At 55.3% G+C, this 58,881-nt stretch overlaps 3 protein-coding genes across 5 annotated transcripts; 1 reads left to right on the top strand and 2 right to left on the bottom strand.

Annotated features, from left to right (window-relative positions):
- The first annotated feature begins 9,644 nt into the window (after positions 1 to 9,644).
- DNAJC7 (DnaJ heat shock protein family (Hsp40) member C7) lies at positions 9,645 to 28,203 on the top strand. 2 transcript variants are annotated; one of them, XM_038753854.1, is made up of 14 exons: positions 9,645 to 9,739; positions 22,757 to 22,845; positions 23,048 to 23,172; positions 23,250 to 23,363; positions 23,558 to 23,632; positions 24,247 to 24,365; positions 24,793 to 24,946; positions 25,236 to 25,400; positions 25,551 to 25,642; positions 26,545 to 26,618; positions 26,808 to 26,954; positions 27,096 to 27,248; positions 27,609 to 27,671; positions 27,917 to 28,203. In XM_038753854.1, exons 1-14 carry the CDS (start codon positions 9,660 to 9,662, stop codon positions 27,952 to 27,954), a joined length of 1,488 nt encoding a protein of 495 aa, XP_038609782.1. In that variant the 5' UTR covers positions 9,645 to 9,659; the 3' UTR covers positions 27,955 to 28,203. The 2 variants fall into 2 exon arrangements, with proteins under 2 accessions (XP_038609782.1, XP_038609781.1); XM_038753853.1 differs by lacking the exon at positions 9,645 to 9,739 and adding an exon at positions 18,980 to 19,215.
- A 256-nt stretch (positions 28,204 to 28,459) lies between these two features.
- Positions 28,460 to 32,172, bottom strand: LOC119934382 (2',3'-cyclic nucleotide 3' phosphodiesterase). Of its 2 annotated transcripts, none has more exons than XM_038753856.1 (4): positions 32,129 to 32,172; positions 29,708 to 30,371; positions 29,395 to 29,534; positions 28,460 to 29,296 (listed from the first exon to the last, which is right to left on the bottom strand). In XM_038753856.1, exons 2-4 carry the CDS (start codon positions 30,315 to 30,317, stop codon positions 28,847 to 28,849), a joined length of 1,200 nt encoding a protein of 399 aa, XP_038609784.1. In that variant the 5' UTR covers positions 30,318 to 30,371; positions 32,129 to 32,172; the 3' UTR covers positions 28,460 to 28,846. The 2 variants fall into 2 exon arrangements, with proteins under 2 accessions (XP_038609784.1, XP_038609783.1); XM_038753855.1 differs by having other exon boundaries at positions 32,076 to 32,158.
- A 1,921-nt stretch (positions 32,173 to 34,093) lies between these two features.
- Positions 34,094 to 51,724, bottom strand: ODAD4 (outer dynein arm docking complex subunit 4). Its single transcript, XM_038754095.1, has 12 exons — positions 51,607 to 51,724; positions 49,579 to 49,710; positions 49,237 to 49,390; positions 45,913 to 45,974; positions 41,918 to 42,080; positions 40,728 to 40,952; positions 39,907 to 40,114; positions 39,181 to 39,267; positions 38,545 to 38,741; positions 37,501 to 37,601; positions 35,750 to 35,840; positions 34,094 to 34,460 (listed from the first exon to the last, which is right to left on the bottom strand). The coding sequence occupies exons 1-12, from the start codon at positions 51,718 to 51,720 to the stop codon at positions 34,177 to 34,179; spliced, it is 1,818 nt and encodes a 605-aa protein (XP_038610023.1). The 5' UTR covers positions 51,721 to 51,724; the 3' UTR covers positions 34,094 to 34,176.
- Between the last annotated feature and the right edge of the window lie 7,157 nt (positions 51,725 to 58,881).

Genomic DNA, 58,881 nt, shown 5'->3' with positions numbered 1-58,881 from the left:
TAGATATGTACAAGTAAAATACATAAATAAACAGAGTAATAAATATGTACAAACATATATACATATATACAGGTGCTGTGGGGAAGGGAAGGAGGTAAGATGGCTGAGTGCCTGGTCATTCATTCAGTCAACCCGTATTTATTGAGCACTTACCGTGTGCAGAGCACTGGACTAAGGGCTTGGGAAGTCCAAGTTGGCAACATAGAGAGACGGCCCCTACCCAACAGCGGGCTCACAGTCTAGAAGGGGGAGACAGAGAACAAAACATATTAGCAAAATAAAATAAATAGAATAAATATGTACAAGTAAAATAAATAAATAGAGTAATAAATCCGTACAAACATATATACATATATACAGGTGCTGTGGGGAAGGGAAGGAGGTAAGGCGGGGGAGATGGAAGGAGGGGACATTTGTTAAACGGTTACTATGTTCTAAACACTGGGGTAGATACAAGCTAATTAGTTGGGTATGGTCCCTGTCCCGCGTAGGGTCGCATTCGAAGTAGAAGGGGGGAACAGGAGAACTGAGGCACAGAGAAGTTAAATCATCATCATCAGTCGTATTTATTGAGCACTTACTATGTGCAGAGCACTGTACTAAGCGCTTGGGAAGTACAAATTGGCAACATATAGAGACAGTCCCTACCCAACAGTGGGCTCACAGTCTAAAAGGGGGAGACAGAGAACAAAACCAAACATACTAACAAAATAAAATAAATAGAATAGATATGTACAAATAAAATAAATAAATAAATAGAGTAATAAATATGTACAAACATATATACAGGTGCTGTGGGGAAGGGAAGGGGGTAAGATGGGGGGGATGGAGAGGGGGACGAGGGGGAGAGGAAGGAAGGGGCTCAGTCTGGGAAGGCCTCCAGTCTGGGAAGGCCTCCAAATGACTTGTTAAATGTCAAAAGTTAAATGTCAAAAGTTAAATGATTTGTCCAAGGTCACACAGCAAGCAATTGGCAGAGCTGGGGTTAGAACCCAGGTCCTCTGACTCCCAAGCCCGCGCTCTTTGTTCTAAGCCACACGTTGGTTCTCCTTGTACAGGTTGAAGTCCCACACCGGGAAAATGTGGGGAGGTCATACGCTAGACCAAAATCAGACGGGATCAGTTCCTGATAATAATACCGATGGCACTTGTTAAGCGCTTACTATGTGCCAAGCACTGTTCCAAGCGCCGGGGGAAGATACAAGCTAACCAGGTTGGCCCACGTGGGGCTCGCAGTCTTTTCAGTCATTCCTTCATTCGTATTTATTGAGCGCTCCCTGTGTGCAGAGCACTGGACTAAGCGCTTGGGAAGCCCAAGTTGGCAACATAGAGAGGCGGTCCCCACCCAACAGTGCTGAGAAGCAGCGCGGCTCAGTGGAAAGAGCCCGGGGTTTGGAGTCAGAGGTCAGGGGTTCAAATCCCGACTCCGCCAGTTGTCAGCTGGGTGACTTGGGGCACGTCACTTCACTTCTCTGGGCCTCAATTTCCTCATCTGTACAATGGGGGGGTTAAGACTGTGAGCCCCACGTGGGACAACCTGATGACCTTGTATTCCCCCAGTGCTTAGAACAGTGCTTTGCACATAGTAAGCGCTTAATAAATACCGTTAAAAAAACCCAGTGGGCTCACAGTCTAGAAGGGGGAGACAGAGAACAAAACAAATTAACAAAATAAAATAAATAGAATATGTACAAATAAAATAAATAGAGTCCTCATCCCCATTTGGGTGGGGGGGCTCCCAGGACTATTTTGTTAATATGTTTGGTTTTGTTCTCTGTCTGTCTCCCCCTTCTAGACTGTGAGCCCACTGTTGGTAGGGACCGTCTCTCTATGTTGCCAACTTGTCCTTCCCAAGCGCTTAGTCCAGTGCTCTGCACACAGTAAGCACTCAATAAATATGATTGATTGATTGAATCTCTTTTTTTAAAAGGACTCCTGGGCGGGGGCTCCCAGAGAAGCAGGGTGGCTCAGTGGAAAGAGCCCGGGCTTTGGAGTCAGAGGTCACGGGTTCAAATCCTGGCTCCGCCAACTGTCAGCTGTGTGACTTTGGGCAAGTCACTTAACTTCTCTGGGCCTCAGTCACCTCATCTGTAAAATGGGGGTGAGGACTGTGAGCCCCATGTGGGACAACCTAATCACCTTGTAACCTCCCCAGTGCTTCGAACAGTGCTTTGCACATAGTAAGCGCTGAACAAATGCCATCGTCATCATCATCATTTTACAGATGAGGCACAAAGATGTGACTTGGCCAAAGTCCCACGGCTGACAAGTGGCAGAGCGGGATTAGAACCCACGACCTCTGACTCCCAAGCCCGGGGTCTTGCCACTGAGCCATGCTGTGTGAGGAGCACTGGACTAAACGCTTGGGCGAGCACAAAACCACAGAGTTGGTAATCACCTCTCCCGGGAACGTATGTCTTCCAGTCGGTCAGTCAATAGTATTTATTGAGCGCTGACTGTGTGCAGAGCACTTGGGAGGGCACAATATAACGATAAGCAGGCCCATTCCCCGGCCACAGTGAGTGTATTCTTTCTTATTCTGATGTCTCTCCCAAGCGCTCAGTACAGGACGTATTTATTACTCTATTTATTTATTTATTTTACTTGTACCTATCTATTCTATTTATTTTATTTTGCTAGTATGTTTGGTTTTGTTCTCTGTCTCCCCCTTCTAGACTGTGAGCCCACTGTTGGGTAGGGACTGTCTCTATATGTTGCCAATTTGTACTTCCCAAGCGCTTAGTGCAGTGCTCTGCACATAGTAAGCGCTCAATAAATACGATAGATGATGATGATGATGATGACTGTGCACTCAGTAGGCGCCCAATAGATACAATTAACCAATGGATTGAGATAGATTGATTTCTTCGTGTTCACCCCACCTCCGTCCCATGCGGACTAGCCGAGCTGAAATTACAGAACTTTTGGATTGTACATATTTATTACTCTATTTTATTTTACTTGTACATATCTATTCTATTTATTTTATTTTGTTAATATGTTCGGTTTTGTTCTCTGTCTCCCCCTTCTAGACTGTGAGCCCACTGTTGGGTAGGGACTGTCTCTATATGTTGCCGATTTGTACTTCCCAAGCGCTTAGTGCAGTGCTCTGCACATAGTAAGCGCTCAATAAATGCGATTGATGATGATGATGACTGTGCGCTCAATAGGCGCCCAATAGATACAATTAACCAATGGATTGAGATAGACTGATTTCTTTGTGTTCACCCCACCTCCGTCCCATGCGGACTAGCCGAGCTGAACTTGCAGAACTTTTGGATTGTACGTATTTATTACTCTATTTTATTTGTACATATCTATTCTATTTATTTTATTTTGTTAGTATGTTTGGTTTTGTTCTCTGTCTCCCCCTTCTAGACTGTGAGCCCACTGTTGGGTAGGGACTGTCTCTATATGTTGCCGATTTGTACTTCCCAAGCGCTTAGTGCAGTGCTCTGCACATAGTAAGCGCTCAATAAATGCGATTGATGATGATGATGACTGTGCGCTCAATAGGCGCCCAATAGATACAATTAACCAATGGATTGAGATAGACTGATTTCTTCGTGTTCACCCCACCTCCGTCCCATGCGGACTAGCCGAGCTGAACTTACAGAACTTTTGGATTGTACATATTTATTACTCTATTTGTACATATCTATTCTATTTATTTTATTTTGTTAATATGTTCGGTTTTGTTCTCTGTCTCCCCCTTCTAGACTGTGAGCCCACTGTTGGGTAGGGACTGTCTCTATATGTTGCCGATTTGTACTTCCCAAGCGCTTAGTCCAGTGCTCTGCACACAGTAAGCGCTCAATAAATACGATTGATGATGATGATATCTATTCTATTTATTTTTTGTTAATATGTTTGGTTTTGTTCTCTGTCTCCCCCTTCTCGACTGTGAGCCCACTGTTGGGTAGGGACCGTCTCTATATGTTGCCAATTTGTACTTCCCAAGCGCTTAGTCCAGTGCTCTGCACACAGTAAGCGCTCAATAAATACGATTGATTGACTGATTGATAGATAGGGTTCGGGGACTTGGGTGTCGGCTGGGGTCCGGGGCTGTGCTGGCTGGGGTCAGAGATGCTCCTTCTCTGAGTCGCTGGATGATAATAATAATAATAATAATGGTATTTGTTAAGCGCTTACTATGTGCAAAGCACTGTTCTAAGCGCTGGGGAGGTTACAAGGTGATCAGGTTGTCGCACGTGGGGCTCCCAGTCTTCATCCCCATTTTACAGATGAGGGAACTGCTGGATGATCAGCATTCTCTAGACTGTAAACTCGTTGTGGGCAGGGAATGTGTCTGTTTATTGTTACAATGTACTCTCCCGAGCGCTTACTACAGCGCTCGCACAGCCCCCAAATTGTTGGGGGCAGGACAGTGGGGAATAAAAGAGGGTCTTCCTACCCTCTGCCCCCCGGGGATCACCGCCCCCCACCTCATTTACAACGTGGCCTACTGGAAAGAGCCCGGCCTTGGGAGTCAGAGGTCCTGGGTTCTAATCACAGTTCCACCACTTTATCAGCTGTATGACTTTGGGCAAGTCACTTCACTTCTCTGGGCCTCAGTTCCCTCAACTGTAAAATGGTGGTGAAGACTGTGAGCCCCAAGTGGGGCAACCTGATTATCTTGTAATAATAATAATAATAATAATTATTATTATTATTATTATAAAATAATAATGGCATTTGTTAAGCGCTTACTATGTGCAAGGCACTGTTCTAATAATGATGGTATTTGTTAAGCGCTTACTATGTACGAAGCACTTTTCTAAGCGCTGGGGGGAGATTCAGCGCTTAGAACAGTGCTTGGCACGTAATAAGCGCTTAACAAATGCCGTCATTATTATACCAGGTGACCAGGTTGTCCCACGTGGGGCTTACATTCTTCATCCCCATTTTCCAGATGAGGGAACTGAGGCCCAGAGAAGTGGCTTGCCCAAAGTCACACAGGTACCCCAGCGCTTAGAAGAGCGCCTGGCACATAGTGGGCGCTGGAAAGAGCGCGGGCGTTGGAGTCAGAGGTCATGGGTTCAAGTCCCGGCTCCGCCGACTGTCCGCCGACTTTGAGCAAGTCACTTCACTTCTCTGTGCCTCAGTGGCCTCATCTGGAAAATGGGGATGAAGACCGGGAGATTCCAGATCGCCTTGGCACCTCCCCAGTGCTTAGAACAGTGCTTTGCACATAGTCAGCGCTCAATAAATGCCATCTATTATTATTATTACCAAATACCATCGTTGTTATCATTCTTCCGATCACAACCCCTTCTAGACTGCGAGCCCGTTGTTGGGTAGGGACCGTCTCTATATGTTGCCGACTTGAACTTCCCAAGCGCTTAGTACAGTGCTCTGCACGCAGTAAGCGCTAAGCGGTGTGGCTCAGCGGGAAGAGCCCGGGCTTGGGAGTCAGAGGTCATGGGTTCTAATCCCGACTCTGCCACTTAGCTGTGTGACTTTGGGCAAGTCACTTAACTTCCCTGGGCCTCAGTTCCCTCATCTGTAAAATGGGGATGAAGACTGTGAGCCCCCCCGTGGGACCACCTGATCACCTTGTATCCTCCCCGGCGCTTAGTACAGTGCTCTGCACATAGTAAGGAAGCAGCGTGGCTCAGTGGAAAGAGCGTGGAGTCGGAGGTCTGGGGTTCAAATCCCGGGCTTTGGAGTCAGAGGTCATGGGTTCAAATCCCGGCTCCACCAATTGTCAGCTGTGTGACCTTGGGGAAGTCACTTCACTTCTCTGGGCCTCAGTTCCCTCATCTGTAAAATGGGGATGGAGACTGTGAGCCCCCTGTGGGACAAGCTGATCGCTTTGTAACCTCCCCAGGGCTTAGAACAGTGCTTTGCACATAGTAAGCGCTTAATAAATGCCATCATCATCATTAGTAGTAGTAGTAGTAAGCGCTTGCACATAGTAAGCGCTTAATAAATGCCATCATCTTTAGTAGTAGTAGTAAGCGCTTAACAAATGCTGTCATTATTATTGTTATTATTATTATTAATAGATACGACTGAATGAAGGAATGAATGAACCCCTCCACCCACCCCCTGGCGCTGAGGAATCCGGTGGGGACGGAGCGGAGGCCTTGGGCCCTCTCCCACCCGATGGTGCCATCGGAGGTGAGTCATGGGGAGGAGGCCGCGAGGCTTGGGCCCGGGATGAAATAATAATAAATAATAATAATAATAATAATAATAATAGCATTTATTAAGCGCATACTATGTGCAAAGCACTGTTCCAAGTGTTGGGGAGGTTACAAGGAGATCAGGTTGTCCCACGGGGGGCTCACAGTCTTCATCCCCATTTTCCAGATGAGGGAACTGAGGCCCAGAGAAGGGCCCAAAGTCACCCAGCTGACAAGTGGCAGAGCCGGGATTCGAACCAGGTTGCCCCACGGGGGGCTCACAGTCTTCATCCCCATTTTCCAGATGAGGGAACTGAGGCCCAGAGAAGTGAAGTGACTTGCCCAAAGTCACCCAGCTGACAAGTGGCAGAGCCGGGATTCGAACCAGGTTGTCCCACGGGGGGCTCACACTCTTCATCCCCATTTTCCAGATGAGGGAACTGAGGCCCAGAGAAGTGAAGTGACAATAATAATAATAATGACATTTATTAAGCGCTTCCTATGTGCAAAGCACTGTTCTAAGCGCTGGGGAGGTTACAAGGAGATCAGGTGGTCCCACAGTGGGGCTCACAGTCTTCATCCCCATTTTCCAGATGAGGGACCTGAGGCCCAGACAAGTGAAGTGACTTAATAATAATAATAATGACATTTATTAAGCGCTTCCTATGTGCACAGCACTGTTCTAAGCGCTGGGGAGGTTACAAGGAGATCAGGTGGTCCCACGGGGGGCTCACACTCTTCATCCCCACTTTCCAGATGAGGGAACTGAAGCCCAGAGAAGTGCAGTGACTTAATAATAATAGTAACGATAATAATGACATTTATTAAGCACTTCCTATGTGCACAGCACTGTTCTAAGCGCTGGGGAGGTTACAAGGAGATCAGGTGGTCCACACGGGGGGCTCACACTCTTCATCCCCATTTTCCAGATGAGGGAACTGAGGCCCAGAGAAGTGAAGTGACTTAATGATGATAATAATAATAATAATAGTAATGATAATAATGACATTTATTAAGCGCTTCCTATGTGCAAAGCACTGTTCTAAGCGCTGGGGAGGTTACAAGGAGATCAGATTGTCCCACGGGGGGCTCACACTCTTCATCCCCATTTTCCAGATGAGGGAACTGAGGCCCAGAGAAGTGAAGTGACAATGATAATAATAATAATAATAATAATAATGACATTTATTAAGCGCTTCCTATGTGCAAAACACTGTTCTAAGCGCTGGGGAGGTTACAAGGAGATCAGGTTGTACCACGGGGGGCTCACACTCTTCATCCCCATTTTCCAGATGAGGGAACTGAGGCCCAGAGAAAAGTGAAGTGACTTAATAATAATAATAATGATACTAATAATAGCATTTATTAAGCACTTCCTATGTGCAAAGCACTGTTTTGAGCGCTGGGGGGGTTACAAGGAGATCAGGTGGTCCCACGGGGGGCTCACACTCTTCATCCCCATTTGACAGATGAGGGAACTGAGGCCCAGAGAAGTGAAGTGACTTAATAATAATAATAATGACATTTATTAAGCGCTTCCTACGTGCAAAGCACTATTCTAAGCACTGGGGAGGTTACAAGGAGATCAGGTGGTCCCACACGGGGGGCTCACAGTCTTAATCCCCATTTTACAGATGAGGTAAGTGAGACACAGAGAAGTGAAGTGACTTAATAATAATAATAATGATAATAACAATAGCATTTATTAAGCCCTTCCTATGTGCAAAGCACTGTTCTGAGCGCTGGGGGGGTTACAAGGAGATCAGGTGGTCCCACACGGGGGGCTCACACTCTTCATCCCCATTTGACAGATGAGGGAACTGGGGCCCAGAGAAGTGAAGTGACAATGGTAATGATAATAATAATATTAATGATAATAATGACATTTATTAAGCACTTCCTATGTGCAAAGCACCGTTCTAAGCGCTGGGGAGGTTACAAGGAGATCAGGTGGTCCCACGGGGGGCTCACAGTCTTCATCCCCATTTCCCAGATGAGGGAACTGAGGCCCAGAGAAGTGAAGTGACTTAATGATAATAATAATAATAATAACATTTATTAAACGCTTCCTATGTGCAAAGCACTGTTCTAAGCGCTGGGGAGGTTACAAGGAGATCAGGTGGTCCCACACGGGGGGCTCACAGTCTTCATCCCCATTTTCCAGATGAGGTAACTGAGGCCCAGAGAAGTGAAGTGACTTAATAATAATAATGATAATAATAATAGCATTTATTAAGCACTTCCTATGTGCAAAGCACTGTTCTGAGCGCTGGGGGGGTTACAGGGAGATCAGGTGGTCCCACACGGGGGGCTCACAGTCTTCATCCCCATTTTCCAGATGAGGGAACTGAGGCCCAGAGAAGTGAAGTGACTTAATAATAATAATAATGACATTTATTAAGCGCTTCCTACGTGCAAAGCACTGTTCTAAGCGCTGGGGAGGTTACAAGGAGATCAGGTGGTCCCACACGGGGGGCTCACACTCTTCATCCCCATTTGACAGATGAGGGAACTGAGGCCCAGTGAAGTGACTTAATAATAATAATAATGATAATAATAATAGCATTTATTAAGCACTTCCTATGTGCAAAGCGCCATTCTAAGCGCTGGGGAGGTTACAAGGAGATCAGGTGGTCCCACACGGGGGGCCTCACAGTCTTCATCCCCATTTTCCAGATGAGGTAACTGAGGCCCAGAGAAGTGAAGTGACTTAATAATAATAATAATGATACTAATAATAGCATTTATTAAGCACTTCCTATGTGCAAAGCACTGTTCTAAGCGCTGGGGGGGTTACAAGGAGATCAGGTGGTCCCACACAGGGGGGGGGGGGGCTCACACTCTTCATCCCCATTTGACAGATGAGGGAACTGAGGCCCAGTGAAGTGACTTAATAATAATAATAATGATAATAATAATAGCATTTATTAAGCACTTCCTATGTGCAAAGCACTGTTCTAAGCGCTGGGGAGGTTACAAGGAGATCAGGTGGTCCCACACGGGGGGCTCACAGTCTTCATCCCCATTTGACAGATGAGGGAACTGAGGCCCAGTGAAGTGACATAATAATAACAATAATAATAACAATAATAATAATAATAATAATAATAATAGCATTTATTAAGCACTTCCTATGTGCAAAGCACCGTTCTAAGCGCTGGGGAGGTTACAAGGAGATCAGGTGGTCCCACAGAGGGGGCTCACACTCTTCATCCCCATTTGACAGATGAGGTAACTGAGGCCCAGAGAAGTGCCCAAAGTCACCCAGCCGACAAGCGGCCGAGGCGGGATTCGAACCCACGACCCGTGACTGCAAAGCCCGGCCTCTTTCCACTGAGGTGAAAGGGTCCGCCTGCCTCGGCGGGAGGACCCGGGGCGTGCGGCCGCTCTGGCCCGCCGCCGCTCCTCTCGTTGGTCCCGCCGGCCGAGGGGGGCCCCTCTAGCCGGCACGCAGCGGCGTCGCGGCTCGCTGCTCCGGCCGGAAGTGCGCCTCACTGCCCGCCCGGCCGGCAGGCGGGGCCCGGCGCTAAGATGGCGGCGGCCGCGGGGGCCGATGTGGTAATGGCGGCGGCGGGCGGCCCTGATCTGCTCGGCGATGAGGAAGCCATGAGGTGAGTAACGGGCGGACATGGCGGCCGGAGCCGCAGCGCGGGCGCGTCCCCGGCTTCCGCGAGGGGGCTCGGCGGGAGGGGGCACCGCGCGCCCACCCATCCCTCGCCCTGCCTCACGCCGTCAGTCAGTCACTCATTCATTCATTCATTCGCTCACTCATTCATTCATTCAGTCGTATTTATTGAGCGCTTACTGTGTGCTGAGCACTGGACCCCGTCTCTCTATGCTGCCAAGTTGTACTTCCCAAGCGCCTAGTACAGTGCTCTGCACACAGTAAGCGCTCAGTAAGTACGATTGAATGAATGAAGTCCAAGTTGGGACCGCGCGTGCGCCCGGGCACCCCTCGCCCTGCTTCAGTCATTCATTCATTCATCCATCCATTCATCTATCCATTCATTCATTCAATCGTATTTATTGAGCGCTTACTGTGTGCTGAGCGCCGGACCAAGCGCTTGGGAAGGACAAGTTGGGACCGCCCCGAGCATCCCTCGCCCTGCCTCAGTCATTCATTCATTCAGTCGTATATATTGAGCTCTTACTGTGTGCTGAGCACTGGACCCCGTCTCTCTGTGTTGCCCACTTGTACTTTCTAAGCGCTTAGCACAGTGCTCTGCACACAGTAGGCGCTCAATAAATATGATTGAATGAATGAAGTCCAAGTTGGGACCGCGCGTGCGCCCGGGCGCCCCTCGCCCTGCCTCAGTCAGTCAGTCATTCATTCATTCATTCATCTATCCATTCATTCATCTATCCGTTCATTCATTCAATCGTATTTATTGAGCGCTTACTGTGTGCTGAGCACTGGACCAAGCGCTTGGGAAGGACAAGTTGGGACCGCCCCGAGCATCCCTCGCCCTGCCTCATTCATTCATTCATTCTTCAATCGTATTTATTGAGCGCTTACTGTGTGCTGAGCACTGGACTAAGCGCTTGGGAAGGACAAGTTGGAACCGCTCTGAGCATCCCTCGTCCTGCCTCAGTCATTCACTCATTCACTCATTCATTCATCCATTCAATCGTATTTATTGAGCGCTTGTTGTGTGCTGAACACTGGACCCCGTCTCTCTATGTTGCCCACTTGTACTTCCTAAGCGCCTAGTACAGTGCTGTGCACACAGTAAGCACCCAATAAATACGATTGAATGAAGTCCAAGTTGGGACCGCGCATGCGCCCGGGCACCCCTCGCCCTGTCTCATTCATTCATTCATTCATTCATTCATTCAATCGTATTTATTGAGCGCTTACTGTGTGCTGAGCACTGGACCCCGTCTCTATATGTTGCCAGCTTGTACTTCCCAAGCGCCTAGTACAGTGCTGTTAACACAGTAAGCGCCCAATAAATACGATTGAATGAATGAAGTCCAAGTTGGGACCGCGCCTGCGCCCGGGCATCCCTCGCCCTGTCTCATTCATTCATTCATTCGTTCATTCATTCATTCATTCATTCAATCGTATTTATCGAGCGCTTACTGTGTGCTGAGCACTGGACTAAGCGCTTGGGAAGGACAAGTTGGGACCGCTCTGAGCATCCCTCGTCCTGCCTCAGTCATTCACTCATTCACTCATTCATTCATCCATTCAGTCGTATTTATTGAGCGCTTACTGTGTGCTGAGCACTGGACCCCGTCTCTATGTGTTGCCCACTTGTACTTTCTAAGCGCTTAGCACAGTGCTCTGCACACAGTAAGCGCCCAATAAATACGATTGAATGAATGAAGTCCAAGTTGGGACCGCGCGTGCGCCCGGGCATCCCTCGCCCTGCCTCAGTCATTCGTTCATTCATCTATCCATTCATTCATCTATCCACTCATTCATGCAATCGTATTTATTGAGCGCTTACTGCGTGCTGAGCACTGGACCAAGCGCTTGGGAAGTCCCAGTTGGGACCGCCCCGAGCATCCCTCGCCCTGCCTCAGTCATTCATTCATTCACTCATTCATTCATTCATTCAATCGTATTTATTGAGCGCTTACTGTGTGCTGAGCACTGGACCCCGTCTCTCTATGTTGCCCACTTGTACTTTCTAAGCGCTTAGCACAGTGCTGTGCACACAGTAAGCGCCCAATAAATACGATTGAATGAAGTCCAAGTTGGGACCGCGCGTGCGCCCGGGCATCCCTCGCCCTGTCTCATTCATTCATTCGTTCATTCATTCATTCATTCATTCAATCGTATTTATCGAGCGTTTACTGTGTGCTGAGCATTGGACCAAGCGCTTGGGAAGGACAAGTTGGGACCGCCCCGAGCATCCCTCGGCCTGCCTCAGTCATTCATTCACTCATTCACTCATTCATTCATCCATTCAATCGTATTTATTGAGCGCTTACTGTGTGCTGAGCACTGGACCCCGTCTCTCTGTGTTGCCAACTTGTACTTCCCAAGCGCCTAGCACAGTGCTGTGCACACAGTAAGCGCTCAATAAATACGATTGAATGAATGAAGTCCAAGTTGGGACCGCGCGTGCGCCCGGGCATCCCTCGCCCTGCCTCAGTCAGTCAGTCATTCATTCATTCATCCATCCATTCATTCATTCATTCAGTCGTATTTATTGAGCGCTTACTGTGTGCTGAGCACTGGACCAAGCGCTTGGGAAGGACAAGTTGGGACCGCTCCGACTATCCCTCGCCCTGCCTCAGTCATTCATTCATTCATTCATTCAGTCGTATTTATTGAGCGCTTACTGTGTGCTGAGCACTGGACCAAGCGCCTGGGAAGGACAAGTTGGGACCGCCCTGAGCATCCCTTGCCCTGCCTCAGTCATTCACTCATTCATTCAATCAACCAATCAATCAATCAATCGTATTTATTGAGCACTTACTTTGTGCAGAGCACTGTACCAAGCGCTAGGGAAGTACAAGTTGGCAACATATAGAGACAGTCCCTACCCAACAGGGGCTCAGTCTAGAAGGGGGAGACAGAGAACAAAACCAAACATATTAACAAAATAAAATAAATAGAATAGATATGTACAAGTAAAATAAATAAATGAATAGAGTAATAAATATGTACAAACATATATACATATATACAGGTGCTGTGGGGAAGGGAAGGAGGTAAGACGGGGGGATGACGAGGGGGAGAGGAAGGAGGGGGTTCAGTCTGGGAAGGCCTCCTGGAGGAAGTGAGCTCTCCTCAAAGAGGAAAGAGCCCGGGCTTTGGAGTCAGAGGTCATGGGTTCAAATCTTGGCTCCGCCAATTGTCAGCTGTGCGACTTTGGGCAAGTCACTTCACTTCTCTGGGCCTCAGTTACCTCATCTGTAAAATGGGGAGGATGACTGTGAGCCCCACGCGGGACAACCTGATCAGTCAATGTCGTATTTATTGAGCGCTTACTGTGTGCTGAGCACTGGACCAAGCGCTTGGGAAGGGCAAGTTGGTACCGCTCCGAGCATCCCTCGCCCTGCCTCAGTCATTCATTCATTCAGTCGTATTTATTGAGAGCTTACTGTGTGCTGAGCACTGGATCGAGCGCTTGGGAAGGACAAGTTGGGACCGCTCCGAGCATCCCTACCCCTGCCTCGTTCATTCATTCATTTATTCATTCATTCAGTCGTATTTATTGAGTGCTTACTGCGTGTTGAGCACTGGACTAAGCGCTTGGGAAGGACAAGTTGGGACCGCTCCGAGCATCCTTCGCCCTGCCTCAGTCATTCATTCATTCATTCAATCGTATTTATTGAGCGCTTACTGTGTGCTGAGCACTGGACCGAGCGCTTGGGAAGTCCAAGTTGGGACCGCTCCGAGCACGCGCCCGGGCACCCCTCGCCCTGCCTCAGTCAGTTATTCATTCATTCATTCATTCATTCATTCATTCAATCGTATTTATTGAGCGCTTACTGTGTGCAGAGCACCGTACTAAGCGCTTGGGAAGTCCAAGTTGGCCTCCGCCCGACCCCGGAGGTGAGCCCACTGTTGGGTAGAGACCGTCTCTAGATGTTGCCGACTTGGACTTCCCAAGCGCTTAGTCCAGTGCTCTGCACACAGTAAGCGCTCAGTAAATGCGATTGAATGAATGAATGAATGTTGGGTAGGGACCGTCTCTTTATGTTGCCAGATTGTACTTCCCAAGCGCTTAGTCCAGTGCTCTGCACACAGTAAGCGCTCAATAAATGCGATTGAATGAATGACAGCCTGTGTCCAACCTGATTTGCTTGTATCCACCGTAGTGCTTGGCTCATAGTAAGCTCTTAATATTTATTACTCTATTTTATTTGCACACATTTATTCTATTTATTTTATTTTGTTAATATGTTTTGTTTTGTTCTCTGTCTCCCCCTTCTAGACTGTGAGCCCACTGTTGGGTAGGGACCATCTCTATATGTTGCCGACTTGGACTTCCCAAGCGCTTAGTCCAGTGCTCTGCACACAGTAAGCGCTCAATAAATACGTTTGAATGAATGAATGAATTTTGTTAACGTGTTTTGTTTTGTTGTCTGTCTCCCCCTTCCAGACTGTGAGCCCACTGTTGGGTAGGGACCGTCTCTGTATGTTGCCGACTTGGACTTCCCAAGTGCTTAGTACAGTGCTCTGCACACAGTAAGCGCTCAATAAATACGATTGAATGAATGAATGAATGAATTTTGTTAATATGTTTTGTTTTGTTGTCTGTCTCCCCCTTCTAGACTGTGAGCCCACTGTTGGGTAGGGACCGTCTCTATATGTTGCTGACTTGGACTTCCCAAGCGCTTAGTACAGTGCTGCACACAGTAAGTGCTCAAGAAATACGATTGAATGAATCCCCACCACCACCACGAGCAGCAGCCGGGCTCGGGGGAAGGAGCCCCGGCTTGGGAGTCACAGGTCGTGGGTTCTAATGCCGCTGCTTGTCAGCTGGGTGGCATTGGGCGACTCACTTCCCTGGGCCTCAGTTACCTCATCTGGAAAATGGGGGTGAAGACTGGGAGCCCCACGTGGGACAACGTGATTACCTTGTATCTCCCCCGGTGCTTAGAACAGTGCTTGGCACATAGTAAGCTCTTAACAACCATTATTATTATTATTATTGTTATTATTATTATTATTATCATCATCATCATCATCATTATCTGGGCCTCAGTTACCTCATCTGAAAAATGGGGATGAAGACTGGGAGCCCCACGTGGGACAACCTGATTACCTTGTATCTCCCCCGGCTCTCTTAACAACTATTATTATTATTATCATTATCATTATTATTATTATTATTATTATTATTATCTGGGCTTCAGTTACCTCATCTGCAAAATGGGGATGAAGACTGGGAGCCCCACGTGATTACCTTGTATCTCCCCCGGTCCTTAGAACAGTGCTTGGCATATAGTAAGCTCCTAACAACTGTTGTTATTATTATTATTATTATTATTATTATTATTATTATTATTATTGTGGCCTCAATTACCTCATCTGCAAAATGGGGATGAAGACTGGGAGCCCCACATGGGACAACCTGATTACCTTGTATCTCCCCTGGCGCTTAGAACAGTGCTTGGCACATAGCTCTTTAAACCATCATTATTATTATTATTATTCTTCTCTGGGCCTCAGTTACCTCATCTGCAGAATGGGGATGGAGACTGGGAGCCCCACGTGGGACAACATGATCCCCTTGTATCTTCCCCGGCGCTTAGAACAGTGCTTGGCACATAGTAAGCTCTTTAAATCATCATTATTATTATTATTAATATTCTCTGGGCCTCAGTTACCTCATCTGGAAAATGGGGGTGAAGACTGGGAGCCCCACGTGGGACAACCTGATGACCTTGTATCTCCCCCGGTGCTTAGAACACTGCTTGGCACATAGTAAGCTCTTTAAACCATCATTATTATTATTATTATTCTCTGGGCCTCAGTTACCTCATCTGCAAAATGGGGATGAAGACTGGGAGCCCCACATGGGATAACCTGATCCCCTTGTATATTCCCTGGTGCTTAGAACAGTGCTTGGCACATAGTAAGCTCTTTAAACCATCATTATTATTCTTCTCTGGGCCTCAGTTACCTCATCTGGAAAATGGGGATGAAGACCGGGAGCCCCACGTGGGACAACCTGATCACCTTGTATCTCTCCCCGGCGCACAGAACAGTGCTAGGCACATAGTAAGTGCTTAATAAATGCCATCATCATTATTATTATTATTCTCTGGGCCTCAGTTACCTCATCTGGAAAATGGGGATGAAGACTGGGAGCCCCACGTGGGACAACCTGATCCCCTTGTATCTCCCCTGGTGCTTAGAACAGTGCTTGGCACATAATAATTGCTTAACAAATGCCATCATTTTATTATTATTATTCCCTGGGCCTCAGTTACCTCATCTGGAAAATGGGGATGGAGACTGGGAGCCCCATGTAAGACAACCTGATCACCTTGTATCTCCCCCGGCGCTTAGAACAATGCTTGGCAGATAGTAAGCTCTTAACAAAAGCCATCATTATTATTATTATTATTCTCTGGGCCTCAGTTACCTTATCTGCAAAATGGGGATGGAGACTGGGAGCCCCACGTGGGACAACCTGATCCCCTTGTATCTCCCCCGGTGCTTAGAACAGTGCTTGGCACATAGTGAGCTCTTTAAACCATCATTATTATCATTCTTCTTCTCTGGGCCTCAGTTACCTCATCTGCAAAATGGGGATGGAGACTGGGAGCCCCATGTGGGACAACCTGATCCCCTTGTATATTCCCCGGTGCTTAGAACAGTGCTTGGCACATAGTAAGCTCTTTAAACCATCATTATTATTATTCTTTTTCTCTGGGCCTCAGTTACCTCATCTGCAAAATGGGGATGGAGACTGGGAGCCCCACGTGGGACAACCTGATCCCCTTGTATCTCCCCCGGCGCTTAGAACAGTGCTTGGCACATAGTAAGCTCTTTAAACCGTCATTATTACTATTCTCTGGGCCTCAGTTACCTCATCTGCAAAATGGGGATGGAGACTGGGAGCCCCACGTGGGACAACCTGATCCCCTTGTATCTCCCTCGGCGCTTAGAACAGTGCTTGGCACATAGTAAGCTCTTTAAACCATCATCATTATTCTTCTTCTTCTCTGGGCCTCACTTACCACATCTGCAAAATAGGGATGGAGACTGGGAGCCCCACGTGGGACAACCTGATCCCCTTGTATCTTCCCCGGCGCTTAGAACAGTGCTTGGCACATAGTAAGCTCTTTAAACCGTCATTATTATTATTCTCTGGGCCTCAGTTACCTGGTCTGGAAAATGGGGATGGAGACCGGGAGCCCCACGTGGGACAACCTGATCCCCTTGCATCTCCCCCGGTGCTAGGCACGTAGTAAGCGCTTAGTAAATGCCATCATCCTTATTGTGATTATTCTTCCCTGGGCCTCAGCTACCTCATCTGGAAAATGGGGCTGGTACCTCCACACCCCCTTCGCTGTCACCCCCCCGACCCCGCCGCCGCCATACACGCACACAACTCCGTAGCCCCCCGGCCGCTACCTGCAGCCTCGCTCGGCTCGCTGGCCGGTCCGGTAGCAAAAACCGCAAGCCCGCCTTCCTTCCAGCCGTTGTCGGGAGCCGCTCCCTGCGTCAGAGGGTGGTCTTCCGTGAGGGGGGGGGGACGGGGGAGGCGAAGGGGGTGGCTCGGCCTGCTGCCGGGGGGTCCGCGGAGCGGCCAGAGGGGCGGTAGCTCCAGCCCCACCCCTTCCTGATGAGGGAAGAGGGCTCAGGAAGGCCCTCTCTTCCTCCAATCCGTCTCCCGCCGCCCGGCCCACAGGGGACCGGGCATGGCACTTCCCCTTCCCTCCTTCCGCCCCTCCCCTAGCTCTCCCTCCAGTGATTTCAGGGCCGGGCCTGGACCCCCGAGCTCCGCCGAAAGCCGCCTTCTCCCGCCCTGGATTCATCATCATCATCATCAATCGCATTTATTGAGCGCTTACTATGTGCAGAGCACTGGACTAAGCGCTTGGGAATTACAAATTGGCCACATAGAGAGACGGTCCCTACCCAACAGCGGGCTCACAGTCTAGAAGGGGGAGACAGAGAACAAAACCAAACATACCAACAAAATAAAATAAATAGAATAGATATGTACAGGTAAAATAGAGTAATAAATATGTACAAACATATATACATATATACAGGCGCTGTGGGGAAGGGAAGGGGGTAAGATGGGGGGGATGGAGAGGGGGACGAGGGGGAGAGGAAGGAAGGGGCTCAGTCTGGGAAGGCCTCCTGGAGGAGGTGAGCTCTCAGCAGGGCCTTGAAGGGAAGACGAGAGCTAGCTTGGCGGATGGGCAGAGGGATTGGGGGCATTCCAGGCCTTGGGGAGGACGTGGGCCGGGGGTCGATGGCAGGACGGGCGAGAGCGAGGTACGGTGAGGAGATTAGCGGCGGAGGAGCGGAGGGTGCGGGCTGGGCTGGACAAGGAGAGAAGGGAGGGGAGGTAGGAGGGGGCGAGGGGATGGACGGCCTGGAAGCCCAGGGTGAGGAGTTTCTGCCTGATGCCCAGGTTGATTGGTAACCACTGGAGATTTTTGAGGAGGGGAGTGATATGCCCAGAGCGTTTCTGGACAAAGATAATCCGGGCAGCAGCATGGAGTATGGATTGAAGTGGGGAGAGACACGAGGATGGGAGATCAGAGAGAAGGCTGATGGATTGACTGGGCTCCTGCACTGTGCGGGATGCCGAACTGAGAGCGGGCCTGCTACGCGCATGCGGGGCTCTGTACCGGGTGCCCGTTGGGCGCGGGCGTCCCGTGGCGCTCACACTGGCCCCGTCCGACGGCCTCATCGGGACAGAGGGTGACAAGCCCTGAGGCGGCCCGGGACGCGGCACGTTGCCGGTTGCCCACGGAGGATGGTTACCTGCAGGACCCGTGGCTGGCCAATGCGCCCACGGCACGGGGCCGTGGCGCCGTGACCCCGGTGGGCAACCACCTTGGGTTTCACCGCCCACGTTAACCGGCTCGTGTCCGAGGTTCCTGGTGGAAAGCCCCGGGTGATTCTTGGGTCCGAAACGTTTCCCCTCCTCTCCTGGCTTTCTCGGCCTTGCACTTTAGCGAGGTGTGGGTCCCATTTGCGGGGAGACGGAGGCTCCCGGAGCGCCTCAAGGAAGTAGCGGATTGATTGAAGAAGCCAGCCCCTCCTCTGGGAGCGTCAGCCGGAATGTGACAAGCGTGTGATATTAGGCTTCACACCAAAGGTCTGCGGAGCTGTAAACTGTCACTCTACCCCTTTGCCACGCCTGATTCCTTGAGCATCACTCCTGGGCTACACCCGACATCGCGTGGCAAGGCAGGATCACCGGCGCTCAGGCCCGGGAACGGGGTCGGTCTCCCAGCGTCGGAGCCGCATTCGCCGCAGCCCGGTTGCTCGGCGCTGAGAGAAGCGGATGACTGCAGGATATCCGGACGGCTGCCGGATCGAGAGCTGGAATGCGGAAACTGGAAACCGGGAAGACGGAGGAGGTGTTTTAAGGGCCGGGCGGAACCGAATCTCAGGCATCGGCTGGAAACCGGGAGTCAACTGGGGCAGGTGAACCAGAAAGGAGCGGCTCCGTTGGACCGGAAGCTTCGGAAGGATTAAGACTCAAGGAGGCAACCGGGAGCGGTGAACGACGGGGTTGTGTGCGGTGCCATTGGGAGCGGGGACCCACCCAGAGGAAAATTTCCCCTCCTGTGGCATCTCTGAGCCTTCACTGTATTGGGTGTGTGGCGGATCCCTGGTTTCGTGGAGCTCGCGATGTAAAGAGGAGACGGGAGACGTAGACCTGCGCGTCCACTTGGTTGCTTTAGACCTCAGTTTCCCTTCTAGTCCCTCTCGTCCCGACGGCGGGCCCGGCCCGATCTCTGCACCTGGGGGCTGGGAAAGGGAGCGGTTCCTGCCTTGGCGCATCTGGGTAACAGGTGGGCCAGGCCCACGGAGGAGCCCAGAAGGGAGCATGATGTGTTTGGCCCCGCTCCACGCAAAGTGGCTTCTCCCTCACAGTGCCTGCCACAGAAAGAATGTGCACACTGGCAGGCCTGCCCATCTCCCCCCAACCCCGAGTCACATTCCCTGGGGGGAGCGCCCAGGTCAGACTGCCCTTTTAGACTGGGCGGTCAGTGGTGCCTTGGCAGGATAGGGCAGCAGGGTGTCCCCGACTGACCCCTCCACCCAACGGCAGGGTCGTGAGGCCCCTGTGTCCTGAGGTCTGGACTTTGGGTGGTATTGGTGTGGCATGAGGCCCTACGGGGGTCCCACATTTAGTTGGGTGGACATGAGATGCTGTACTCCCCCGTCCACTGTGCAGTGATGGGGCTGGGCTCACAGTGCTCAGAAGAGCAGTGAGGCCAGGCCTTGGGGGTCCCCCTCCCCAATCAACTCCGGGAGCGGGGTCCGGCGTGGGGCTTCCCGAGGCGATCCCGGACACCTCGGGGGGCAGGGCTGCGTCTGTCAGCCCTGTAGTGGGGACTCGGGGCGGGCGGGATGGAAATGTGACTGCCTGGACGACACTCGGAGCAGTGTGGCTCAGTGGAAAGAGCACGGGCTTTGGAGTCAGAGGTCATGGGGTCGAATGCCGACTCCACCACACGTCTGCTGTGTGACCTTGGGCAAGTCACTTCTCTGAGCCTCCGTTACCTCACCTGGAAAATGGGGATTAAGAGTGTGAGCCCCCCGTGGGACAACCTGATCCCCTTGTATCCCCCCCCCAGTGCACATAGTGCTTAACAAATGCCATTATTATTATTATTATTATTATTATTATTATTATTATTATAATTAAGGGGGGGGGCAGCTGAGGGACCAGGCCGTCCTCGGCCAGCAGGGGGCACTGGTGCACGTGGCAGAACCCGCACCCAAGCCGGGTCTTCCCAGCTCTCAAACAGAAGCGGCCGGATGTTGTACGGAAGGTGGGGGACGGTGGGGCCGGGACCCCTTGCAGGCAGGGTCTGACACAGGTCCACCGGGATTGCCCGTGGACCAGCCCCGTCCTTTCCCTTCCAGGCAGGCGCCGGACCTCCTCCGGTCCCCGTGGGTGCCGGGAGGCTGGAGTTGGGGAGCTCGGACGTGAGCCCTTGGGGGACCTGATGCTGGCAAGGCCCCCAGGGGAGAGGTTGGACTCCCGGGGTCCACCCCGACCCTGCTGAGGGCTGCCCGTCCAGGGGATGTGGCAGAAAAGCCAGGGAAGAGGTGGGACAGTGGTTTGTGCCGGATCAGTCACCTGGGCAGGGTGGGGCGGGGGGGCCTCGCGCCCTCCACCCCGCCAGAGCCGCGTCAGTCCCGCCCGGCGTGACTCCGCTTCAACCCGCCGGCCGGGTCGGGGGGCGGACGGCGCGCGGGATGGGCAGAATGGCCTCTTTGAGGCACCCCATCTGCGTGCGGCGGACAATTCCCCCCGCTGTCCGCCGTCGCGGGCCGGTGAGGCCACTGGGGAGACAAGGGGGCACTTGTTGGAGGCACGGCCACGGCTCAACCTGCCTGTGCGGCCGGGAGCTGAGCTGGGCACAAGCCCCTCACCCAAGCAGCTGGTCCCACGCGGCCCTGGCTGCCGGGAACCCGCTGGGCATGGGTCGTGTCTTCTTCCAGGGTCTGGGGCCCCCCCCCGCGGCGCTAACCCGGGGTGTCCTCCCCGCCCCGCTCGGGCCCGCGGCTCAGGACGGGGCTAGAGTAAACCTAGTCGGTGCCCAGAGGCCGTGAGGCGGGGGAGTGAGGTCCCCACATATAGGGGTCCCCTCTGACCCGTCGTCACTGACCCAGGCGGCAGAGTCGCGGCGGGGGGGGCCCCGCTTCCCGCGTGAACACGGCCTCTGCCACATTTCTCCCTCCCCGCCCATCCCGGTTCCCAAGCGCTTGGCACGGTGCTCCGCGGCAGCGGACGGAGAGAGGGGCAGATAGGTGCTGTTTCTGAGCCCGGTCCCTTAGGCTGGTGCCCCCCCCCCCCCCCGCGGGGTTCAAGGCCGCCCGCTCGTTTGCCGGCCCAGGAGCGCGGGGGTGGGAGTGGGGAGCGGCCGCAGGACTGCGTCCCCATTGTTGTGGCAGCTGCTGGGGGGGGGAGCTCCTGAACAGAAACACACCAGCCCGCCCCCACCACACAGTCCGCCTTGTTGCCGCCCCCACACTGCCCGCTTTGTGTCTCCGGAGCCGATCCCGCTCCCTGTTTACCCCGCGCAGCAGGCGCCCTGCCCCGGGGAGGCCCCGGCCGAGTCCCCCCGCGGCATCAGCAGGGAGGGCCCGAAGCCCGCAGCTGGGAAGTTGGGGTCCATTGAGGGCTAGTGGGGACGGAGGAGGGCGGCCCGGGACTCTGACTCCCGCAGGGCTGCCGCAACTCTGGGAGGAACTGAGTGCCCGTTATCCTCCTGGACATCCATCCTCAGGCATAGGCCATCCCATACCCCTGACTCCCCCTTCTCCGTCCCTTCCTCTGCCCAGCACGGACCCCGCCATACCCCCACCTCTCCCCTCTCCAACTTCGACTCCCCCCCACCCCAGTGACCCAGGGTGGACCATCCCACAGCAGTCTCCCCCTCTCCATCCCCCCCGTCTTACCTCCTTCCCTTCCCCGCAGCACCTGTATATATGTTTGCGCATATTTATTACTCTATTTTACTTGTACATATCTATTCTATTAATTTTAGTTTGTTAATACGTTCGGTTTTGTTCTCCGTCTCCCCCTTCAAGACTGCGAGTTGGGCAGGGGCCGTCTCTACACGTTGCCAACTTGTCCTTCCCAAGCGCTTAGTCCGGTGCTCTCTGCACACAGTAAGCGCTCAATAAATACGATTGATTGATGGATTGATTGATAGTCACCCCCCAGGTCCGGGACTCTGCTTCTCACAGGCCCCCGGTGTGGCGCTCGAGTTTGAAGGCCGATGACGGGGGTGATGTGATGACAGCGGTCGGGGCCCCCCCGGCTTGACCTCGGGGCCCGGGGCTCTCAGACACTTACCCGTCTGTGAACCCGAGCCCCAGCCTCCGTCGAGTCAGCCTGTGGCCCCCCAGGGTGCCGGGGTGCCCCGGCCGTGGGGGGATCGGGGGATCGGTCTGCGGCAGGTGGCCCGTCCATCCCTGACCCGAGTCCCCCGCTCTGTCTCAGGGAGGCGGAAGCTTTCAAGGAGCAGGGCAACGCGTTCTACGTCAACAAGGACTACCACGAGGCGTTCAACTGCTACACCCGAGCCATAGGTGAGCGGTCGGCGCCAGTCGAGGTGGGTCCGGCGGCGGCCCCCACCCCCGGCCCGGCCTCCACCCCGACCCCGCTTCCCCGGGTCGTCTGGCCGGACTGCCGTGCGTACGGGGAGGGGGCCTGGGGAGATGGCGGGGGGGGGGGGGAGCGGACGGGCCGAGGCTCAGCGTCCGCGGGGGCGGCCTTCACCCCCTCCCGCAGACCTGTGCCCGAAGAACGCCAGCTACTATGGTAACCGTGCCGCCACCCTGATGATGCTGGGTCGGTTCCGGGAGGCCCTGGGCGACGCCCAGCAGTCCGTGCGCCTGGATGACGGTTTTGTCCGGGTACGTGGGCCAACTGGGAGATGCTGGGGAGGGGAGCGGGCAACCCCTGCCCTGACCACCCTGTCCTGCGCCCCCAGGGCCACCTACGAGAGGGCAAGTGCCACCTGTCCCTGGGCAACGCCATGGCCGCCCGCCGCTCCTTCCAGAAAGTCCTTGATCTGGATCCCAGGAACGCTCAGGCCCAGCAGGAGGTAGGCCCCTTCCCCATAGGCGTGTCGTCCCCCCGAAGGAGAGGAGGAGAGCGGGTTCCGACCCCTCCGGGGCAAGCGAGACTACCTCAGGAGGGGGTCAGCGCCGCAGGCTGGGTCCTCTGAGGGGGCGTCTACTGTGGCTCTGGGGGAGACACCGGCCGGGCTGACACCAGCGCGGGGCCCGCTCTCCCTAGCTGAAGAACGCCGACACCGTCCTGGATTACGAAAAGACGGCCGACCTGGGCTTTGAGAAGCGGGACTTTCGCAAGGTACGGCTGAGGGCCGGCCCCGGCCCGCCCCCCGGCTTGTAGCCCTCCCTCCCCGCCCCGAGTTGGGTGCGGGTAGCGGCAGCCCTGCCGCACTGCCCTGGGAGGGTCCCCTGGGGTGGGGCGGGATCGAGGGCATGGTGGACAATCCAGCCCCTCCGGCCCGGGACCGAGCCACCCTCCCTGCCCCCCTCCTCCTCCAGGACGGACTCCCGACACGGGAGCTTTGTCCGCGTGGGGCTGGGGGCTGCCTGGGTTGGGGTTCGAGCTGGGGGCCTCTGCCACAAGCGGAGGATTATGAGCCGTGAGGGGCGGGCGATCCTTCGAGACACAGGGATCTTGTCTTGGCGCAGCTGTCTGGGGCGAGGAGAGGGCGGGCGGGCATCCAAGCCCGTGGGGCCTGGCCCCGTGCTGGTCTTCACCCCCCTCCCTCCCTCTGCACCCTTGCTCCCGCCGCCTCGAACGGGCCGGAATCGGGGGGCGGGTGGGAGGAGCCCGCCCTGACGCAGGTCTCCCCGGCCCACCGTGACGGCCCTGGCCCTTCCGGCGGCGCTCCCGCCCCGTACCGTTTCCCGGAGGGTCCCAGCCCCGTTTCCTCCTCCCTTGCCCCGGGACAGGTGGTGTTCTACATGGACCGGGCCCTGGAATTCGCCCCGTCCTGCCACCGCTTCAAAATCCTCAAGGCCGAGTGCCTAGCGCTACTGGGACGGTACCCCGAGGCCCAGTCCGTGGCCAGGTACGGCCCCGCCTTGCCCTGCCCTCCCACCCCCGGAGCTCCCTGCCTGAGTGCCCGGGGTTGCCAGGCCGCTACCCCGGGGCCTAACCTCCGGCCAGGTATGACCGGACGCTCCCCCGGCCCTGTTGCGTCCACCCCTCCCTCGCCTCTCCGGCGTCCTGCTCCCCCGGGGCTGCCCGTCTACGTGCTTAGTGCTGCTGGGGAACTTCTCCAAGACCCAATCTGTGGCCAAACCCCCCGACTTGACCTCCCCACTGAGTTTCCTCCTCGAGCTGCAGCAGTAACCTTCCTGGCCGGACCCCTCTTAGTGAGGAGACCTCAGGGTGGGGGAACTATGCCTTTCCACTCTCCACTGTGGGGTGGGGTCCGGTGCTGGGGGTCCCAGGCGAATGTCTCCCCCTCCCCCCCGGCGGGTGTGCCCCGACAGTGACATCCTCCGGGTAGATGCGACGAACGCGGACGCGCTGTACGTGCGGGGGCTGTGCCTGTACTCGGAGGACTGCATCGAGAAGGCCGTGCAGTTCTTCGTGCAGGCCCTGCGCATGGCTCCCGACCACGAGAAGGCCTGCGTGGCCTGCAGGGTGAGGCCGGGCCCCGAGCCCCCCAAGGGTGGCGGAGTCGGAGCGAGCGGGGCCCGCCGGGAGAGGGGTCGGAATCTCCCTCCCGGTGGCTGGCCGGAGTCCGGGGACGTTCGGGAGAGAGGGCGGTGGTCCGGACCCTGGCAGCCCATCCTGGTCCGCGCTTGCCTCGACTTCTCCCCCGCCCCCCGACTTGTGGCAGCGTCCCACGGGGGTGGGAGGCTGGCCAGGGCGGGCAGCGGGCAGCAGCTTGGGGCCCCCCGGGTGACGGGCGCTGCTCCCCCCGCCCCAGAATGCCAAAGCCTTGAAAGCGAAGAAGGACGACGGGAACAGAGCCTTCAAGGACGGCGACTACAAGCAGGCGCATGAGCTGTACACAGAGGCCCTGGCCATCGACCCCAACAACATCAAAACCAACGCCAAGCTGTACTGCAACCGGGCCACCGTGAACGCCAAGGTACCCCCCCCCCCCCGCCCCCGGGTGCCGGCTCCGTCCTCCCGGACAGTGAATCCGGCAGTTTCCTACGGGAAGGGCCCGGCGTGGATGGCCACGGGGCGGGGAGACCCCGGGTGGGCCACAGCCCTGACCGCCGCCGCTCTGCTGAAGCTCAGGAAACTGGACGATGCCATCGAGGACTGCACCAGCGCCGTGAGACTGGACGACTCCTACGTCAAAGCCTACCTGCGCCGGGCCCAGTGGTGAGTGTGCCGGGCGGGTGGGAGGTCGGAGGTCATCCAGGCCCGTCAATCAATCAATCAATCAGTCATATTTATTGAGCGCTTACTATGTGCGGAGCACTGTACTTAAGCGCTTGGGAAGTACAAATTGGCAACATATAGAGACAGTCCCTACCCAACAGTGGGCTCACAGTCTAAAAGTGCTAATAACAGGGCTAATAACGCCAAGGTTGTGGGTTTGGTCCCCGTACGGGCCATGTATCTTTTTTTTCTCAGCGCTTAGAACAGTGCTTAGCACATAGTAAATGCTTAATAAATGCCATTATTATTATTATTATTATGTGGGCGAGAGGTTGGCGGCGAGCTAGACGAGGTAGAGAAGCAGCGTAGCTCAATGGAAAGAGCCCGGGCTTGGGAGTCAGAGGCCACGGGTTCAAATCCCGGCTCTGCCAGTTGTCAGCTGTGTGACCCTGGGCAAGTCACTTCACTTCTCTGGGCCTCAGTTCCCCCATCTGTAAAATGGGGATGAAGCCCGTCCCCAACGCACGCACCCCGAGGCCAGCCTGGCAGGAGCTGCTCTCCCAAGGTTCGGGGCTTTGGCTGCCTCCAAGAGGCCCCTGTATCTGCCGGCCCGTCCTTGGCCCGACCAGACACGGGTGCTTGGCCTCGGGGCCGGGCACTGTGGTGGGCTGCCTGGGTAATGGCTGTGGGCAGTGGTTCTTCTCCCCTCTGCTGTCTGTTCTGTGGCCGGCGGCGTTGGCACGGAGATCCCCAGGGGCAGGGAAGGGCTGGCACCCTGGGCATCCCACCAAGCCCGGTTTCCTCCGGTGGCCAGGGAATGGGGCCGCCCCGCTCCCGTGTCCGACGGGTGGCATGGGGCAGTGTGGCGGCGGCCCAGGGAGACGGCTTTTCTCATCATCTAGCTATATGGACACGGAGCAGTACGAGGAGGCCGTGCGCGACTACGAGAGGGTTTGCCAGACGGAGAAAACAAAAGGTGAAGGGACCGGGCCGCCCGCGGGACGGTGTCCCCAGGAGAGGGTTGTCCCGCCGGGCCGGGGCCAGAGCGGAGATCCCAGGAGTCCCGGACTCCGTCCCCGGGCATCACGGGCCCACCTTATCCCCGCCGGGAGTTCCGGGTTGGGGGGCCGGGCCCGCCCGGCTGATGCCACCCTTGGCGTTGCAGAGCACAAGCAGTTGCTTAAGGGGGCACAGCTGGAGCTGAAGAAGAGCAAGCGGAAAGACTACTACCGGATCCTGGGTGTAGACAAGAACGCCTCCGACGACGACATCAAGAAAGCCTACCGGAAACGGGCGCTCATGCACCATCCAGGTCGGGGCAGGCGGAGGCGGGGCCCGGTGGGGGGGTTGGCGCTGCCCACTCCGCTCCTCTCCCTCCTTCCTTCCCCCTCCTGCTCCCACCCCGGGCCGCGCTGCTGCCCGCCGAATCCAGCTCCCCCCCCCCCTCCGCCAGACCGGCACAGCGGGGCCAGCGCGGAAGTCCAGAAGGAGGAGGAGAAGAAGTTCAAGGAAGTCGGGGAGGCCTTCACCATCCTGTCCGATCCCAAGAAAAAAACCCACTACGACAGCGGGCAGGACTTGGATGAGGACAGCATGAACATGGGCGGTGAGTCGTCCCAGGTCCCCCGAGCGGAGCTACCCTGGGCTGTGGCCGTTGTGTACATATAGATATTTATATTTGTGCGTGTACATGCACACATGCTCTCTCTCTGTCGGCTGCCCACTCCACTTGGGCCAGTATCGTCCTCCCAGGGGAGGGGCTGAGGGCCCGATACGGACAAGCGCGTCCAGTCCGTTGGTCTGGCCGCACCCAGGCGGCTTTGGTTTGTGTTGTAACTGCCTTTCCCAGTCAAATCAGTCATATTTATTGAGCACTTACTGTGCGCGGGGCACCGTGCTCAGCGCAACGCAACGGAATACCAGACACGTTCCCTCCCCACAACGAGCTTCCCCTCTCCCCTAGCAGATTTCGACGCCAACAATATCTTCAAGGCTTTCTTCGGAGGTCCTGGGGGGTTCAGCTTCGAAGGTGAGCGTTGCCGGGGCTTGCCTTCCCTCCCTTTCCGGTGGGGTCCCTACACCCAGGGGTATTTCGGGGTTAGAGGGAGGTGGGATGGAGCACGGTGGGGTGGCCCAGGGGCGGCGGGGAGTTCCCCCATTATCTGTTCTCTCTGTAAGGTTGGGCGTCCGAGTCTCGCGTAACTGTCTTCTCCTGCAGCCGCACCCCTCTCCCTCCGCGCGCACTCCTAGCCTGCTTTTCCTTTCCCCCTCCAGCCTCCGGCCCCGGAAACTTCTTCTTCCAGTTTGGTTAAGGGCCGGCGTGACATCAGGGGAACACGGGTGCTGCTTGCCATCGGGACGGACTCGGCCTCCCCCTTCCGCTCACCCTGCCGCCACCCCCTCGCCCGCTGGCCTGATCCCAGTCCGCCCCGCTTCGGGGGATGGGGCGGGATCGCCGGGGGACGGCCGGGGGATGGGGACGCGGGGCAGGGTTGGGAGGGGAGGCGGCTTGTGAATTTTTCTTTTATTGTTTAACTTTATTAAAAACAATCCAGACCGAGCATGGGGTCTATAGGCTTCGGCCCCGCAGGCCTCAGAGTCCCATGCACCCCGGACCCCTGTGCCCAGAGGTGGGAGCCTCCGGAGCAAGGGGGTCGTTCAGACGTTCCTGTCTCATCTCCCCTGCAGCTGTGCCACACCTTTGAGTCCGTGGCCCGGTGGAGGATGGACAGGGGTCTCCCTAGCCCTCTCCCCCGGTTCCCTGGGCCATCTCCCTCCCCCTTGTCCCCCTTTCCGCATCCAGCACACGAGTCGCGGCTCTGGTTACTAGTTTATTGCATGAATGGGCTGGCCTGGCCGGGCAAGCCCCCAGTCGGGTAGGATTAGTGGGTCCGGGTTAGGGGCCAGAGGGGCCGTGCCCTTCTCCCCGGGCCCCGACCAGTGGGTCTCTGACTGCTGGTGAAGGATGGCAGGAGGGGCCGGGCCCCACTCTGATTAAGGCTGCCGGGTGGCACCAATCGGTAGTATCTGAGTGCTTACTGTGTGCAGAGCACTGTGGTAAGTGCTTAGTACACGGGCGGAGGGGCCCGGGTGCGTTAGCACCGGGTCGGCGGGTGGGGTTAGAGTTGGGGTGACGTTATTGTCGGGGGGTGGGCAGGGAAAGATGTTCAGTTGGGTTAACGGGGGTGGGCGAGGGGGCGGCCCTCAGAGGAGGGTGCAGGAGCGGAAAGCCCCACCCTTGCGGGGGCCCTGTGTGGGCACGGCCTGCCCCCGGCCGTAGTAGCCCGTGAAGATAGCGCGCACCTCCATCTTCTTGGCCAGGCGCAGCAGCCAGCGCCCGTTGCCGTAGGCGACCAGGCGGCCGCGGCCCAGCTCCCCCACCTCCTCGGCCGGGGGCCCCCCCTTCTCCTGCCGCACCAGCTCCAGCAGGTCGATGCCCGTCTGCACCGGCTCCACGCCGCCCGCACACCCCAGCGTGACGTGGGCGCGGCAGCCCCGGGGCAGCGCCTCGGCCGGCGTGAGCCTGTCCACGTCGGCGGGCCAGAGCGGCAGCTCCCGGTCGCTCAGCTCCACGCGGGCCCCCGCGGTGCGCGGCGTGACGAACAGGGCCGAGACGGTCAGCGAGAAGGCCTTGGCGTAGGCCTGCTTCACCACCTGGCGGGAGGAGGAGAGCGTGGAGCGGTAGGTTGCGTTGCCCACGGCACCTCCCCCGTCCCGCGGCGAGCCCGCCGCCGCCGCCGCCCCCGACTCACGTCCTGCTGCGCGTACTCGTCGGCCCCCGCGGCCCGGCCGTAGTCGCAGAACTTGGTGGTGCAGTGCAGGACGCCCGGGGGGCGTTTGACGAAATAAGCGGCCAGGTCCACCTTGTCCTTGGGCTCGTCGCCGGAAACGACTGTGGAAGGGGAGCGGGGGGCTGACTTCTCCGCGCCGGGAGAGGTGAATCCCCCACTCCCTCCGAAGAGCCCTCCCTCCTCTGGCCTCGGTCAAGGGGACTCCACGGGGTGTGGGAAACCGAGGCCGGGGACTCCGTGCCACCCCCTGCCCGCCGCGCCCACCCCCACGCACAGTGGCGCAGCTCCTTGCGGAAGGCCTTGTGGACGCTGAGCTCATCCAGGAAGGCCTGGCCGGCCTTGCGCAGGCTCTCGGAGCTCCTCTTGCTGAGGAACCAGCCGAAGTAGAGCGGCAGCCAGTCCCGCTCCAGCGCCGGCTTCAGCTTGCGCAGCTCTTCCACGGGCAGGGCCCACTGGGTCTTCTCGCGGAGCTGGTTGCAGTCCAGGCGCCAGGCCGTGCGCGGCTCGGCCAGCACCACCTGGTACTGGTACCGGTCGGCCACGTCGAACAGCTGCTCCAGCCGCTCGCGCTCGTGGTGCGTGTCGTCGAGCACGAGCACGGCCACGCCTCGCCGGCAGTAGCCCGCCAGCTCCTCGTCCAGGCGGCGGTACTCCTCGGGGAAGGCCCCGCGGGCCCCCGGCGTGATCTTGTAGGTGTCGGCGGACACCAGGCGGGCGCCGTCCCCGTAGCGCTCCAGGATGGCCCGGCCCAGGCTGGACTTGCCGCTGCCCGGCAGCCCCCGCAGCACGATGAGGGTCTTGGACTCGCGCAGCACGGACGCCGTCTCCTCGTCCTGCAGGAACGGGAACTGGAACTCCGCCTGAGGGCCCGACGCCGATGCCATCTTGCGGAACAGCTTGGGCAGGAAGGCCTGGCCCCTCCGGGAGAAGCCTCTGCTCTGCGGACGGGGGAGGGCCGGTCAGACCCCCGTCTTTGGGGGGGTCCCCCTGCCCGACACCGCTTGGGGGTCGCGACGGGGGCCGGTAGGGTCACCCTCCCGCGGCCTGTTGGCTGCCTGTCTGGTGTGTAGCCCGATGGCCGGATGGCCGGGCAAGGTGGGAGCTGACTGGCGCTTCTCCCCGCTGCTAGGTGCCACCCCCGGCACCCCAGAGGAGGGGTGGGCTACCGTCTCTGAAGCAGGAAGATGTGGCAGAGGAAATGGTACTTCCGCACACATACGCACCCCCCCACACCCACGTGTTTCCTGATGGAGAGAGGCAGCAGGTGGTGGTGGTGGCCTTGTGGGGTTTGGCCTGGAGGCCTCAACTCCGGTCTCCTCCGCCCTCCCCTCTTCCGGGAAGTCAGCCTGGGTTGAGAATCCCTGTCCACGTCCCAAGCTCGAGCCAAAGGTGGGGGAAGGAGAGAAAGGGGGCAGGGGGTGTCTAGGGATCGACCTCTGCCCGTGTAACGGGCAGCTAAGAGGCCGGTGCCCCCCATCTAACCCTCGCTCGTTCGGCCTCCCCTTCCCGGGGCGAGGGTCACACCTGTGCCACCCCCTACCAGCGCGAGGGTCACCCCCTACCAGCGCGAGGGTCACACCTGTGCCACCCCCTACCAGCACGGGGGTCACACCTGTGCCACCCCCCTACCCGGGCAGGGGTCACACCTGTGCCACCCCCCTACCCGGGCGGGGGTCACACCTGTGCCACCCCCCTACCCGGGCGGGGGTCACACCTGTGCCACCCCCCTACCCGGGCGGGGGTCACACCTGTGCCACCCCCCTACCCGGGCGGGGGGTCACACCTGTGCCACCCCCCTCCCAGGACGAGGGTCACATCTGTGCCACCCCCCTCCCAAGGCGGGGGTCACACCTGTGCCACCCCCCTACCCGGGCGGGGGTCACACCTGTGCCACCCCCCTACCCGGGCGGGGGTCACACCTGTGCCACCCCCCTACCCGGGCGGGGGTCACACCTGTGCCACCCCCCTACCCGGGCGGGGGTCACACCTGTGCCACCCCCCTCCCAGGACGAGGGTCACATCTGTGCCACCCCCCTCCCAGGGCGAGGGTCACATCTGTGCCACCCCCTCCCAGGGCGAGGGTCACATCTGTGCCACCCCCTACCAGGGCGGGGGTCACATCTGTGCCACCCCCTACCAGGACGAGGGTCACATCTGTGCCACCCCCTACCAGGGCGGGGGTCACATCTGTGCCACCCCCTACCAGGGCGGGGGTCACATCTGTGCCACCCCCTACCAGCGCGAGGGTCACATCTGTGCCACCCCCTACCAGGGCGAGGGTCACATCTGTGCCATCCTTACGGCCAACCGGGTCCAGAGTGAGGATGGGGGTCCTTGGCCCACCGGGCTTTCTCTGCCCCAGGGGCCAGCTGGCCTGGGTGGGGCTAAAAGGCCATTGAATCCTCAACAACGGGACAATGGTGGCGGAGGGGGAGAAGATAATGCCCGCTTGTGTGGGCGGGGGCAGGGGGACAATGGTGCCACAGAGGGCCCGGCCCACAATCGGCCCATTCACCGCCGACCCGACCCCCCCCCCCCCCAAAGCGGCGGTCTGTGCCCACCGCCCCGAGAGGGTGGTCTCGGGGCGGTGGGCACGGCCGGGCTGCGGGGGAGGATGCCCCTGGCTCTCCCTGCCCACTCACCATGGTGAGGAAGGAGAGAGGAGGCGCCGCCGCCGGACGACGGACTCACTCACCGGGAAGAGCGACGTGCACCCACCGCCGCCGGACCCCGAAGGGAAGGCGACCCCTCGCTTGGGCCGCTTTATATAGTCCCGGGGAGGGGGCGGGGCCGCGCGCCAACACGATCGGACCGCTCCCGTCCAATCGGGACGCGGGGGCGGCGCATGCGCCCCACGCCCCTGCCAACGGCACGCGCGGGGGGGCGGGGCCGGCGCATGCGCCCCACGCCCCTACCAGAGGCACGCGCAGGGGGGCGGGGCAGGCGCATGCGCCCCGCGCCCCCACCAACGGCACGCGCAGGGGGGCGGGGCAGGCGCATGCGCCCCACGCCCCTGCCAACGGCACGCGCGGGGGGCGGATCCGGCGCATGCGCCCCACGCCCCTACAAGAGGCACGCGCAGGGGGGCTGGGAAGGCGCATGCGCCCCACGCCCCTACCAACGGCACGCACAGGGGGGCGGGGCAGGCGCATGCGCCCCACGCCCCTGCCAGCGGCACGCGCGGAGGGGCGGGGCCGGCGCGTGCGCCCCGCGCCTACACCCAAAGCACGTGCGGGGGGCGGGGCCGGCGCATGCGCGGGGGGGCGGGGCCTGGCGCTGGACAGCTCTGTCTCAAAATAAGAACAACAATAATAACAATGTTGGTATTTGTTAAGCGCTCACTATGTGCAAAGCACTGTTCTAAGCGCTGGGGGAGGTTACAAGGTGATCAGGTTGTCCCACGGGGGGCTCACAGCCTTAACCCCCATTTTCCAGATGAGGGAACTGAGGCCCAGAGAAGTGAAGTGGCGGCAAATGCCAAAATGATGGCATTTATTATAATAATGATGCATTCATTCAGTCGTATTTATTGAGTGCTTACTGTGTGCGGAGCACTGGACTAAGCGCTTGGGAGGTCCAAGTTGGCAACATAGAGAGGCGGTCCCTACCCAACAGTGGGCTCACAGGCTAGAAGGGGGATGGCGTTTATTAAGCGCTTGCTATGTGCAAAGCACTGTTCTAAGCGCTGGGGAGGTTACAAGGTGATCAGTTGTCCCACAAGGGGGCGCACAGTCTTCATCCCCATTTTACAGATGAGGAACTGAGGCACAGAGCCCTTCCCCACAGCACCTGTATATATGTATATATGTTTGCACACATTTATTACTCTATTTATCTTACTTGTACATATCTATTCTATTTATTTTATTTTGTTAGTATTTGGTTTTGTTCTCTGTCTCCCCCTTCTAGACTGTGAGCCCGCTGTTAGGTAGGGACTGTCTCTATGTGTTGCCGACTTGTACTTCCCAAGCGCTTAGTACAGTGCTCTGCACACAGTAAGCGCTCAATAAATACGATTGACTGATTGTTATTAAGCGCTTACTCTGTGCAAAGCCCTGTTCTAAGCGCTGGCTCCACTCCAGTACCTTAGTACATATGCCTGGCACATAGTAAGTGCTTAACAAATACCACTATTATTATTATGGCAGCCTGAGGCCTGGAGCGGGTTCCCGCGGGGTCCCACGTTCATTCATTCATTGTCGTATTTATTGAGCGCTTACTGTGTGCGGAGCACTGGACTAAGCGCTTGGGAAGGACAAGTTGGCAACATAGAGAGACGGTCCCTACCCAACAACGGGCTCACAGTCTAGAATGGATTCTTGTATCCTATTGCCACAAGGGTCCCACTCCTCCGGCCTAGAAAAAAGGGCTCCAAACCGACAGGGTCTCCGCTACCTTTGGCGGCCTCTTCATCCTTCCTTCTCCCCACTTGGCCGGGAGCAGCTGAGGCTCCCAATGGGCCTCTGGGGAGAAAGCGCAGGACTTTTGGCCTCATTTTCCCCCGGCACCCTGGTGTGGCGTGGGCCCGAGCCTCCGGGCGAGGAACTGGGACTGGGACCGGCGGTCTCCATCAAGCACTGGCCGTCGCCCGCTTTCTGGGGCAGCCATGGAAGCGTGAGACTTGGGAGGGGGCCGCATGGAAACAAAGAAGAAAAAGAAAACACGCTGCCCAGCGCCAAGGTGAGACCGTGTATATTTATTTGCGGGAGGCCGCGGGCTGGCCCCGCGCTGCTACCCCCAGCCTCATTCAGCCAAATCACCGTCCCTCGATGGCACGGCGTCCCCGTCCTTGGATGGCGCGGACTCCCCCTCTACTCCACCGTCCCCCAAAGGTGCAGTCTCCCCCTCTTCTCCTCCTTCGGCCTGCTCAGGGGCCCCGGTGTCCTCTGCCCCACTCTCTGCCTCTTCAGCTGCTCCTCCTCCTCCGTCCTTCCCCGGCTTGGCCCCCTCCTGCTCCCTCTGCGGCCCCTGCCCTCCCTCGCCGTCAGCCAGCCTGGGTTTGTCTGCGGTGCTGCTCGATTCCCCCTCTGGAAAACCAAAGGGGATCCAGGGAGGGGAGAGTTGGCACCGGGAGCCCGGGAGGATCAAGCGCTCGGGCTCTGCTCCCGGGGACGCGGGCCCAAGCGCGTTCCCGGGTGGACGGGGGCGGGTGTATTCGTGGGCGCTGAGGGACATGTGGACGTGGGTTCGTGCGTGTTAGCGCGTGCTGATGAGTGTGTGTTTTCGGGCACATGGCTGTCAGGAAGATTTTGTCTCTGCCCCTTGTCTCTCAGGTTCCCCGTTGTATCGTTCATTCATTCAGTCGTATTTATTGAGCGCTCACTGTGTGCAGAGCACTGGACTGAGCGCTTGGGAAGTCCAAGTTGGCAACATATAGAGACAGTCCCTACCCAACAATCAATCGTATTTATTGAGCGCTTACAGTGGGCAGAGCACTGGACTGAGCGCTTGGGAAGTCCAAGTTGGCAACATATAGAGACAGTCCCTACCCAACAATCAATCAATCGTATTTATTGAGCACTTACTGTGGGCAGAGCACTGGACTGAGTGCTTGGGAAGTCCAAGTTGGCAACATATAGAGACAGTCCCTACCCAACAATCAATCGTATTTATTGAGCGCTTACTGTGGGCAGAGCACTGGACTGAGCGCTTGGGAAGTCCAAGTTGGCAACATATAGAGACAGTCCCTACCCAACAATCAATCAATCAATCGTATTTATTGAGCGCTTACTGTGGGCAGAGCACTGGACTGAGCGCTTGGGAAGTCCAAGTTGGCAACATATAGAGACAGTCCCTACCCAACAATCAATCAATCGTATTTATTGAGCGCTTACTGTGGGCAGAGCACTGGACTGAGCGCTTGGGAAGTACAAGTTGGCAACATCATCATCATCATCAATCGTATTTATTGAGCGCTTACTGTGTGCAGAGCACTGGACTGAGCGCTTGGGAAGGACAAGTTGGCAACATCATCATCAATCGTATTTATTGAGCACTTACTATGTGCAGGGCACTGTACTAAGCGCTTGGGAAGTACAAATTGGCAACGTATAGAGACGGTCCCTACCCAACAGTGGGCTCACAGTCTAGAAGACTATACTTAGACTACACTTACGCTCTCCAAGTGCTTAGTACAGTGCTTTGCACACAGGGAGTGCTCAATAAATACCTCTGCCTGATTGACTCAGGGAGATGCTTGCCTGCGGCCCGAGTGACGGGGCTCTTGGGGCTAGGGAGCGGATCGGGCTCCCTCCCTCACATCCGCTGCAGCCCAGCAGGGAGAAAAGGCAGGACCGGGGGCAAGGGTGGCACCTACCTTTGACGAAGCCTCTCTTGTACTTGGCCATGTCGCCAAAACCCGCAGCCCGCAGCTCCTCCATGATGCCCCTGTTGGTTTCGTCCAGGGCCTGGGGAAGGCAGGGTCCACTGAGGCAGAGGTGATCCCCTGGCCCTGCCACTTCCCAAGCCTGTCCCTAATCAAGCCTTCTTTTCCCACCTCCCTCTCCCTTCCGCATCACCTATAATAATGATGGTATTTGCTAAGCGCTTACTATGTGCAAAACCGCGTTCTAAGCGCTGCAAGGCGATCAGTTTGCCCCATGGGGGGCTCACAGTTTTAATCCCCGTTTTACCGATGAGGGAACTGAGGCCCAGAGAAGTGACTTGCCCAAAGTCACGCGGCTGACAGTTGGCGGAGCCGGGATTTGAAGGCATGACCTCTGACTCCAAAGCCCGGGCTCTTTCCACTGAGCCACGCTGCTTCCCCAATGCACTTAGATAATAATAATGATGATAATGGCATTTGTCATCGTCATCATCATCATCAATCGTATTTATTGAGCGCTTACTATGTGCAGAGCACTGTACTAAGCGCTTGGGAAGTACAAATTGGCAACATATAGAGACAGTCCCTACCCAACAGTGGGCTCTTATTAAGTGCTTCCTATGTGCAAAGCACTGTTCTAAGCTCTGGGGAGGTTACAAGGTGATCAGGTTGTCCCACGGGGGGCTCACAGTCTTAACCCCCATTTTCCAGATGAGGGAACTGAGGCACGGAGAAGTTAAGTGACTCGCCCAAGGTCACACAGCTGACAATTGGCGGAGCCGGGATTTGAACCTGTGACCTCTGACTCCAAAGCCCGGGCTCTTTCCACTGAGCCACGCTGCTTCCCCAATGCACTTAGATAATAATAATGATAATAATAATGGCATTTATTAGGCACTTACTATGTGCAAAGCACTGTTCTAAGCGCTGGGGAGGTTACAAGGTGATCAGTTTGTCCCACGGGGGGCTCACAGTCTTAACCCCCATTTTCCAGATGAGGGAACTGAGGTACGGAGAAGTTAAGTGACTCGCCCAAGGTCACACAGCTGACAATTGGCGGAGCCGGGATTTGAACCCGTGACCTCTGACTCCAAAGCCCGGGCTCTTTCCACCGAGCCACGCTGCTTCTCTGTGCTTGGCCCATAGTAAGCGCTTAAAAAATGCTACTATTGTGGCTCAGTGGAAAGAGCCCGGGCTTTGGAGTCAGAGGTCATCGGTTCAAATCCCGGCTCTGCCACTTGTCAGCTGTGTGACTCTGGGCAAGTCGCTTCCCTTCTCTGGGCCTCAGTTCCCTCATCTGTAAAAATGGGGATTAAGACTGTGAGCCCCCCGTGGGATAACCTGATCGCCTTGTAACCTCCCCAGCGCTTAGAACAGTGCTTTGCACATAGTAAGCGCTTAATAAATGCCATTACTATTATTATTATTATTAATCAGCACCCTTTAAGCACTTGATAGTCACCCCACCCTCATATACATCTCCGGTAATGTATTTATCTAATGTCTGTCACCCCCTCTAGACTGCAAGTTCTTTGTGGGCAAGGAATGTGTCTACCAACTGTGCTATATCGTACTCTCCCAAGCGCTTAGTACAGTGCTGTGCACACAGAAAGCACTGACTCGTACCACTGATGGATTGCTGGACTCCCACTCTGTTGTTACACACGAGTGGAGCCCTGGGGCCAGCTCCCTCTCACCCTCTCTCCTTCCCCCCTCCCCAAACATCTCCAGGGGCCACGCACGCTGATGATGGCCTTCTGCGCCGTGCAGTTGTGCACCAATTTTGCCCACTCCAGAGCCTTCTCAAAGTTGGTAACGGCGGCCTCGAAGTCCTTCAGCTTCACTGTGAGGGGAGAGAAAAAGGACGCGCTACAAGTGAGAGGGGCCAGGAGAAAGTCACTGTCCGGACCCCGCTGGCTACACCGCAAAGGGGAGAGTGCGGACCCCGGAAAGCCCCGCGAGGCCAAATCTGCAATATGAAGCCGGTTCCTCCCCCGACTTTCACGTGGCCTCCCTGAGCGGGACATGCTGGAAGCCCAGACCACAAAGGCAGGGCGGGCGACACTGTGGGCTGGACTACAGTGGCCACCTTGTACTCAGATCTGGAGAGCTTAGCTTAGAACAGTGCTTTGCACGTAGTAAGCGCTCAATAAATGCCATCGTTATTATTATAGTAAGCACTGAATAAATGCCATTATGATGATTATTGAAGGCTCACCTCCTCCAAGAGGCCTTCCCAGACTAAGCCCCCTTTTCCTCAGCACCCCCTCCCTTCCACATCACCACAACTCACTTCCTTTGCTCTTCCCACCATTCCGCGCCCCACAATCAATCAATCGTATTTGCTGAGCGTATTTGCAGAGCACTGTACTAAGCGCTTGGGAAGTCCAAGTTGGCAACATATATAGTCCCTACCCGACAGTGGGCTCATCTCTACATCTATAATTCTATTTATTTATATTGATGCCTAGTTACTTGCATCGATGTCTGCCCGCCCCCGCCAGACTGTGAGCCTGTTGTGAGCAGGGACTGTCTCTCTTTGTTGCTGTATTGTACTTTCCAAGCGCTTAGTACAGTGCCCTGCACACAGTAAGCGCTCAATAAATACGACTGAATGAATGAATGAATGAATGAGAGGGTAGAAAGCGCCCCGGGGGTCCATGCAGCCCAACCAGTGTGGGGAGCACAGGCTCGGAGGGCACTACCCCAATCTCCGGCCTGCACCGGGGACCGAGTAAGCCAGTCGGTGCCAGGCTCGGGAGGCGGGAGGGAGGCCTTGCCCCTACCTTGGGCCTGGGCCACCAGGATGTTGGCGTTGAGCTGCCACTCGACATCCCCCTCTTCTTCGGCGGCCTGCAGGGACCGTGCCCCGTAGGCCTGGGCCTCCGCTGCTCTACCCAGCTCCAGGTAGCAGCGGCCGATCTCGTGGAAAAGCCACGTCTTCTCCAGGCTCATCCGGGCCAGCGGGATCTTCTCTTCCCACCTGGAGAGCAGAGGGGGGTACCTCTGGCTTCCCTTCACGTCCCCCCCCCCACAGTGTCTGCCCAGGGGACACACAGGGAGCTGAGACAAGGCCTCGGAAAGATCCTGAAATCGGAGCATCCTCAAGGAAGGGGGCTGGCGGAGCGCTCTATATGTTGCCAACACACTTCCCAAGAGCTTAGTACAGTGCTCTGCACACAGTAAGCGCTCAATAAATGCGATTGATCGATTGAGGGCACATCTAAGTCTGCCCTCGCCTCCTCATAGAGCCGCCCCCACCCATCCCACCCGGAGTCCAGGTGACCGCCTTTAACGGTTCCACGATGAAAGGTACCGGTGTGGCTCATAGGCACGTGCGTCCTGTCCTCCCTCCAGACTGGCAACCCCCCAAGGGCAGGAGAGTTGGGCCCCGCTCGGGGCTGGCGTGGAGGGGCACTCACGTGGCGATGGCTTGCTGGAATTTCCCAAGCTTTGCGTACACGCGGCCAATGTTGTCCAGGGCGCGGGACTCGGAGTCAGGAAGGTTGCTGAGGGACAGTGGAGAGTCGGGGGAGACTCATCACAGTCCCCTGCTGCTCCAGGCTTCCCCTGATTAAGGGCTCGGGGCTACCCTGCCCCAACTGTCCAGGGAATGTCGCAATCAATCAATCAATCAATCGTATTTATTGAGCGCTTACTGTGTGCAGAGCACTGTACTAAGCGCTTGGGAAGTACAAGCAGCGTTCAAGACAGTGGAGGGTTAGGGGGGCGGTGGGGGTGGGTGGGGGGCAAGCGGCGGCTCCTTCCTTCCTTCCTCCCCTTCCAACGGCAGGCAGATAAGCAGGCAGCCCCCACGTCCCCCGCAGAGCTCAAGCGCGTTCAGTAGATAGGACACGCCGCCCTCCCCACGCTGGGATGAGGGGCTCGATCCACAAGACATCTCCGCCGGGTGGGATGAGGGACTAGACTGGCCGCCCCCGCCGCAGGGAGGAAGTAGACTGGACACCCCTGCCACCTTGGAGATAAGGGGCTAGGCTGGCAGCCCCCCTCCCGCGGAGATGAGGGGCGAGACTGGTCCCTCATGGGGATGAAAGGCTTTACTGGCCGCTCCCTCTAGGCCAGGGGTTGGGCCCCGTCCCTCCCCGCCCCAACTGTCCGCACATTGCCCCCCACCCCCGGGCCCTCACCACTGCCTGGCGATGTCCAGTTCCCTCCGGTAGCTCTGCAGGGCGGCCCCCATCTGGCCCAGCTCCATCTGCGCGTTCCCGATGCAGCTGTGCAGGTTGCCCACCACCTCCTCCTTGTTGGGCACCTCTTCCTGTTTCCACCCCTGCACCTTCTTCAGCACCTTCTCTGCCTTCCGGTAGCTGCCCTCGGCGCAGCCGCTCATTAACACTGGGGGTAAAATGGGCAGCCTTGGTGGGAGCCAAAAGACACCGCCCTTCCCGCCGGGGCCTACCAGGCGAACGGAGGAGAAGGGGTTCGCTGACACGCACCCACGTGCGGACACGCAGCTGGGCACTGAGACGCGGGGAGAAGACGGGGCCTGCCAGGCTAATGGGAGACTCCCACCAAGCCAGGAACAACAGTGTGAGGGGAAATCCAGTGGTCAGAGTAACCGGAGCCGGACGGGGTAAGGCGGGCAGGCTTCTTGGAGATGTGTGATGGAGGGTAAGGATTCATTCATTCATTCAATCGTATTTATCGAGCGCTTACTGGGTGCAGAGCACTGGAAGTACAAGCTGGCGACATAGACGGTCCCTACCCATCAGGCTAGAAGGATGAGGTCTGGGGAAGAGGAGGTGGGCGGAGGGAGGGAGCCAGCTTGTACTTCCCAAGCGCCTAGTAAGCGCTCAATAAATATGATTGATTGATTGATTGAGAGTGGGGTGAGAGATGGGGCCAGCTCAATGGGGACGAGGAAGCCAGGGGACTGGAGCGGGGCTCGGGGGGAGGGTCAAGCCAGCAGAGGCAGCGGCCCGGGCTGCTCGCGGCCTCTTCCACCTACGCATGTCGATGTCCTCGAGGCTCTTGAGGATGTACCTGGCCAGGTCGGCCGGGTGCTGTGAGCGGTCCCGCATCCACTTGCGCCGCAGCAGCTTCCGTTCCCTCTCCCGGGCGTAGATGGGTTTTTGCTGCCGCCAGAAGTTGGTACGCATGTCCAGGTACTTGAGGCCGCTGGTGACGAGGTACTCCACCGTGGTGCCCTCCTTCATGGGGCTCTTCATCAGTTCTGCAAGGCGGGCAAGCTAGCGGGAGCGGGGGCTCCCGGGGGGAAGGGAAGGGCTCGGGGGCCGGCAGGAGGGAACCGGCCCGAGTCTGGCCTCAGGTGGAGAGCTCGTCCCCCGAGAGCCAGGCCGGGGCCGTGGGAGGGGATGGGGGCACAGGCCTACTAGCCAGCCCCGTGGCAGAGCACGGGGGGCCCGGCCCAACCGGCTGAACCTCATCTGGGGGTCTGGATGCCCGGCGGGCAGCAGAGCCTAGTGGAAAGGCTCCCGCCTGGGAGTCAGGAGACCTGGGATCTAATCCCAGCCCCTCTCCACTTGCCCGCGATGTGACCTTGGGCAAGGCACTTCACATCTCTAGGCCTCAGTTTCCCCACCTGTTCTCCCTCTCCCTTAGACAGTGAGCCTCGTGTGGGGCAGGGAGTGTGCCTGACCATCTGCCCCAGTGCTGGGCACAGTGCTCGACCCATAGTAAGCATTTAAGAAAAGGCCCAATTTTGATGATGGTGATGTCACTGGGGGGAACCCCGAAGGCCTGGCCTATTTCTCCCGAGGCGGGCAGGGGCATGGGCAGGGCATACAACTCTGGGGCTGCAGCTTGGCAGTGAGCCCCAGAACCCTGTGGACCAGAAGGAGCGCGTAGGGGGTCCCCCATTTCCCCGTCTCGGTTCCTCGGCCGAGAAGAGCCCAGTTGGAGAGCCTGGAGCTATCAGCGGGGCACACAGGGTGGCCCGAGAGGTGATGAAGCTCACTGTGGTGGGCAGAAAGGTTGCCCCCCGTGTGACAGGAGGGCGAGCCAGGCTCAGGGACGTACCCAAGGCCGCACAGCAGCCACGTGCTGGGGGAAGACCCCCGCTCTCCTGCTCACTGGAAGCCCGGGGCTGTGCCCGTGAGGCTAGGCAGGGTGGGGGTTCAGGAGTGGTGGTTGGTGCGGGCGGGCGAGGGGGAGATGCCTCGTGCCCTCGGGGCCCACCTTTGTCCTGGCGGAGTTTCTCCAGGAACTCCTTGTCCACGTACAGCTCCCCCAGCAGCTGGCGCGTGGCCTTCTGGCTCTTTTGGGAATCCTTGCCCCTCCGTTGCTCCTCGGGAACCGGGCGGAAGGGCCTCACGAGGGGTTTCTGCTGGGCCATCTTACTCTGGCAGGGCAGAGGGAGAGTGGTGCGGCGGTGGGTCGTGGCCGGGGCAGTCCTGGAGCCGGATCTGACCCTCCCGGTCCCCGCCACCTCGCCTACGCTATTTCCTAGCCAGCGGGGAAGGGAAGCGGGAAGGAAAGGAAGCTCGGTGGAAAGAGCCCGGGCTTTGGAGTTAGAGGTCATGGGTTCAAGTCCCGGCTCTGCCAACTGTCAGCTGTGTGACTTCGGGCAAGTCGCTTCACTTCTCTGGGCCTCAGTGACCTCATCTGGAAAATGGGGATTAAAACCGTGAGCCCCCCCCGTGGGACAACCTGATCACCATGTAACCTCCCCAGCGCTTAGAACAGTGCTTTGCACGTAGTAAGCGCATAACAAATACCATCATCATTATTATTATTATTAAGGAGGTGGCCTCAGACTGCAGCCGGACACCACCTCCCCTTTGGGCCGCTGGCCTCCGGAAGGTTGGGCTGGCGAGCCCCCAGTGGGACAACCTGATCACCTTGTAACCTCCCCAGCGCTTAGAACAGTGCTTTGCACATAGTAAGCGCTTAATAAATGCCATCATTATTATTATTATTATTATAGGCCAGGCCACCACCAGGGCCAGGGCCCGCTACCAAGGTTCCCTGGGGATCCCTCCCGGCGGCTGACGTTCGGTCCAGGGGTTCCTTGGCTGAGATAATAATAATAATAATAATAATGGTATAATAATAATCTCGCCGTCGACCCCCGGCCCACGTGCCCCACTGGCCTGGAATGCCCTCCCTCCACACATCCGCCAAACTAGCTCTCTTCCTCCCTTCAAAGCCCTACTGAGAGCTCACCTCCTCCAGGAGGCCTTCCCACACTGAGCCCTCTCCCTCCTCTCCCCCCCAACCCCCACCCCCGGCCTTACCTCCTTCCCCTCCCCACAGCACCTGTATATATGTCTGTACAAATTTATTACTCTATTTATTTTACTTGTACATATTTACTATTCTGTTTGTTTTGTTAATATGTTTTGTTTTGTTGTCTGTCTCCCCCTTTTAGACCGTGAGCCCATTGTTGGGTAGGGACCGTCTCCAATCCCAGCTCCGCCACTTGTCAGCTGGGTGACCTTGGGCAAGTCACTTCACTTCTCTGGGCCTCATCTGTCAAATGGGGCTGTTGGGTAGGGACCGTCTCTATATGTTGCCAACTTGTACTTCCCAAGAGCTCAGTACAGTGCTCTTCCCACAGTAAGTGCTCAATAAATACTTTTGAATGAATGAATGAATGGTATTTATTAAGTGCTTACTCTGTGCAAAGCACTGTTCTAAGCTCTGGGGTTGTTACAAGGTGATCATGTTGTCCCACGGGGGGCTCACGGTCTTCATCCATTCATTCAATCGTATTTATTCATTCATTCATTCAATCGTATTTATTGAGCACTTACTGTGTGCAGAGCACTGTACTAAGCACTTGGGAAGTACAAGTTGGCAGCATATAGAGACGGTCCCTACTCAACAGCCCCATTTGACAGATGAGGCCCAGAGAAGTGAAGTGACTTGCCCAAGGTCACCCAGCTGACAAGTGGCGGAGCCGGGATTGGAACCCATGACCTCTGACTCCAAAGCCCGGGCTCTTTCCACTGAGCCACGCTGCTTCTAATTATAGGTCACTCAGGCCCAGAGAAGTGAAGTGACTTGCCCAAAGTCACACAGCTGAGAAGCGGCGGAGCCGGGATTTGAACCCATGACCTCTGACTCCAAAGCCCGGGCTCTTTCCACTGAGCCACGCTGCTTCTAATTATAGGTCACTCAGGCCCAGAGAAGTGAAGTGACTTGCCCAAAGTCACCCAGCTGAGAAGCGGCGGAGCCGGGATTTGAACCCATGACCTCTGACTCCAAAGCCCGGGCTCTTTCCACCGAGCCACGCTGCTTCTCTGTGAGCCCCCCCCGCCCGTGGGACAACGTGATCACCTTGTAACCTCCACAGTCTTAATCCCCATTTTACAGATGAGGTAACTGAGGCTCAGAGAAGTAACTTGCCCAAGGTCACACAGCAGACATGTGGCGGAGCCAGGATTCGAACACATGACCGCTGACTCCAAAGCCGCATATAGAGATGGTCCCTACCCACCAGTGGGCTCACAGTCTAGAAAGCACTGTTCTAACCGCTGGGGTAGATACAAGGTAATCAAGTTGCCCCACGGGGGGCTCCAAGACCATTTTATTCATTCATTAGATGAGGTAACTGAGGCCCAGAGAAGTTAAATGACTTGCCCAAAGTCACACAGGCGGAGCCAGGATTTGAACCCATGACCTCTGACTCCAAAGCCCGGGCTCTTTCCACGGAGCCACGCTGCTTCTAATTCTAGGTCACTGAGGCACAGAGAAGTGAAGTGACTTGCCCAAAGTCACACAGCTAATCAGTGGAGGAGCCGGGATTTGAACCCATGACCTCTGACTCCAAAGCCCGCGCTCTTTCCACTGAGCCACACTGCTTCTCTAACTTGTTTGGTTTTGTTCTCTGTCTCCCCCTTTTAGACATATTTATTACTCCATTTATTTATTTATTTTACTTGTACCTATCTATTCTATTTATTTTATTCTGTTAGTATATTTGGTTTTGTTCTCTGTCTCCCCCTTTTAGACTGTGAGCCCACTGTTGGGCAGGGACTGTCTCTATATGTTGCCAATTTGTACTTCCCAAGCGCTTAGTACAGTGCTCTGCACACAGTAAGCGCTCAATAAATACGATTGTTGTTGTTGTGAGCCCACTGTTGGGTAGGGATTGTCGCTATCTGTTGCTGAATTGTACTTTCCAAGTGCTTGGTACAGTGCTCTGCACACAGTAAGCGCTCAGTAATAATAATAATAATAATAATAATAATAATAATAATAATAATGGCATTTGTTAAGCGCTTACTATGCACGAAGCACTGTTCTAAGAGCTGGGGGGATACAAGGTGATCAGGTTGCCCCACGTGGAGCTCCTGGTCTTATTCCCCATTTTACAGATGAGGTAACTGAGGCTCAGAGAAGTTAAGTGACTTGCCCAAGGTCACACAGCAGACATTCATTCATTCATTCAATCGTATTTATTGAGCGCTTACTGTGTGCAGAGCGCTGTACTAAGCGCCTGGGAAGTCCAAGTTGGCAACGTATAGAGACGGTCCCAGACACGTGGCAGAGCCGGGATTAGAACCCCTGACCTCTGACTCCCAAGCCCGCGCCAATTATTAGCTGTATGACTTTGGGCAAGTTCCCTTCACTTCTCTGCGCCTCAGTGCCCTCATCTGGAAAATGGGGATGAAGACTGTGAGCCCGCCGGGGGACAACCTGATCAGCTTGTAACCTCCCCCAGCTCTTAGAGAAGTGCTTTGCACATAGTAAGCGCTTAATAAATGCCATCATTATTAGTACAGTGCTCTGCACATAGTAAGCGCTCAATAAATACGATTGATTGATTGATTGATTGATTGATTATTATATCCACTGAGCCATGATACCATTGAGTGAATGAATGAATTTTTAGACTGTGAGCCCACTATTGGGTAGGGACTGTCTCTCTATGTTGCCAATTTGTACTTCCCAAGCGCTTAGAACAGTGCTCTGCACCTAGTAAGCGCTCAATAAATACGATTGATGATGATGATGAGTGAATGAATGAATGAATGAATGAATGAATGAATGAAAAGCAGGTTGTGGCTGGGAAAACCCCCCAAAATCCCATGAGCTGCAGCCCCCCGGCCCGGGACAGGCCACAGCTCAGCCTGGGCAGCGATTCTTCTCCGAGCCGGGCCCAACCATAGCCCACGGGGGGCCGGGGAAGGTGGGGGAGAGGGAGGTGCCCCCGGCAGCGCCCTTACCTCCGCCTGCTTGCTCAGGAAGTAGATGTCTCCCTTGTTCTCCAGTTGGATGGAGGACGGGCCTGGGGGTGGGAGCGGGGTGGGGGAGAGTCAAGGAGCGGGCTCGGCTAACGAGTGGCAGTCAGCTTAGCTCCCCGCCACCCACCGCCGGTGCCACTGGTGCCACCCCACCTTGCTTTGGATCCTGAAAGCGGGCTCAGCTCCGGGCCCGGGGGCAAAGAGGCAAGCAAGACCAACTGGGCAGCTCCCAGGAGGCCAAGTCTGTGGTGGCGGCGGCCAGGTGACAAGCCGGGACTTCCTAACCCACTTCCACCCTGTCTGCCCGCCAGAACATGTATATATGTTTGTACATATTTATTACTCTATTTATTTGTACATATCTATTCTATTTATTTTATTTTGTTAGCATGCTTGGTTTTGTTCTCTGTCTCCCCCTTTTAGACTGTGAGCCCACTGTTGGGTAGGGACCGTCTCTCTATGTTGCCAATTTGTACTTCCCAAGCGCTTAGTACAGTGCTCTGCACATAGTAAGCGCTCAATAAATACGATTGATGATGATGATGATGATGATGATGATGATGATGATGATGATGATAAGGCCCTGCTGAGAGCTCACCTCCTCCAGGAGGCCTTCCCAGACTGAGCCCCTTCTTTCCTCTCCCCCTCGTCCCCCTCTCCATCCCCCCGTCTTACCTCCTTCCCTTCCCCACAGCACCTGTATATATGTATATATAGTTGTACATATTTATTACTCTATTTATTTATTTATTTTACTTGTACATTTCTATCCTACTTATTTTATTTTGTTGGTATGTTTGGTTCTGTTCTCTGTCTCCCCCGTTTAGACTGTGAGCCTACTGTTGGGTAGGGACCGTCTCTCTATGTTGCCAATTTGTACTTCCCAAGCGCTTAGTACAGTGCTCTGCACATAGTAAGCGCTCAATAAATACGATTGATGATGATGATGATGATAAAGCTGGACCGACCCTGCTCCCCAGGGCAGGCTGCAGCTGCAGGGGTGGGCAGGGCGGAGTTTGGGCCTCAGAGACCAGGGCAGGCAGGGTGAACTCGGGGCCGCAGCTTGGACTGTGGATGAGGACCTATATAGGGGGCACTCAAATAATAATAACAATAATAATGGTATTTGTTAAGCACTTACTTTGTTCCAGGCACTGTTCCAAGCACCGCGGTGGATACAAGCAAATCGAGTTGGACGCGGTCCCTGTCCCGTGCGGGGCTCACAGTCTCCGTCTCCATTTTACCGATGAGGTGACCGAGGCACGGTGAAGTGAAGTGACTTGCCCACAGTCACACAGCAGGTAAGCGGCAGAGCCGGGATTAGAACTCACATGAGCACGGCGTTTAGTACAATGCTCTGCACACAGTAAGCGCTCAATAAATACGATTGAGGATGATGATGATGAGTAACCCATCACCCCGTTGCTCCCAAGTCTCTCTCCCCAACCCATGCACGGAGACCTCAGATATTCTCAGCTCTTGTCCGGTCTCACCACCCCCGTTACATCGGCGTGATCTGGTGGGGGCTGGGGAGATCATCATCAATCGTATTTATTGAGCGCTTACTATGTGCAGAGCACTGTACTAAGCGCTTGGGAAGTACAAATCAGCAACATATAGAGACAGTCCCTACCCAACAGTGGGCTCACAGTCTAAAAGGGGGAGACAGAGAACAAAACCAAACATACTAACAAAATAAAATAAATAGAATAGATATGTACAAATAAATTAAATAAATAAATAAATAGAGTAAAAAAATATGTACAGACATATATACATATATACAGGTGCTGTGGGGAAGGGAAGGAGGTAAGATGGGGGGATGGAGAGGGGGATGAGGGGGAGAGGAAGGAAGGGGCTCAGTGTGGGAAGGCCTCCTGGAGGAGGTGAGCTCTCAGCAGGGCCTTGAAGGGAGGAAGAGAGCTAGCTTGGCGGATGGGCAGAGGGAGGGCATTCCAGGCCCGGGGAATGAGGGAGATCCCACGGGGACCGGGTCTCGGGACCTTTTGGGGCGTGGGGTGGAGAGCAAACTGCCGGGGACCGCTCCCTACTTCTCTCCACCTGTTTCCCTCCTCCTGGGAAGGGACAAAGGGAAGAGGAGACCCTGAGGGGAGCGATCCCTACAGTGGGCCGTAGGGCTGGCAGCTGGAGGAAATGTGGACTGAGGTGCATCCTTCCCCTCAGATACTGAATTCCTAACGCCAAAGCTGTCCACAGTCTCAGAAGCAGCGTGGCTCAGTGGGAAGAGCCCGGGCTTTGGAGTCAGAGGTCAAGGGTTCAAATCCCGGCTCTGCCGCTTGTCAGCTGTGTGACTTCGGGCAAGTGGGCAATAAGTACTATCTATTTTATTTTGTTAATATGTTTGGTTTTGTTCTCTGTCTCCCCCTTTTAGACTGTGAGCCCACTGTTGGGTAGGGACTGTCTCTGTATGTTGCCAGTTTGTACTCCCCAAGCGCTTAGTACAGTGCTCTGCACATAGTAAGCGCTCAATAAATACGATGGATGACGATGATGCTGTCCCTGGACCTCCCCACCCCACCATCTCTGGGCATGCTCCCTCTGCCTTCCTCCCCCCGCTCTCTCTGGACCTTTTAGACTGTGAGCCCACTGTTGGGTAGGGACTGTCTCTATATGTTGCCAATTTGTACTTCCCAAGCGCTTAGTACAGTGCTCTGCACATGGTAAGCGCTCAATAAATACGATTGATGATGATGATGATGACGATGAAGTCGCTTAACTTCTCTGTGTCTGTTACCTCATCTGTAAAACGGGGGTTAAGACTGTCAGCCCCCCGTGGGACAACCTGATCACCTTGTAACCTCCCCAGCGCTTACAGCAGTGCTTTGCACATAGTAAGCGCTTAATAAATGCCATTATTATTATTATTATTATCATTTCGCTTCCTCTCTCCCTCCCTTTCTTGCTGCCCACGGGGAAGGGCAGAGGGAATCTGCCTCACTCCCCACTCCCATAGGGGTGCCCCTCCTGTTTCCCCCTGCAGTAGGGAATGGAGCTCCAGTGGGTGGAAATGGGACCCGAGTGTCCCGGCTCCTAGGTCTACCGGGCAGCCCCTGGGCTGTCTCCCACGCACCAAGCTGGGCCCTGAGGGGTGGGACTGGGGAGAGGCTGGGCCACTGTTGAACCGTGCTCTCCCAAGGCACAATCCACTGCCGGTCAATCACCACGGGCCAGTCATCCAGGCTGGACTGGTGGCTGGCCCTCGGGTTAACCCACTCCCGGCTCGGGCCCCGTCCAGTGACCGGCCCGAGCCCGGCCTCCTCCCTGGGGCTGGGCCGGCTCACTTACTTCCCACGGAGTTGTTGATGGCCTCCTGGGCCTTCTGGATGCCAACCTTGAACTCCCGCATCTCTGGGCGCAGCGTGAGGCCACGGTGGTAGAAGACCAGGGCAAACTCAAAGTCCCCCATAGTGTACAGGGTCTCTGCCTTCTGGAAGAGCCCCTGGAGGGAGGAAAGAAGGGACGAGCAAGAGAAGGAGGGAGAGAGTGTTGGAGGGAGAGTTAGGGCAGGGCCCGGGGAGCAGTGAGGAACTGGGGGTGCCCACCCCCAGCCACCTGGGGATGGTGGTGGGGGAGAGCGAGGGGACGGTCCATCGTGGGCACCCGCGGGAGTCGTCGGGGGGAACGCACTTTCCAGAAGGTCTTGTCGTTCTGGAGAGAGGCTTCTGCATCTTTGAGTGAGTTCTCCACGTCGCCCAGCTTCAGGTAGCACTGCGAGCGAGCCACCAGGCAGTTCCGGTCACCCGTCTGAAGGAGCAGCGCCTGGTGGAGCAGGGGAGGGGCCCGGTCAGCTCAGTCATCCTCATCAATCGTATTTATTGAGCGCTTACTATGTGCAGAGCACTGTACTAAGCGCTTGGGAAGTACAAATTGGCAACATATAGAGACAGTCCCTACCCAACAGTGGGCTCACAGTCTAAAAAATAATAATTGTTAGGGTACTTTAATAATGGCATTTATTAAGCGCTTACTATCTGCAAAGCACTGTTCTAAGCGCTGGGGAGGTTACAAGGTGATCAGGTTGCCCCACGTGGGACTCACGGTCTTCATCCCCATTTTCCAGATGAGGTAACTGAGGCACAGAGAAGTGAAGTGACTTGCCCAAAGTCACACAGCTGACAATTGAGGGAGACAGGATTTGAACCCCTGACCTCTGACTCCAAAGCCCGAGCTCTTTCCACTGAGCCACGCTGCAGTCCTGGGCTGGTGGGCCACGGGGGTGGGCCCCAACCTTCTCTCTGCTAGCCACCTTCCGGGGGCACAGTCCAACCTTGGCCCCGTCTCTCTCCAGTCCCACGGGCCCAGCTTGGGGCGTGGGAGGCCGAACAGAGCCATCTCTCCCATTCGGCCAGCAGGCCCTAGATGTTAAGGATGGAGTCTCCTCTTCCCTATGCCTTTTCTGTGGCCCTAGATGTTAAGGATGGAGTCTCCTCTTCCCTTTGCCATTTCTGTGGCCCTAGATGTTAAGGATGGAGTCTCCTCTTCCCTTTGCCTTTTCTGTGGCCCTGGATGTTAGGGATGGTGACTCCTCTTTGCCTTTTCTCAGGAGGAGTGAGAGAAGTGGTCTTTCACCCCTATCTGGCTGACAGCCCCCCACCCCATCAGAGATGATGTCTCCCCTTCCCTCTCCCCTTCCCCGGGGGGAGCAAGAAAGGGAGGGAGAGGGGGAGAGAGAGAGGAAGGGAGAGAGAGATTGCTCCTCTCAGGGTCTCCTCTTCCCTTTGTCCCTTCCCAGGAGTTGTGAAACAGGAAGCCTTTCTCCCCTAGCTGGCTGACAGCCCCTGGACGTCAGGGATGGTGTCTTCTCTTCCCTCTTCCCCTTCCCAGGGAAGATGGGGTGGGGGAAGAGAGAGAGGAGGAGAGAGGGAGGGGGGAGAGAAGGGGAGAGAGAGGGATGGGGGAGAGAGGGGGAGATGGGGAGAGAGAGGGAGGGGGAAGAGAGGGAGGGGGGGAGAGAGGAAGAGAGGGAATGAGGGGGAGAGAGGTTGGGGGAGATGGGAGAGGGGGAGAGAGTGAATGAGTCCCTAGGGAAGCAGCGTGGCTCAGTGGAAAGAGCACGGGCTTGGGAGTCAGAGGTCAGGGGTTCAAATCCCGGCCCCTCCGCTTGTCAGCTGTGTGACTTTGGGTAAGTCACAACTCTTCTGTGCCTCGCTTCCCTCATCTGTAAAATGGGAATTAAGATTGTGAGCCCCACATGGGACTCCTTCCCTTCCCCACAGCACCTGTATATATGTTTGTACATATTTATTACTCTATTTATTTTACTTGTACCTACCTATTCTATTTGTTTTATTTTGTTAGTATGTTTGGTTTTGTTCTCCGTCTCCCCCTTCCAGACTGTGAGCCCACTGTTGGGTAGGGACTGTCTCTAGATGTTGCCAGCTTGTACTTCCCAAGCGCTTAGTCCAGTGCTCTGCCCACAGTAAGCGCTCAATAAATACGATTGATTGATTGATTGATTGATGGGACAACCTGATCACCTTGCATCCGCCCCAGTGGTTAGAACAGTGCTTTGCGCGTAGTAAGCGCTTAACAAATGCCAAAAAATAAATCCATCCCCATCCAGCCTGCGGATCCTGGTGGCCCGGGACTTGGCCACTTGTCCCGCCCTGCTTCAGATTGCCGGGGGCCGGGGGCCGGGGGCCGGGGCGGACTCACATTGCTGAAGCTCTGGATGGCCTTGGGGTAGTTCCCGCACAGGTACAGACGCTCGCCTTCCGCCACGTAGGACGGGAAGGTGCTGCGCAGCTCGCTCGACTCCAGGTCCGACATGACGGACGGAGGGAGGGAGGGAGGGACGGACCGAGGGACCGATGGACCGATGGACCGACGGCCCCGGACCGGAGCGGGGGAAGAAGGGAACTGGGCCTGTTTGGGTGGTTTGAGCCCGGTCTCCTGGCAACCAGAGAGCGCAGTGCGTCCCTTCCGGTGCTGCCCCTCCTCATCTCCCTCGCCTCCTCTCCTCCCTACTCGCCCCCTCCCCTCCCAGTCTCCTTTGCAGGCTCCCCCTCCCATCCCCTCACTGTGGGGGTTCCCCAAGGTTCAGTGCTTGGTCCCCTTCTGTTCTCGATCTACACACACTCCCTTGGTGACCTCATTCGCTCCCACGGCTTCAACTATCATCTCTACGCTGATGACACCCAGATCTCCATCTCTGCCCCGGCTCTCTCCCCCTCCCTCCAGGCTCGCATCTCCTCCTGCCTTCAGGACATCTCCATCTGGATGTCTGCCCGCCACCTAGAGCTCAACATGTCCAAGACTGAACTCCTTGTCTTCCCTCCCAAACCCTGCCCTCTCCCTGACTTTCCCATCACTGTGGACGGCACTACCATCCTTCCCGTCTCACAGGCCCGCAACCTTGGTGTCATCCTCGACTCCGCTGTCTCATTTACCCCTTACATCCAAGCCGTCACCAAAACCTGCCGGTCTCAGCTCCGCAACATTGCCAAGATCCGCCCTTTCCTCTCCATCCCAACCGCTACCCTGCTCATTCAAGCTCTCATCCTATCCCGTCTGGACTACTGCACCAGCCTTCTCTCTGATCTCCCATCCTCGTGTCTCTCTCCACTTCAATCCATACTTCATGCTGCTGCCCGGATTATCTTTGTCCAGAAACGCTCTGGGCATATTACTCCCCTCCTCAAAAATCTCCAGTGGCTACCAATCAATCTGGGCATCAGGCAGAAACTCCTCCCCCTGGGCTTCCAGGCTGTCCATCCATCCCCTCGCCCCCTCCTACCTCACCTCCCTTCTCTCCTTCTCCAGCCCAGCCCGCACCCTCCGCTCCTCCGCCGCTGATCTCCTCACCGTTAGGCCTCGTTCTCGCCTGTCCCGCCATCGACCCCCGGCCCACGTCATCCCCCGGGCCTGGAATGCCCTCCCTCTGCCCATCCGCCAAGCTAGCTCTCTTCCTCCCTTCAAGGCCCTACTGAGAGCTCACCTCCTCCAGGAGGCCTTCCCACACTGAGCCCCTTCCTTCCTCTCCCCCCTCGTCCCCCTCTCCATCCCCCCGTCTTACCTCCTTCCCTTCCCCACAGCACCTGTATATATGTATATATGTTTGTACCTATTTATTACTCTATTTATTTATTTATTTATTTATTTTACTTGTACATATCTATTCTATTTATTTTATTTTGTTAGTACGTTTGGTTTTGTTCTCCGTCTCCCCCTTTTAGACTGTGAGCCCACTGTTGGGTAGGGACTGTCTCTATATGTTGCCAACTTGGACTTCCCAAGCGCTTAGTCCAGTGCTCTGCCCACAGTAAGCGCTCAATAAATACGACTGATGATTGATTGATTGATTGATTCACCCCTTCCCCTCCTCCCTCGCCCCCTCTCCACCTCCCTCGCCCCCTCCCCTCTCCCCTCGCCCCCTCCCCTCCTCCCTCCTCGCCCCCTCCCCTCCCTCCTCGCCCCCTCCCCTCCTCCCTCGCCGCTCCCCCTCCTCCCTCGCCCCTTCCCCTCCTCCCTACTGGCCCCCTTCCCCCTCCTGCCCCCACGGGCGGTCCGGGCCCCAGTGGGTGGGGGGGCAGCGGGTGGGAGCGGGTCCCCGGGGGGTGGGCTCGCCTGGCGTCGGGAGCTGAACCCTGCTCCCGGAGGGAGAGAGAGGGGGCACAGCACTGGTATATATTTCGACAGATTTATTACTCTATTTATTTTACTTGTTACGTATTTACCCTTCTATTTATTTCGTTAATGATGTGCATCTACCTATAAGTCTATTTATCCCGACGGTTTAGACACCTGTCTACACGTTTGGTTTGGTTGTCTGTCTCCCCCTTCTAGCCTGTGAGCCCGCTGTTGGGTGGGGACCGTCTCTAGATGTTGCCGACTTGGACTTCCTTAGCGCTTAGTACAGTGCTCTGCCCACAGTAAGCGCTCAATAAATACGATAGAATGAATGAGAGGGGGAGGGAGGGGCGACCCCAGGCCCCCTGACCCCCAACAGGGAGACAGAGTGATGGGCGACCCCAGGCCCTCGTCCCACCACCAAGGGACAGAGGGACTCGTGGCCCCAGGCCTTCTCCAGCCCCCCCCGCTGCCACCAGCACAATAATCATGATAATACCGGAATTTATTCCACTCTTGCTATGTGCCAAGCACTGTTCTGAGCCCTGGGATAGACACAAGGTGATCAGGTTGTCCCACGTGGGGCTCACAGTCTTCATCCCCATTTTCCAGACGAGGGAACTGAGGTCCAGAGAAGGGAAGAAGCCCAAAGTCACACAGCTGACAACTGGCAGAGGTGGGATTGGAACCCGTGACCTCTGTCTTCTAGACTGTGAGCCCGTTGTTGGGTAGGGACTGTCTCTATATGTTGCCAACTTGGACTTCCCAAGCGCTTAGTACAGTGCTTTGCAACAGTAAGCGCTCAATAAGTACGATTGATTGATTGATTGATTGTTGGGTAGGGACTGTCTCTATATGTTGCCAACTTGGACTTCCCAAGCGCTTAGTACAGTGCTCTGCACACAGTAAGCGCTCAATAAATACGATTGATTGATTGATTGATTGACCATCTCTATATGTTGCCGACTTGGACTTCCCAAGCGCTTAGTACAGTGCTCTGCACACAGTAAGGGCTCAATAAATACGAGTGAATGAATGACTCCCAAGCCCGAGCTCTTCCCACCAAGCCACTCTGCTTCTCGCTGCAGGCTGCATCCGTGTGGGGACCCAGGTGGCTCAGCCACCTTGTGAACCGGAGGATGGGAATCCCTGCTCCCACCTTGACTCCGCTCTCTCATTCACCCCATATATCCATATGTTTGTACGAATTTATTACTCTATTTATTTTATTTGTGTATATTTATTCTATTTATTTTATTTTATTATGTTTTGTTCTCTGCGTCCCCCTTCTAGACTGTGAGCCCACTGTTGAGTAGGGACCATCTCTATATGTTGCCAACTTGTACTTCCCAAGCGCTTAGTACAGTGCTCTGCACACAATAAGTGCTCAATAAATACGATTGAATGAATGAATATCCAATCCCTCACCGAAGCCTGCAGGTCTCACCTCCACAACATCGCCAATATCCGCCCTTTCCTCTCCATCCAAACCGCTACCACGGTACTACAATCACTCATCCTATCCCGACTGGATTACTGGAATAGTCTCCTTTCTGACCTCCCAACATCCTGCCACTCCCCACTTCATTCATTCATTCAGTCGTATTTATTGAGTGCTTACTGTGTGCACAGCATCATCATCATCATCAATCGTATTTATTGAGTGCTTACTGTGGTGCAGAGCACTGTACTAAGCGCTTGGGAAGTACAAGTTGGCAACATATAGAGACAGTCCCTACCCAGCAGTGGGCTCACAGTCTAAAAGGGGGAGACAGAGAACAAAACCAAACATACTAACAAAATAAAATAAATCGAATAAATAATATAAATAAAATATAAATAAAATAAATAAACAGCACTGTACTAAGTGCTTGGGAAGTACAAGTTGGCAACATATAGAGACAGTCCCTACCCAGCAGTGGGCTCACAGTCTAAAAGGGGGAGACAGAGAACAAAACCAAACATACTAACAAAATAAAATAGAGTAAATAATATAAATAAAATATAAATAAAATAAATAAACAGCACTGTACTAAGTGCTTGGAAAGTACAATTCAGCAATAAAGAGAGACAATCCCTGCCCACACCAGGCTTATGGTCTAGAATGGTGGAGGCAGACATCAAACCAAGTAAACAGGCATCAATATAATTAAAGTTATAGATATATACAAATATGCATAAGTGATGTGGGACAGGAGAGCAAAGGGAGCTAGTCATCATCATCATCATCATCAATCGTATTTATTGAGTGCTTACTATGTGCAGAGCACTGGACTAAGCTCTGCACATAGTAAGCGCTCAATAAATACGATTGATGATGATGATGATGATGATGACTAAGCGCTTGGGAAGTACAAATTGGCAACGTATAGAGACAGTCCCTACCCAACAGTGGGCTCACAGTCTAAAAGGGGGAGACAGAGAACAAAACCAAACATACTAACAAAATAAAATAAATAGTCGAGGTGATGCGAAAGGGAGGGGGAGCTGAGGAAAAGGGGGGGCTTAGTACATACTTCACTCTGCCCGTATTATCTTTCTACAGAAACATTCAGGGCAGGTCACCCCCCTCCTCAAAAATGTCCAGTGGTTGCCTATTGGCTTTAAAGCTCTTCATCACCTTGCCCCCTCCTACCTCACCTCCCTTCTCTCCTCCTCCGTCCCATCCCGCACACTCCGCTCCTCTGGTGCCACTAACCTTCTCACTGTGCCTCAGTCTCTTGCCTGTCTCATCGCCGACCCCTGGCCCACATCCTACCTCTGGCCTGAAACGCCCGGCCTCTTCAAATCCACCTAACAATCGCTCTTCCCCCCTTCAAAGTCCTACTGAAGGCACACCTCCTCCAAGGGGCCTTCCCAGAATAAGCCTCCTTTTCCTCAGCTCCCCCTCCACTCCACATCACCTCGACTTGCTCTCTTTACTCTCCCTGCCCCGCCCCACAGCACTTATGTATATATATTCTATTTATTTATATGAGCTGCCTGTTTACTTGCTTTTAGACTGTGAGCCCACTGTTGGGTAGGGACTGTCTCTATATGTTGCCAACTTGTACTTCCCAAGCGCTTAGTGCAGTGCTCTGCACACAGTAAGCGCTCAATAAATACGATTGATGATGATGATGATGATGTCTGTCTCCCCACCAGACTGTAAGCCTGTTGTGGGCAGGGATTGTCTCTCTTTGCTGCTGCATTGTACTTTCCAGGCGCATAGCACAGTGCCCTGCAAATAGTAAGTGCTCAATAAATACGATTGAATGAGTGAATGAATGAACTTCCCAGGCAGGGGTGGTTGCAATGACCCAAAGGTTGCCCCTTCACCCTTCCTCCTTCCCTCCCTCCCTCTCCCTTGAATGAATGAATGAATGAATGAATGACTGTGACACAGAATGAATGGACTGTGTCCAACCTGATTATTGGGTCTCCCCCAGCTCTTGGAACAGTGCTTGGCACATAGTAAGCGTCTCTATATGTTACCAACCTGTACTTCCCAAGCGCTTAGTACAGTGCTCTGCACACAGTAAGCGCTCAATAAATACGATTGATTGAATGAATGAATGAATGCCCCCCCCAAGCCCCACCCGTGTTTTGCTGTGAGGGGAAATGATGCATATGTATATCCATATACATACAGTGATGGTGGTGGTGATAGTAATCCTTTTGATCAAGTGCTTACTGTGTACAGACCACGTACCATAAGCACTTGGAAAGAGTATATAGGTGGGAATTAGACACCGATTCTATGGTACTAATAATTATAGTATTTGTTCGGCTCTTACTATGTGTCAAGAACTGTTCTAAGTGCCTGGGTCCCATACAAGGCTTACAGTCTAAGTAGGAGGGAGAACAGTAATAGTGATAATTGTGGTATTTGCTAAATACTTACTATGCGTCAAGCATTGGGGTAATACAAGAGAATCAAGTCCCACATGGGGTTCACAGAGTAGGAGGGAGAATGGGTATTAAATCCCCTTTTTGCAGATGAGGGAACTGAGGTACAGAGAAGTGACTTGGCAAAGGTCGCACAGCAGACAAGTGGCGGAGTCAGGATTAGAACTTAGAGAGAAGCAGCGTGGCTCAGTGGAAAGAACACGGGCTTTGGAGTCAGAGGTCATGGGTTCAAATGCCGGTTCCGCCACTTGTCAGCTGTGTGACTTCGGGCAAGTCACTTAACTTCTCTGGGCCTCAGTTACCTCACCTGTAAAATGGGGATTAAGACTGTGAGCCCCCCATGGGACAACCTGATCATCTTGTATCCCCCCAGTGCTTAGAACAGTGCTTTGCACATAGTAAGCGCTTAATAAATGCCATTATTATTATTATTATTATCCTCTGATTCCCAGGCCCACTAGGCCATGCTGCTTCCCAATCATGGTCTATCTCTCCTAGTTGCTTTCTCCTGCCTCCCCACTCCCAAGCTCTGGGAGAAGATTGAGGCTGTGAGCCCCATGTGAGATGGGAATTGTGTCCAACCCCAGTTGCCAATTTGTACTTCCCAAGCGCTTAGTACAGTGCTCTGCACACAGTAAGCGCTCAATAAATACGATTGATGATGATGATTTGCTCGTATCCTCCCCAGTGCTTAGTACAGTGCCCAGCGCAGAGTAAGCACTTTACAAATACCATAATTATTATTATTGGATGATTGTGGAGGGAAGGACTATGTCTAATTCAGGCTAATCCCTAATGTCTGACAAGGAGGCTGCAATTTATCACTGTGTGGGGCAGGGAGTACTTGGGCTCTCTGTGCCCAATAAATAATTAATAATAATAATAATAATAGTGATGGTATTTGTTAAGCACTTGCTCTGTGCCAGGCACTATATAAAGGGCTGGGGTGGATACAAGCAAATCAAGTTGGACACAGCCCCTGTCCCATGTGGGGCTCACAGTCTCCATCCCCATTTTACAGATGAGGAAATTGAGGTCCAGAGAAGTGAAGTGACTTGCCCAAGGTCACACAGCAGACAAGTGGTGGAGTCGGGATTAGAACTCATGACCTTCTGATTCCCAGGCCCGTGCATTATCATCATCATCATCATCATCATCATCAATCGTATTTATTGAGCGCTTACTGTGTGCAGAGCACTGTACTAAGCGCTTGGGAAGTACAAGTTGGCAACATATAGAGACGGTCCCTACCCAATAGTGGGCTCACAGTCTAAAAGGGGGAGACAGAGAACAAAACCAAACATACTGACAAAATAAAATAAATAGAATAGATATGTACAAGTAAAATAAATAAATTAATTAATTAATAGTGTAATAAATATGTACAAACATATATACATATATACAGGTGCTGTGGGGAAGGGAAGGAGGTAAGATGGGGGGGATGGAGGGGGGGACGAGGGGGAGAGGAAG

The sequence above is a fragment of the Tachyglossus aculeatus genome, chromosome 11 (genome assembly GCF_015852505.1).
Source record: "Tachyglossus aculeatus isolate mTacAcu1 chromosome 11, mTacAcu1.pri, whole genome shotgun sequence".
Classification (NCBI taxonomy): domain Eukaryota; kingdom Metazoa; phylum Chordata; class Mammalia; order Monotremata; family Tachyglossidae; genus Tachyglossus; species Tachyglossus aculeatus.
Note: the sequence above shows the minus strand (reverse complement) of the source record. Positions and strands in the feature narration are given on the sequence as shown.

What these genes read in the sequence shown, in the direction of transcription:
- DNAJC7 (XM_038753853.1), top strand. Translation starts at nt 19,073, where the DNA reads ATGACTGCAGGATATCCGGACGGCTGCCGGATCGAGAGCTGGAATGCG. An exon ending in CCAGACGGAGAAAACAAAAG is followed by an intron (nt 26,619 to 26,807) that starts GTGAAGGGACCG and finishes TTGGCGTTGCAG; the next exon opens with AGCACAAGCAGTTGCTTAAG. An exon ending in TGGGGGGTTCAGCTTCGAAG is followed by an intron (nt 27,672 to 27,916) that starts GTGAGCGTTGCC and finishes TTCCCCCTCCAG; the next exon opens with CCTCCGGCCCCGGAAACTTC.
- LOC119934382 (XM_038753855.1), bottom strand. An exon ending in CCGCAAGGAGCTGCGCCACT is followed by an intron (nt 29,535 to 29,707) that starts GTGCGTGGGGGT and finishes CCCCTTCCACAG; the next exon opens with TCGTTTCCGGCGACGAGCCC. An exon ending in ACGAGTACGCGCAGCAGGAC is followed by an intron (nt 29,297 to 29,394) that starts GTGAGTCGGGGG and finishes TCCTCCCGCCAG; the next exon opens with GTGGTGAAGCAGGCCTACGC.
- ODAD4 (XM_038754095.1), bottom strand. Translation starts at nt 51,720, where the DNA reads ATGTCGGACCTGGAGTCGAGCGAGCTGCGCAGCACCTTCCCGTCCTAC. An exon ending in TCCTGAGCAAGCAGGCGGAG is followed by an intron (nt 42,081 to 45,912) that starts GTAAGGGCGCTG and finishes CTGCCCTGCCAG; the next exon opens with AGTAAGATGGCCCAGCAGAA. An exon ending in CCTCGAGGACATCGACATGC is followed by an intron (nt 40,115 to 40,727) that starts GTAGGTGGAAGA and finishes TTTTACCCCCAG; the next exon opens with TGTTAATGAGCGGCTGCGCC.